The sequence below is a fragment of the Rana temporaria genome, chromosome 4, assembly GCF_905171775.1.
Source record: "Rana temporaria chromosome 4, aRanTem1.1, whole genome shotgun sequence".
Lineage (NCBI taxonomy): Eukaryota > Metazoa > Chordata > Amphibia > Anura > Ranidae > Rana > Rana temporaria.
In genome coordinates, this window is record NC_053492.1 from 366,668,720 (window position 1) to 366,740,808 (window position 72,089).

Consider the following 72,089-nt stretch of genomic DNA (forward strand, 5'->3'; position numbering starts at 1 on the left):
AGATTGTTCCGCATTGACTTCAATGTCATGGAATACAGCATGTGGCCAGAGGTGGGGGGTGCCAGAGAGCCTCGGAAACACCCGGAAAGGCCCAAGGACAGCTCGATTGAACTCGGAAAGCCTTGGAAAGGCTCGGGAACAGAGTATTTCCGAGGTTTTTCTAACAGCGCTGATGCCCCAGCCCCTTAGGCCAAACGCGGTACTGCACAGTGCTTTGGCTTGTATCCTGCTCGCTTTGCCAGACAACACTCGCAAACCAAGTAAGGATTTTTTTAAATACAGTGCTCATATTGCAAAACGCTCGTTAACCACGATTTTCGCAATCCGAGGTTCCACGGTACTGTGTTACTCCTTCACATTGGAGGGTGGTACCTGGGGACCCCCTTATTTTTAAAGGGGGCACCGGATTCAAAGAGGCCCTCCATCTGCAGACCCCCATGATCATGGAGTCAGAGTTGTGAGCAATTGCCACTTGTCCTCATCAATTGTCCTTTTTATTTACATTATCCCCGGTGCATATACTGTATATACATTCACCTGTCAGTTGGGAATCTCTAGCTGACAGCTGAATGTTCAAGGTGGAGATGAGTAAAGGGTTGTTGGGATGCTTGCTGGCTCCCTAACAACCAGGAGCAAGCTATTACATTTAGCAATGGTATTAATACAGCTGCTAATGTTTCACTTCACACTGTAGCTGGAGGTTCACTAGGCCAAACACTAATTTGTTCTGTTGTTTGCACAGGATTCGCCAAAGACTGTACTCAGTGCTGAGGTCTCGCTATTACTTCCTGGTTAAATGTTCTTAGCCTATAGTGTGAGGCCCTGTACACACGATCAGTCCAAACTGATGAAAACGGACTGAAGTTCAGTTTCATCGGTTCACCGATGAAGCTGACTGATGGTCTGATGTGCCTACACACCATCAGTTCAAAGAACGATCGAGCCTAACGCGGTGATGTAAAACACAACGACGTGCTGAGAAAAATGAAGTTCAATGCTTCCAAGCATGCGTCGACTTGATTCTGAGCATGCCCGGGTTTGGAACCGATGCTTTTGCGTACTAACCATCGGTTTTGACCTATCGGTTACCGGTCCATCAGTTCAATTTTAAAGCAAGTTCTAAATTTCTGGACCGAAGGATAGCAGACTGATGGGGCCCACACGCGGTCGGTTTGGACGGATGAAACTGAACTTCAGTCCGTTTTCATCAGTTTGGACTGATCGTGTGTACAGGGCCTTAGGCTATTTTTTCTGTTGATGAATATTAACGCTTATGGTTGAATGTTCTTATGGATATTTGTTTTTATAGTCTTTCTCCTAGTAAAAAGCAACAAAGATTGAATTTTGCACATATTACAAAAATTACAGTATTACTTTTAATCCACTTGCCAACCAGCCACAGCATGTATATTGCGGCAGGTCGGCACATGCAGGCAAAATCACGTATTTGTGTGTCACTTTGCATGCTCGGGCTAAGGGGGGCAGATTGCGGATACCAGTACTTAGGGTCAACAAAGCTGTTATGAATTAAATAATTCATAATAGCTGTGTTGCCTGTGCTGTGATTGGCCCACAGTTATCACATGGTACCTGGGCCAAACACAGCAACCTGTACCATGTGATTAGCTGTAGCCAATCACAGATGACTAGTGATCACAGTTGTCATGGTTAACCTATTCATGACAGTTAAACACCTTTGTTATTACAATGATCTTCATTGTAATAGCAAATAAAGTGTAAATAAAAAAAAAATCTGATCACCCCCAAGTTATACAGTGCATGGTGACATTGAACTAAAAATGAAGTAAAAAAAAATAGAAACACAATTTTGGAAAATGAAAATAAAACAATTTTTATTTGATTCCTTCATTTTTAAAACAATTGTGACAAGAAATTACACACTGGTTCATTTTGGGGCAGTGCTAACATTAGGGCCTCAAGAAATGAGATATGCTGTCAGTACATCAGAAACTTTCACACAAACCAATTAATATACACTTATTGGGATTAAGAAAGAAAGACATGTAGCAAAATAAATTTTGGCCTAAATTTATGATGCAATTTAATTTGATTGGATATGTTTTATGACAGAAAGTAGAAAATATTTTTTGTTTATAGCGCAAACAATAAAAAACACAGTGGTGATCAAAAACCACCAAAAGATTTGTGCGAAAAAATGCAAAAATATCTCCTTGTTATGCCCTGTACACACGATCCCTTTTTGTGATGAAAAAATATGTCATTTTTTATCATGAAAAAAAATGAAATTTTTCCAACTTCATCATAAAAATGATTTTGCCCACACACCATCAATTTTGAAAAATGATGAACAAAGTGACGGCACTCTAAAGGGGAAGTTCTATTCGCCTTGAGGCTGCTTTTAGCTGGTTACTTGTTAGTAAAAGACGATTCGTTTTTTGTCTGTTACAGCGTGATGAATGTGCTTACTCCATTATGAATGGTAGTTGTACCTCCCGTCTCAAAAATTGCTTCTGGGCATGTGCGGGTTTAAAACGTCATTTTTGCCCACACACGATCATTTTTTATGACACAAAAAATGACATTTTAAAAAATGACATAAAAAATTGAAGCATGTTCGAATTTTTTTTTTGTCATTTTTTCAGAAGACATAAAATGACATTTTGCCCACACACGATCATTTTAAATGACATTTTTAAAAATTTCATTTTATTTCATCACAAAAAGTGATCGTGTGTACAGGGCATTAGATTCTACCATTTAAAACCTTACCATTCAAATAGGCTGCCCGCTTAATTCAATACCTGGGAATAAAAATTTCTGCGAACCTGCATGACATTATTCCTCTCAACTACCAGCCTCTCCTTTCTACGCTCACTGCTGATCTTAAAAAGTGGGACTCTCTAGCTCTTTCCTGATACGGCCGTTGTAATATACTCAAAATGAATGCAATGCCCAGACTTCTGTATTTATTGCAGACACTGCCTGTCAAAATACCCCAGATGTTTTTTCACGCCATACGTTCAATATTTATCAGATTCATTTGGCGTGGTAAACACCCTAATCTCAGCAGAGAATTATTACTATGACCGAAGATTAAGGGTGGACTCGGATTTCCGGACCAAGCCCTATATTATACCGCACCACATATGACCAGGGTTGTGGACTGGTGCCGACACAGTGACTTGAAACTCTGGGTATTGCTCAGACAGGAGGTTTCCTAGGCCCACTCGCTGGTCTACTTTGGACAGGGAAATCTCATGTCACCCACTTGGCTACTCATCTGCTGATTGGCTCCTCTCTCGTGGAACTGAATACGTTTTCCGTTTATCCTCACTGAAAAGTTTTCCATCCCCAATGATGTCACTTGTTGGTAATCCCGATTTTATTCCTGATCTCACTGACCCATCTTTTCTTTTGCAAGCCCCACAGGGTCTAATGAGGGCATTTGTTTCTAGGTTCCTGCGGTTGGATAACTATGAAGAACTTGCTCTCCTGATGGGCTCCTCTCACATCAGATCACTGTTGTTAATCAACTATCGCATTTTCTTGGCTCACTGCCCAAACCAACTCTTTTTGCCTGAAAGCTCCACTCTTTTGAGGAACTTTGCTTGGGTAAGGGACCAATCCAGAGGTCTTTATCAACCTCTTACAAATCCCTGCTAGACCTTTACTCCACTGAAGCCCCCCCATTCTTGGCAAAATGGGAGAGGGACTTGCAAGTCACCGTCACCGAGTCCCAAAAAGAAAGCATACTTTTTGTAGCAAATATCAAGAGACCACATGTAAAATTCTGACTAAGCTATTTCCTCAACAAACTGATTGTTGTTGGCGCTGCGGCCTGTACTCAGGCACCCTCTTACATATTTTCCGGGATTGCCCTGCGCTCCAAACTTTTTGGCAACCGGTGCTTAAGCTAATACATAAATTCACAGATATCTCCTTACAAGGTAACCCAGCTGCGGTCCTACTTAACCTTACCCCTTTATCAAGGAAACGTTATCATAAATTCCTTCTCAAATGTCTCCTTAATGCTCCATGGGCCTGATCCCACCTCTATGGAAGCAACAGTCCGTGCCAACAGTGGCCCAATTGCTTGCAAGAGTAAAAAAACATTGAGCAGATGAAAGATCTGACCGCTGCTTTGCGACATAAGTCCAGATGGTTTTATTGGGGTCTCTTCCGCTTCTCTGAAATATTCCTCCAATACACGTGTTAGGATTCAACATCTGCGTTCTCCATTGCTTTTTTTAGTGCAATCGATCTAGACTCCCTGGGGGTGACGCACGCCCCCAACCCCCTCCTTTTTTTTTTCTTTCTCTCTCTCGTCTTTCCTTCTTCTCCTTCTTTCCTTTTTAAACTATTAGACTTCAGTTAGTGGTGTGAGCCTGATTGAACGGTTCCCTTTACTCACATGCTATTGTTTTGTATGGTTGTGCTTATTGCGCTTGTTGCTATTTATATGCAATGCAACGTTGTCTTTATATTTGTATCTGTGTCACATCTTTCAATAATAAAAAAAAAAAAAAAAAAAATAGGCCCATCACTGTTTGTACAGCTGTGGTTACCCCAAGCAGCTGCAAAGACAGGCTATATGATTAAAGCTGAAACAGATAATTTTGAACCCCAAATCAAGGTAAATGGAATTTAGTTTTAAAGGCTGCAGTTTCCTGGCCCATATTTTATATTACTGTGTTTAGTGAAATATATGTACGGTATTTGTTTAAGAGACATAATTAAAATTTCAAAGGAACAAAACACAAGTCAGTGTTTGCCATATTCTGTCAGTTCTATTCCTGCAATATGTCATATGTATGTTATTTAAGTGTTTCTTATTGTATATTGTGTTTGAACAGCACCTGCTTCTTTTGGACAGGGCTCTGAGTCTTTTTCTTGGCGGAGTTTATTTCCTGCCAAAGTCATACAACCTATGGAAATGTTTATGTAATTCTGAAGATGTGTAATTTCCCCAAAAGATATCCAAAATGTATAGAATAAAAAGAAAATATGTCAAATTATGCAATTGCTCAAGGTGTTAAAAAGTTTTTTTATTTTCTTTCAACAGTCAGAACTCTTGTGTGTTGTACTTGCAACTAGAATAATCTGCAGTCATTAGTCATCTGTCTTTTCTGTATTAAGTTAAACTAACCTTCCGATGAAAACGGTCTGATGGATTTTTTCATCAGATATCTGATGAAGCTGACTTTCATCAGTCTTGCCTACACACCATCAGTTAAAAAAACGATCGTGTCAGAACACGGTGACGTAAAACACAACAACGTGCTGAGAAAAATGAAGTTCAATGCGTCAACTTGATTCTGAGCATGCGTGGATTTTTAACCGATGGATTTTCCCACAGACGATTGTTTTTTTCTATCGGTTTTTTAACCATCAGATAATTTTAAAACAGGTTCTACGTTTTTTTCCCTGATGGGAAAAAAACTGATGGGACCCACACACGATCGGTTCGTCTGATGAAAATGGTCCATCAGACTGTTTTCATCAGACGAACCGATCGTGTGTACGCGGCATAAGTGTTAATATACTGCAAATAAATAGAAGCTATTTTTTCTTCCGTTTATCCCAGCTGGCTGAGCAAAAAAAAAAACTGGCAGATCTCTGTACCAACAAAAGCGATGTGGCCCGCACTGTGCCTTTGTGCTCGGACAAGAGGACTAAGGATTTTCAGCCTGAGTGTACACAGCATAAGTCAGCATAAGTCAGGTAGAATGTCAGCATGAGTTATACAGCGGTCAGTGAATAGTGTAAAACTCCATCTTGACACCAACATGCATAGTATAAAAAATAGGTCATTCTCTAAGGTAACTGTATGCGTAACCAAAATATTAGTGTATTTTGACAGCCAGTTGACACTTCCCTTTCACCCTGATACATTTTTCATTTTTCTTTGCAAGAAAAACGCAAGAAAATGTTTTCCTTTTAAGGGCCAGTTCACACCAAAAATGGAAAATAGGTTATATGGTTTCCAATGGCATAGTTCACATCAGTCCAGGTTCCAGAAAAAAAGTAGAACATACTGCATTTTTCCTGCACTGGACTTTACTGGAATGTGGCAGAATGCATCGGACCCCAGTGCAGTGAAGAAGAAAAAAGCATCTGGAATGCATCCAGAAACGCCCCCCCTGTAAAGTCACTGGCTGGCACATGCTGGACAACCAACGACAGAGGGGGGGAGGTGCCACCAAGTGACGTAGCCAGGTTGCCCACACCCCTTACTTATTTAAGAACTGTCAGAGGGAGAAGCAGGGAGGGAGAAGCAGGCAACCAGGGGGGGGCCTTTGATGCAAGCGGAGCTTTTTTTATATGCTTGCGGCGGTGCGGCCGACATTACGATTGACAATAGGCCCTTGTCTCCATCAACATGGGGACAAGGTGCTATGGGTTGCCCCTCCCTTTCCTGACCTGCTGGGCTGTATGCTTGGATGCAAATATGCATCAAAAACATGAGTTTATAAATGCAAAACACACCTGAAAACTGCATACATGTGAACCTAGGGTTAGCATAGACCCCTTAAGTTACAAGGGGACCTACTATCGCTTGATGTATAAAGAATTAACAACTTCCACAGCCAGGTTCAGATGTAGTAACAAAAGTGATAGTAAAAAGGTTGATCTCCCAGTGGTATATCATTCATAGAAGAGAGCAAAAAAACACATAATATTGATTTCTGCAGTATTTATTATAGTCACATAGAGCGCAATGTACAAGAAGGCAAAACATGCAGCCCGATCAAAACAAGGCATCTAATGAACAGTAAAACCAGTGCTATACTGAGCCAGTATATGTTTCAAGATGAATACTGCTCTTTGCAGAGATTGCCAGCAACAGGTGCCATTTAGCATGAAAACATCATAGGATCTAACTTTATGTGTTACGTCCAACAGCACTTCCTCAAAAGGCTATGTGAGATGTGATCGGGGCCTGAGAGTGGGTTTAAACCAGAAATCCTTTAATCCTAGCGGTCACATTTTCAGTATTACCTGTTTGGGTTTTATACATACAATGAATGCAAAGCTTGGGGTATTCTTTGAAAAATGTAAAATATATGTAAGGAAAGAAATATCTCATGCTACTGGTCCAGTATAAAGACCAGCCTTTTCTTAACCTCTAAAATATGGAGAAACTCGAGAAATAACCTTCAGGTCTCAGGGAACTCCTTACAGTAACTACTATATCTACAGGTCATCGCCTGGTGGTCAGTGGAACAATGGGCCAGATTCACAAAAGAGATACGACGGCGTATCTCCTGATACGCCGTCGTATCTCTGTTTCTAACTATGCGACTGATTCATAGAATCAGTTACGCATAGATAGGCAGAAGATCCGACAGGTGTAATGGACTTACACTGTCGGATCTTAGGATGCAAAACCGCGGCTGCCGCTGGGGGGAGTTCGCGTCATAAACCAGCGTCGGGTATGCAAATTAGGAGTTACGGAGATCCACAAAGATTTTTCCCGTCGTTACGTTGTCGCGAGTGTTAGATTTCTGTCGCAAAGATAGGGCACCTTTAATATGGTGTAAAAGTACTCCACCATGTTAAAGTATGCCTGTCTTTCCCATGTCGCTTTTGAATTTTTTTCAAATCTTTTATTTTTCCCGGCGTAAATCTTTTTTGACGTCGCGATTCACAAAACGTTGGCGCGCCGTAATTTCGCGCAAAGCACGTCGGGAAATTTGCGACGGGAGCATGCGCAGTACGTCCGGCGCGGGAGCGCGCCTAATCTAAATGGTACTCGCCCCATTCTATTTGGCCCGCCTTGCGCCGGACGCATTTACGATACACCGCCGCAAGTTTCCAGGTAAGTGCTTTGTGGATCGAGCACTAAACCTGAAAACTTACGGCGGTGTAACTTAAATGGCTTACGTGTCCCCGGCGCAATTGTACGTGAATCTGGCCCATTGATTCTTTCACTAGTGTTCAGTGAGAAGAATGCACCCCATGCAGTAGCTAAAAAAGATCAATGGTGTTAGTACCGCAAACAAATGTGATAAAATCAAAATAGCATAGACTGCATAAGGTTTCCAATAACCGTCCCTATAGTTGAATGGATATTGCTCTGAAGGGTTAACAGTGCGTGTTTAATCAGCAGAAAGTGAATGTCAGTGCAATCAAACCAACACAGCCTAGGATGGCTATTGAGCACTACAAATGGATTCAGACCCGCTTCAGTGTGATGATACCACACAGCCTTGTTGAATAATATGCAATGCAGTTACTTCAGATCCACTCCACACAAATCACGGCAGGATGTGAAATATATGAGGGAGAGAAAGAAACACACAATAGTGTAATGCTGCAAAGCTCCAAAGCAGAATCAGAGGCGCTGTGCGCTGATACACTCACGATTTTCCCCCTCTTTGTGAAAGCCGCTCAGTAACGAATTGTAGAGATCCTCACTCGGGAACTTCCAACAGGTCTCGTATGGAAGGCTCCTCCCCCACGCGTATCATCACTTGCCACGTGACTTAATCATGGGTAATGTCCATAGAGCAATGCTCTATGGACATTACCCATGATTAAGTCACGTGGCGGTGATAACAATACCGAGTTCACTCATCAGTATTAGCAATTTTTGTTTGTTTTTTATCACATTTGGCATCTGATATTTTGTAGTAGATATCACATTAATTAGTTGTTTTTAGCGCATATGTACATTATTTACATTGTTTATGGTTTGGTCACCTTATCTCGAGATGCGCGGCGTAATTGAAAAATGCGCCGCGCGTATCTTTGTGCCGTATCCTCAAAACGAGATACGCCTGAAATCCATTTTTTTCCGTCCTACCTAAAAGAATTACACCGGCGCTTCTTCGGGCGCAAAATACGCTAGACACACCACTGTTTTGATAGGCAAAGATGCAAATGAGGGAGATAAGGCGATCCACAAAATTAAGTGTGTGCGGCGTAGGCTACGCCCTGTGCGCATCTGCTAGTTTCATGGTGTAAAATTACACTTTATAAAAGGTGCCCTAACTTTGCACCAGCCATGTAAATGTCAGGTAAAGCAACACCATTAGGGAAGAGCTAAGCACACACACTTGCAGGACAACAATCTGTATGCCAACATGCCAGGGGCATCCATGCTCATAACTATACTAGTGACTTTAGTAACCAAGGGTACACCCTCTTCTGAGGGAACAGCAGTCAGGAGACGCCTTGCAGAATGCATCTTTGCACAGTAAACACACACCTTAATCATGTCACAATGAGAATGCATGCATGCACACCCACTGTGGTCCCTAGCACAGACACATCACATGCACATCTAATTGGATTAGATCCAAGTACCCCCAATGGTACTTGGGAGCAGTAACGCCACGCCACGGCTCCAATTATGTCACTGTGCATTCATACACCATTCACATGGACCTGGGATCACTTCTCCCTGGTCCTGGGGATCCCTAATCCACCAAAACTGAGGGTGACACCCTTATTTAATCAGGAATGCCACCCCCACATTCATACATCATTCACACACATAAAACAAATCATAAGCACAGTATAATAAAAAAAAAAAAAAAAATCAAAAGTACCCCCAAACTTAACGGCGGCGGCGTGAGCTACGCCTGGGCCGGCCACGGCCACGGCCAACTAGGGGAGACTCCTGGGGGGGGAGCAGGGGAAGGAGGAACCTCCCCTGGTGACTGTCCTTCTGCTGGCCTGCCCTCCAAGGCCACTGCTATCCTGTTCAGACTCAGTGTGAGGGCTGCCGTATTGGCCTGGACAGCCCGGGTGTTGTCGTTGACAGCCTGGGTCAGGGCACTCACCTCCTGGGCCACGCCTGTTGTTGCGGTCTGCCGGTCACAAAAGCATGTGATGACCGCCAAGGAGTTTGTGGCCACATCAGTGAGTGATTCCTTAATTGAGCCCAGGCTGTCCTCCATCTGGGTCAAAGTCCGGTTGATCTGACCCAGATGGCGGGTCTGAAGGGCATGGTCCCTCCGCAGACTGGCCGGCAGAACCTCGGCCACCCTCCTGGTCTTATGGGTAGCCTTCCTGCCTGCAGCTGAGTCTTGTGGCCTGGGAGGAGGGGAGAGAGAGACCCTTGTGGGGGGAGGCCTGTTGGGGAGGAGTGGGAGGGGCTACCCCTGATGGTGGCCTGACTGCTGCCAGCCTCAGGGGTAGCCTCAGGGGGAACCACATCCAAAGCCAAAAGGATTTCCCTGGCAATGTCCATATCTTCATCCTCATCCTCCCCCCCTTATCCTCCTGTCCCTCAACCTCCTCATGATGTGAGGTGTGGCCACTCCCCTCCCCTGGGGACTCCTGCCCTTCTTGGGGCTCTTCTGCAGCCTGTTGTCCTGGGGGTGGTGCAGCCTGGCCTGATGGCCCAGCAACCTCCTGGCCTGATGGCCCAGCAATCTCCTGGCCATCTGTGGAGGACACAAAACATTCACAGGTTGGAGGATCCACACACTTGGCACATATTCCCTTCCCCCACCCACACATGCTACTCACCAGATAGAAAAACCCCAAAATTACCTGTCCTCACAGGATCATCAGATTCAAAGCCAGGCAGGCCCACCACCTGCTGTCTGTGGAAGCACCGGGCCACTGCCCATTCCTCCTCAGTCAGCCTGACGGAGCAGGGTGGTCCTCCTCTAGTGCCCCTGGCATGGGCACTTATCTTGGCCATCTTCTCCCGGACCAGGCTCCTAAGATCGTTGATCTTCTTCTGAATCCCACTGGGGGTCCTCGTCTCCCCCCCCCGCATTGATCTCGTCAGTAATTCGCTGAACGATCTCCTTCCTCCTGGCCGGGGTGGTGTCCCGGCTCTCAGGGCCATGCAAATAATGCCCGAAACGGGTGATGGCCCTAGCAAGTATCTGCTTTTCTCTCACAGAAAAATTTTACTTCCTGCGCTTCGGTGCCATAACACCCAACACTCAGCACCAAACACAAATACTCACAGAACAAACACACACAAAAAGACACAGAACAAACACACACAAAAATCAAACCACAGAAGCAGACAGCTAATACAAATTCAAAAACAAACACCGAAAAAACAAACAGAAAAAACACTCAGAAAAAAAACACAGCTACTACAATCTACTACTACTCCAAATCTTTTATCTAGCACTACACTCACCAACACACACCAACAGACGAAAAAGCAACTTGCTTTAGGAAGGGGAAAACATGTACTTTTGCAAGGGAAGTGTGTTTGTCTGGGGCTATTTATACACAGGGCGATTCTCAAACTAAATACGCTTGGCCTTTTACCTATCTCACTGATTGCGCCGAGCCGAGTTCTGAGCATGCCCAGTGAAGTGCAGATTCGTGCGCGCATGCGCAGTACGGCCGGCCCTTCATTTGCATGGGGTCACGGCTCATTATAATGGAGCACGCCCACTTCCTTCCCACTTGCATTAACCCCGCCTTACGCCTCAGGATTCAAGTTACGCTGGCGCAAATTTGGGCGCAAATGCGCTGTGGATACGGCACTTACGACACAAAATTAAGGCACCGTAACTTAAATCACATACGTTTGGAGTAACTTAATTTGCACCGCTCTACGTGAATCTGGCCCTCTGAAACTAATGGGCTGTAATTTGCTTTGATGGAGGATTCAAGATTATTACTACTTGTCTACCAAGGTTATCTTTTGAACTTCTCACAGCTGTGAGACAGTGTAGACCACTGCCAAAGGGCTCCATGCACACTTACAGTATACACATTTGTATTTGCATACCATGCATTTCAAAGACACTCAGCACACTGCTCCATGCACCCCAATACAATCAGCATTCAACACCATGCACCAAAATTCACCCAGCATGCAACACCGTAAGCATGTATACCCTGATAAAATCAGTATACATGCTTGCAACTCTTACCTTGTGCATTTTAGAGCTTCCATTTGGCATTTGTTACTGGCCTAAACACTTGAAGCTTCCTGGTCCCCTTATCTTCATCAAACTGAAGCCTCACCCACTTGCTTAACATTAGAGGAAGTTAAAGCAAGAAAGAGAGAGGAGTGGAGCAACATCACCAGTACCCTATTATGCTGCCATCATTAAGCTTCCACAAACTTGGTTTTGAATTGTGGGCTCTATCTAGTCCACTACATACATGTGACTATGGCTTAAGCCTCATACACACTAGTCCTTTTTTTTCCGTTCAACCCAACAGGGCTAAATGTATAACAACACTGACAGCTCAAGAGGAACCGCTTTACTAACAATCAAACATTAATACAGAGATTACCCCTGCTGTTCTATTGTGTTCTGACAGGGGGAAGGCCCCTATGCCAGAACAGTCTGGTCAATGCTCGCAGCCTGTCTGAGAGTGCTGATCAGGATTAGATAGGCAGACTTGTTTTCAGTCCTATACAAAAAAAGAAAATAATCTGCGCTAAGTGTGATACCCTAAAATTAGTAATTATTTTTAGGGTGTTTCCTTTTTTTCTTATGAAGAGGGATGTATGGTATGACACCCTGAGTATTCCCTTTGGAACCAAAAGGGCAAACCGGTACCAAGTTAAAGGGACCAGCCTCCATCTTCTCGTCAAGGACAGTGTTGGTTTCTAAGTCATCTTGCCATTTAAAAACTTTTTGAAGCCTGTTCCTCCACCTCTTTCTCTAGAATCTGCTGTAATTCCTTAGAGTATTTTACATATGCCTCTTCTTTGAAATGAGGTGCCATCAATTCCTTAATGATATTAGTTTCAGACTCAATGAAACCTAATTTCTTGCCCCTTTTTTCAGTCAAGAATTTGAGAAAGCCGATACCTGCCTCATTAAAGTAACTCACCTAATTCCTCATGATTTTTTTCTGGGAACACGTTCCATCCTAAACTTCTAGTTATCTTTGAATCCTTCACATATTGTTCAAGAAATAGGATATCCCATTGAATATGAATTTGGGTTGTCATGGTGGTTTTGAGGTGCATAAAAGTACCCCTAAGATCAGAGGGGCCATTCTGTTCCTCTGCAAAAACATTTGAAGAAATGGCCTTCCTGCCTTTCCAATAATCAAAAATGTCCATCTTAAATGAACAAAAACCAGCTGCAAAAAAATAAGTGAAAGAAAAAATGTGCAAAAAGAAAATATTCTGTGCCAAATGTGATACCCTAAAATGAGTAATTATTTAACAGCTGCACTCACTATATTGCACATCCCAATATCAAAACAAATACATCCAGAAAAAGTGTTGCCCATGTTTTCGGTCATGCCCCTTCCACAGAAGCCGGTCGAACGGCCGGCTTCTGTCGAACCAACTCCAATGCCAGCCAGTTTCTATTGAACTCATTGATGCCACTTGACACTCGGCCCATGTGTACTAGGCTTTACTCAAACTCATAGGGGTTAATTTACCAAAAGACAAATAGACTGTTTCCACTTTACAGAGCAGTTATCACTCGCATAAGAATTTTTCCTTAGCTTAGTGAACCTCCTAAAAATGTACTTTAATTTAAAAAAAAAAAAAAAAAAAAAAGAGGAAACAGGGCTAGATTCAGGTAGCTGCGCGCAATATTACGGCGGCGCAGCGTATCGTATTTCCGCTGCGCCGCCGTAAGTTAGAGAGGCAAGTGCTGTATTCACAAAGCACTTGCCTCCTAACTTACGGCGGCGTAGCGTAATTGGGGCCGGCGTGAGCCTAATTCAAATGATGATGAGGGGGGCGTGTTTTATTTAAATTAATGGTGACCCCGCGTACTTTACGTTTTTTACGAACGGCGCATTCGCCGTTCGTGAAAGAATCCCAGTGCGCATGCTCGAAATTCCGCCGCAAATTGTCATTGCGTTCGACGTGAACGTAAATTACGTCCAGCCCTATTCACGAACAACTTACGCAAACGACGAAAAAAAATTAAATTTCGAAGCGGGAACGACGTCCATACTTAACATTGGCTGCGCCTCCTAATAGCAGAAGTAACCTTACGCCAAAAAAGCCTAACGTAAACGACGTAAAAAAATTGCGCCAGGCGTACGTACGTTTGTGAATCGGCGTATCTAGGTCATTTGCATATTCTACGCCGAAAACAACAGAAGCGCCCCTAGCAGCCAGCGTAAAAATGCACACAATTATACGCCGCCATATTCAAGTTACGTCGGCGGAGGAAGCCTATTTTTTCAACGTATCTGCCTTTGAGAATCAGCGTAAAGATACGACGGCGCAGATTTGAAATTACCGCGCCGTATCTGGAGATACGCCGCTGTAACTTGTTGCTGAATCTAGCCCACTGTATTTTTGCTTGCACATAATTGGGTGATGGAACTCATTCACAAAGCAAAAATAAAATGCCCTTGCAAAAGTGAACCTCTTGGGGATTGATCACGGGGACCTCAGTGATGATGGCTTATGGATGGGGCAAAACTCTTTAGAGGCATGGCCTGGGAGGAGCCTAGGCTGAGGCCATTCTTCATCTAAATCTATACACAGCTAGATAGCAGTGGGGCGTCCTTCTACTCCATAGTATACACTGGGCCTGGATGAGCACCATAGGCGCTGGCACCCTTTTTCATTATTGAAGGAGAACATTCAGTGCTTGGATCTCAAAGTTATTAAATAAGGTTTACAGATTTGTCTACTTATTATGTTATCGTGGATAAAAGAATCTGTTAGAATTCTTTTGCTCAGCTAGCAGGCTGAAAGATGGAAATCTATGGTTGTATGGACCCTTTATAGTTTAATGCTGACATATTTCTCACAGTGACATATTGTATAAGATAAATGATTTCATTATATTTCCAGAAAACCATTATAAAAAAAAAGGTTCACTGTAGTTACTTCCAGTAAGCAATCTAGCATAATTATCAACATGCAATGTTAGTTAAACAGAGTCCACATGGTTTTCATCCAAAAGCAATTAGGTACTGTTTTCAAAAGGTGTGCTCTACAGATGTAATTAAACAGCATTTTAAAGTGACTACATCACTTTTAAAAGCAGAAGTAAACTCTCTGCGTCATTATTGACCATTTTGTCCTTATTTTTCTAGCATTAGTAAATAAATAGAATGTCATATTATATTTAAATATACCAAAAAAATCAAGATACCACAAACTTACAAAGCTATCAACAACTCTGCCCCCAGCTACATCACTAACCTTGTCTCAAAATACCAACTTAATAGTTTTCTTCATTCCTCTCAAGACCTCCTGCTCTGTAGGGCCCTCATCACCTCCTCCCATACTCACTTCAGGACTTCTCCAGAGCCTCTATCATCCTCTGGAACTTCCTACCCCAATATGTCCATCTATCTCCTACTGTCTACTTCTAGACGATCCCTGAAAACTCATCTCTTCAGAGAGGCCTATCCTGCCCCACCTAACAACTGTATATTTATTTTCTCCATCAGCCCATCCCCCAAAGTTATTACCTTTTGTATCTCTTGACCCTCCATCTTAGATTTTAAGCTCTAATGAGCAGGACCCTCTGATTCCTATTGTGTTAAATTGTATTGTAATTTTACTGTCTGCCCTTACGTTGTAAAGCGCTGCGTAATCAACCATCATACTATATCCAGCCCTCATAGTGTTTAGCAATAGGAGGAAATGGAGGAGGGGTGGATCCATAGTCGTGTGTGCTGCACAGATAGGAAAAAAGAGAAAATTAAGAACATAGAAGTGAACTAATATTGAGCATGCTCCATAGAGGATGCCAGAGGGCGTACACAATCTCAGGCTGCAGTGGGGACACAATGAAGATGGGAGAAACAGCTGAAGGCAGGATCCACCAGGTATATTTCACTCTGCACAAAACAAATGCGTTAGTGGCTATGTGAGCATGAACACTCTGTTATATACAGTAGCATGTAATTAGAGTTTTTCATAGTCTGGGCTTAGTGACACTTTAAATTAAAGAAAAAAATTGTTCATAAACATAAAGGGGTAGATCCACATACAATTACATTGGCGCAGCGTATGTGAGATACGCTGCGCCGCTGTAACTTACATTAGGCCGGTTCGAATCCCCAAAGAATTTGCGCCATAAGTTACGGCGGCGTAGTGTATCTCAAGCGGCGTAACGGTGTGGAATTCAAATCGGCGATTAGGGGGAGTTTCATTTAAATGAAGCGCGTCCCCGCGCCGAATGAACTGCGCATGCGTCGTCCCGAAATTTCCCGCCGTGCATTGCGCTAAATGACGTCGCTAGGACGTTATTTTTTTTAACATAGACGCGAGTTACGTCCATCCCGATTCACAGACGACTTACGCAACAAAAAAAAAATATTCAAATTAAACGCGGGAACGACGGCCATACTTAACATGGCAAATCTAACTATACGCCGCAAAACACTAGCTTTAACTATACGCTGGAAAAAGCCGACTACAGACGACGTAAGAAAATGCGACGGCCGCGCGTACGTTCGTGGATCGACGGAAATAGCTAATTTGCATACCCGACGCGGAAAACGACGATAACTCCACCCAGCGGACGCCGAAGTATTGCATCTACGATCCGAAGGCGTACGAAGCCGTACGCCTGTCGGATCGAACCCAGATGCCGTCGTATCTTGGTTTGAGGATTCAAACTAAAGATACGACGCAGGAAATTTGATTAGTAGATATGCCGGCGTACTCTCTCTGTGGATCTGCCCCAAAATGTCCTCCGTCTAAAGTAAAATAAAGAGATTGGGGTATGTCTTCCTTCCTCTAGCGTGCAGATCATCCTACTGTAGGAAACAACATCACAGTGTTTTTCTACTGCATGCTCAATAAACCCGCTTACCAGAATTACCTTTTTATTAAGAGAAGTCAATAATCGTGTATAAAGGATCCTCCATAAAACAATGCAACCATCTTGCTATCCAGGTCTTTGCTAATTGCCCACCCAGGCCCCACAATATCATAACAAGAAAGCCAAGCAATCCACATCTTTTTTTGTTATGAGTTATTCACATTTTATTCAATTCAGTTTGATCTCAATATACAGCTGGGACCTTGATGAAAGAAGACTGAACTTGGGTTAACTGCTGCTGCGGGTGTGAACACCCCCCTACCAGACAAGTAAATTCCTTTTAAGAAGAGGAAGAAGAAGGGACCTGCTGCTCCAAATCTCAGACTATTTATATGCCTCCCCTACCATCTCCTGGGCACGCCTCCTCAGGGATTTGCTGGAGCACAATAAATATTAAGGCTGAGATTTACCTCACTCAGCCCTCTAGGTTCCAGAAGCCTTTGGAAGGCAGGGAAGACCAGTCAAACTCACAATCTTTGAGACCCATACTAGCCAGAAGGGATTGGCAATTGTGTTACAGTAAAATGAATTGATGACAAATTAAGTTGAAGTAAAATCAAATTAAATAAAAAGTGTCAGAATATTAAAAACAAATAAAACTGCAATACAAAATTACAAATATAGATGTGCTGTCCCTTTAAATTCTATCACTCAGTGTATGACAATCATGCGCTGTCTCTTTAAGATATATCACACAACATATGAGAAATATAGTTACACCATAGATACATGCGCCAGACAAATAGTGCAGTGAATATTCCACATTCATGAATTAAATTATGTTGTAAAACAGTGGGTTAAAACCCGAGTGCAGCCTGGTCACTATACAGCAAGAACTGCCAGATCCCCAGCTCCTCAACTTCAAATAATATAACAGTGGCTTCAGATGTTAAATTCCCTAAGGCAGGCATGTCCAAAGTCAGGCCCGGGGGCCAAATGCGGCCCACCTGTTGATTTTATATGGCCCCCTGGGGATTTGGATATACATATTGTTTGTGGCCCCCAGGGATATATACTGTATTTATTGGCGCTGCCTTGGAGGGGACATTGAGGGGGCAGGACGAGCGCCGTCAGATTAAATGAAGAGAATCTCCTGTTTACTCAGCAGCGTCTCTATTGGAAGTCCCATCTCCTGGGATGCCATTGGACGACTGTTCTGTCTATCATAGGAGGCAGGACTTTGTATTAAAGAGGCCACAGGGTTAACAAGACATTCTCCTGTTTGTAATCTGTTGGCACTCGTCCCGCCCCCTCCCTCTGCCCTCCGAGGTTGCAAATGGGCATTGTTCAGGCTGCACTGATGGCAATGGTAAGGCTGCATTGGTTGCAATGGTGAGGTTGCAATGGTAAGGCTGCATTGGTTGCAATTGTAAGGCTGCATTCATGGCAATGGTGAGGCTGCATTCATGGCAATGGTAAGCCTGTGCATGTTATACGCCGATAAATACGGTATATCCAAATAACACGCCCAAGCTCATCCTTAGTCCTAAGCAGCGCTCTGGGATTCGTTGGGGCCACAAATAAAATATATACAGTATATCCAAATAACACGCCCAAGCTCATCTCTTCACCACACACAGCCACAAAGGCAAGAGAATTCTTGTTGGGCCGTGTATTAGTGCTCGAACTAACACACTTAGGCAGAATTTTAATGGTTCAAAGAATGTCAGGCAAAATAGTCGGCCCTCACGCATGTTCACTTCATCAAATCTGGCCCTCTTTGAAAAAAGTTTGGACACCCCTGCCCTAAGGCAATAGCAGGCTTACACCAATAATGGCTCCAGCATAAATTCTGATGACACTGACTGGGGTGGGTCTTGACTAGTGTTGCTCACGAATATTCGCATTTCGAATATTCGTTACAAATATGGCATATTCGAATATTCGCGAATAACTCGAATTTCGCGGCCAAAATTCGCTATTCCGAATATTCGTATTTTTTCAAATTTCTTTTTAAAACAGATCACATCCTATCAACGTCTAAAAGCATTGCTGGTATGATTAGAGACCCTGGGCCGAGTAGCTAAGCTGAGGCGATCCTTTTATGTTGCCGAATATTCGCAATCGCGAATATTCGATTTCCGAATATTCGCGAATACTTTCTCCGCCCTTCTTTTGCATCAGAGCCAATCAGAGTTCTCCTACCACAGTTGTCAAAATCTCACAATCAATTTCGCATTCGCATTAGCGAAATTTCGATAAAACATCACCAATATTCGATTTCCGAATATTCGCGAATACTTTCTCCGCCCTTCTTTTGCATCAGAGCCTATCAGAGTTGTCAAAATCTCGCAATCAATTTCGCATTCGCATTAGCGAAATTTCGATAAAATATCACCAATATTCGATTTCCGAATATTCGCGAATACTTTCTCCGCCCTTCTTTTGCATCAGAGCCAATCAGAGTTGTCAAAATCTCGCAATCAATTTCGCATTCGCATTAGCGAAATTTCGATAAAATATCACCAATATTCGATTTCCGAATATTCGCGAATACTTTCTCCGCCCTTCTTTTGCATCAGAGCCAATCAGAGTTGTCAAAATCTCGCAATCAATTTCGCATTCGCATTAGCGAAATTTTCGATAAAATATCACCAATATTCGATTTCCGAATATTCGCGAATACTTTCTCCGCCCTTCTTTTGCATCAGAGCCAATCAGAGTTCTCCTACCACAGTTGTCAAAATTTCGCAATCAATTTCGCATTCGCATTAGCGAAATTTCGCAAATTTTTTTTTTTTTATAAAATATCACGAATATTCGATTTTAGCGAATATTTCACGAATATTTGTCTATATATTCGTGATATATCGCGAAATCGAATATGGCGTATTCCGCTCAACACTAGTCTTGACCCAGTTTAAGTTTTCCAGCAGCAATTGGACAACAGGCAGGGGGCAGCTTGCTCTGCGGATAGGGGACCTAGAACTTGGGACAAGTTCACAGAAACAAGCATAGCATAGTAATAGAATTGGCTCAGGCCTCAGTCCAAAATCCATTGGTGATAGCTATTTGTGTCCCTGACTCAGAAAATAAGGGAAAGAGAAAACTCCCTGCACCTAGTCTAAGAGGACCAGCTTTCCTACCTTTTGTATCAACCTCCAGATCGTTGTGTCCAAGCCAGAATTAAGTTACCTGTGCAGCTATAAAAGTTGGGATATGTTCCTGGCACTCATTAGAACTAAAAGAAACAAAAAAAAAAAACATTGGATGTGTGGTGAAACATCTTTAACAATACAAAACCAAGAATCATTTTGTATACATTTATTTTTTCTTTGTGTTGGACTTTTTGATCTCTAATAAGAACTTATTAATATGATATCTTGCATTGCTGCATAGCTACTTAGTTACATAGACAATTATCTATCAAATCTAACCTCTCACAAACTCTGGTGGTATTGATTAAGAATAGGCAAAAAAAAAAACATTGGGCTATTATGAATATATATTGCCTGTCATGGTAAAAAAATTATAATTTTACTGCCTGAGCATCAAAGGCGTACATAAGCGAGTGCTCCAAAAGGGGAAAAACTCTACTAAATGTTGAGCTGTACTGTTCTTCTATGTTGCATAAACATTACTTTATGTTTTGTGACAGGAAGTCAGGTAAATCTGTGGGTGTTGTCACAGTCGGGACATACATTTCTGCCTTGTTAGACAATACACCAATCATTATTAGGCGTCGGCTGCCAGAAATAGCCAGGAAGGCTAAGGGCCGTTGGAAGACTCCAGCTGTTCAGAGTGAGGCAATTAAAGGCCTCTATAAAGTAGCCCAGAGGATAGTTACTAATTGGCTGCGTCACTCCTAAGGCTGTGTGAACAGGAGAGCAGTGCCAGACATTCTCCTGATGAGGTGAAGAGACCATTGACTTTTCTGTGTGATAAAAAGTCCAAAAACAATTGTTTGTGCTGTATGAGCAGCACTGTCTATCCAGCGGTAGGCTGAGTTAGACTTCATAGATAGGTTCCTGTGTGGAAGGTAGACACCCAGAGTAGCTAGAGTTTATTTTATGTTTTGTTTTTGTTTATGCTGTTTGGATGCTTGCAATTGTTTTCCAGCAAGATGGAAAAATAAACCAGAAACTTTGTTTTCAACCGTCTTCGACTGATTTTCTGTAAAGTTCAGTGTGTGGTGAACCCAACCAAGGAGTCACACACCCCGCTACCGAGCTAACCCCTCACAGTTTATAATATTTTTCAATTTGGAAGAAAATGTTAATTTTTTGAGGTAAACATCTGGGGGCAGATCCACTTTTTTTTTAATCCTCAAAGAATTTGCGCCATAAGTTACGGCGGCGTAGTGTATCTTTGGCGGCGTAAGGTCGCGCAATTCAAATGGATGTGATGGGGGCGTGTTTTATGTAAATACGTCGTGACCCGACGTAAACAATGTTTTTTTTTTAACGGCGCATGCGCCGTCCGTGGGGGTATGCCAGTGTGCATGCTCGAAATTAAACTGGAACAAGCCAATGTTTACGACAGTGACGTCATTCTATGCAAATCCAAATTCAAAATTCGACACGGGAACGACGGCCATATTTAACATTGAGTACGCCTCATAATAGCAGCTTTAACTATATGCCGGAAAAAGCCGGAGGGGGTGTGGCTTGTGGCTTTGGATGTAGAGGCCCTCTACAACTCCATCCCCTATTCCACAGGCGTTGGAGTTGTGGAGGGATTCTTATGTAGGGGTAGTGATGCTCCTGTGGCCTATAATCAATTCATCATTTATTTTATTCAGCTCCCACTACCAGATGTTCCCCCAGCTATGCCAATTTGTACCTGGGGGTGGGAGCAGGATTTATTTTTTCGTGAGGACATGCAAGAATTTGTGGGACATATACCAATGTGGCGACGTTACATCAATGACGTTTTTTTCATTTGGACTGGAAAGCTAGATGATTTGCTCCGCTTCTTTGATGGTTTAAAACCTAATCATTTCAACCTCAGCTTCACAATGGAAAGTAGTCAATCCTCCTTGACTTTTCTCGATTTAAAGATCTACATTGATTCTGAAGGTCTGTTGGGCACGATGCTGTATCGCAAGCCCTCTGCGGGCAATTCGCTATTGCATACAACGAGTGCCCATCCTGCTTCATTAATAGCTAGTGTGCCATATAGGCAGTATCTTAGACTATGTAGAACCTACGTAGTGACACCTTCCATTTTGAAGCTGAGGCCAAAGCCTTACAACATCGCCTTTTAGCACGAGGCTATAGCAAAAAATGACTCAAGAAAACTTACCTCAAGGCAAAAAGACAGGAGCGATCATCTTTTATTCACAGTCCCCGAAAGCCGAGATCAAATGAGGGTGTGCGTCTAATCACTTGTTTTTCAGGATAACATCAACAAATGAAAGACCTGATACAGCGACACTGGTATCTTCTAATCGGAGATCCTTTGGTGTCTAAATACCTCAAGTCCTATGCTAAAATTACTTTTCGAAGATCTTGAAAGATAGTGTGGTATCTTTGAAAGATAGTATGGAACAGAGTCACTATACACCGAATGGTAAAGACCCTGTAAAAAAGAGGGGTACTAGACCATGCCACAAATGTAGATACTGTAGGTACCTATATCTGGGATTAAATGATGCCCTGAGTTTCCAGCCTTTCCTCTAGTTATACTCAAATAGCATGTTTCCTTCTCCATTTTCCTTATTTTAATTATTTCTTTAATAATTAATTATTTTTGTTCTCTGTTCTTGCCATGTTTTCAATATTCAACATATATGTTCTTTTTGCTGTATTCCAATTTATTTTGGTATCTTCTATGTATTGCAGTTGTTTCTGTTGCCTTGCATTATAGTGTAAAAATGTTTTTTGTTATTTATACCTGAATTAACGTGATTGTTTTCTCACCCACCAGAACAATCAGTATTTATAACTATATTTACATTCTTTCAAATATTAAATTGGTTATTTAACTATTAGCTATTTTGAGATATTGCAATCAATATCTGCTATTGCTTCGATTTGAGATCTTATCGAATGGCTATATGATTTTTTGATCATGGAGGATATGTCTGTGGTTATTGTGGCCCGCTTTTCCCCTGTCCCTGGTTCTGTTTTGGTTTTCTTGCTTATCCCTGTACGGACGCCCCGGTCAGTTAAACAGTGGCCTTAATCAATGGTTTACTGTTTCTCAGCCCCGTTTTGGGAGTGCTGTTTATCGGGATTCTCCTCCCATTTTGGTTTCTAGGAGCTTTTTTCTCTCTTTAGTCATCTGATATTGTGGATGCTTATTATATTCCAATGCGCACGGATTCACGACTCATATGACCTTAGGTCCCTGTACGCGCGCGTATTCTCTTTTGGCTCGGAGCGGACGTTTGGGTTCTATTGATATGGCTATTGCAGCCTTTCGAGTTTGCACTAGAATTTTTTGCCCATCCCACTGGGCTGGATTTTTGTCGTTTGCTACGCCTCCCTTCTCTGAAAGCGTCCACCACGCAGTGATGATGTCAGACGTCGCTAAGTCTGGGTTGAGATAAAGATGCGCCTGTTTAGATTTTTTGACCATCGTTTTTACTTTTTTCTATTGTATGTTTTCCCACTATAGGGTTTATCCATCTTTCCCTGTTTGAGGATAAAGACTATTGCAGTTATTATTATAGCTGTTTGGAGCTTATGCTCCATGGACAAGTTTAAGGATTTGGATGGTTCAATATCAATTATTGATTCTATTATATATATGATTTAAAAGGTAACTTTTGCTTACCATATACTCTAATTAAATATATTTTTCAATAGTTCCAATATATTTTGCAAAATTACCCCCCCGCTTTTCTTCTTTGTTCTCATCTGCAGGGTCCTGTGAGATACCTCTCTTTTTCCAGTTGTCTTGGGGAATTTCCTGGGGGTGCATTTCCGTAGTACTTCTCCCCCATATGTATTTTAAGCAATTCAGTTTCTCTACTTATTTACTAACTGGTGACATTTCAGTCACGCTGTTTCAGGTTTTACTCTTTTGCATACGGTATTTTGTTATATATATATGCAACAATTTATAAATGTCCTTTTAATTTGATTTATGTTTTCATCCATATATTATTCTTTGATATTTTTTGATATTTATCTTGATTAAAACTATATTAATTATAGATTTTTTTTCAAGCCTTATATGAGCACTCATATTCTTTCTCCACTTTCAGTACATAATTAAACGCCATTGTATCCTCTCCTGAGGAAGCTCCACCCAGAGCGAAACATGTAGAGAATTTTGGCCCTTTATGTACCTGTTTAGGATTAAGTAGACACATTGAATATGAATTGTCTCCTGTTTTTATCTTCAATTTTGTAATAAATAAATTTTCAATTTTTCTACTTATTTTGTTATGACCTGTTTCATTATAATTACTTGACACTGTCAAAGTCCCGAGTCTTGTGAACTCTTACCCCTTTTTCTATATCTATTTTTATCTGGGATGTGGTGTCTAAATCTCTTCATGCTCACTCATATCTTTATAAAAAAACTTTGACAACCTCAGTGACAGAGTAGGAGGGTGTGGGTTTCTCTACTTTGAAGAAATACAAGAATTTGGGGCATTGATGAGGTACAGCAAAACGTAATACTCTTTTCTTAATAGGTATTTTTGAGGTATGAGAGAGGATCACCGCTCCAGGTGGGTCACTATATAGAATTAGACTGACTCAGGATACCGTGGGTGCTGGCAATGCACTGACCATGCATAAGATACGAAGAAAGGTTGTCTTTTATTCAAACGAACAGCAAGTACATCACTTCACAGGTTACAGCAAAGGAACAGGGGACAGCCGACGCATTTTGCACTGAACTAGTGCTTAATCATGGCTGTGATTAAGCACTAGTTCAGTGCGAAACGCGTCGGCTGTCCCCTGTTCCTTTGCTGTAACCTGTGAAGTGATGTACTTGCTGTTCGTTTGAATAAATGACAACCTTTTTGGTTATCGGAGTGCGGCTATCCATTTCCTTTCTTCGTATCTTTGAGGTATGTAGGAGGAAAAAGAGGGGTCTTCGAGAAGTTCATAATCATTACATTTTTGAGAAATGCTCTCTACCTTTTTCCAGAAATATTTTTTTAAGTGTCCCATGTAATTTTTCATTTTCTATGTTCATAGCTTTTGTAGCACCACTGTACAATATTTTATGAGATACCAGTTAAAATGTTACCAGACTGTTGTTGTTCAAATTGTCATCCAAATGTCTCCAAATTTCCATGTTTTATATGCTATCAGGTCTACTTGTATATAGTAGTTATCTTTCAAGGTGAATACATTTCTATATCCTTCCATAGGCCTGCTCGCTTCTCAGTTGACGTCTGGTTAAAACCAATCTTTCTACCAGACCTACAAATGGTGAGGAGGGTGGTATAGTGGATAATGAATCTGTGCTAAGAAATTGTCCACCCCTTACAACATTTTCAGCTAGATGTCCAATTTGTGGAGAAAGAACCTATAAGAACAATTTCATATATAAATATGCCTCACTGCATTTGCACTATAGTGAACCACCAGTTGGTTTGGCAACCATACTACTCTTTTACTACCTGGTGAGACAATTTTTGGTCATGTTTGTTTTTCTAGTTCATTTATTCATGGCCTTGGGTATCCCTTTCTGCTCTCGCCTTCCCCCCCTCCCTCCCCTTATTCCCCCCCTTCCCCCTTCCTTTTCCCCTTCTTCCCACTACTCTCCTTCCCCATACCTTGCCCCCACCCTCCTCGTTCCCCCTTCTTTCCCCTTTCCAGCCCCCCTCCTCCTCCCCTTGCCTCCTTCCTTTCCTCAGCTCTCCCTCCCCATTTTTCCTTCCCCTTTTTCCTCCCCTCCCCCCCCCCACTCCTCCCTTCACTGGTGTCCCACTTTTTCCTTGCGCTGTTCACTAATTGATTCTTTACCCATTTTATGCCTCCGATCAGAGATTTCTGCACTATCCCCCTTGTCCACCGCAGGGGGGTAATTTTACCTGGGCTGCCTGACACCGCACATGACCACCCAAATATTGGGTAAGCTATTTTCTTTTATTACTACCCTTTTTTATGTTGTAATATGGCTACTGTTGAACTACTATATTTTCTTAACATTAATTGTATTGTTTGCTTTATAGATTGGTCCTCTTGAGGAAACGGTTTTACCGCGAAACTAGTCGAGGCATAGACCAGTCTATATGTTTGTAATAACGGATATTACTTAGGGGCACCCTGAGTTTCTGTTTTTTCAATTGTAATCATGTATTTTATGTCTAATACATTTTATGTAATAAGATTTTCTTTTTTTACTATAACATGTATGTTGCTCCTTACCAAGTACCGAGATAGTCCACCAATCCTAGGGGTAGGGAATGCTATAGGGTCAGCATTATGCACTGTCCCTTGTCCCTTTACCCCATCCTTCTTGTCTTCATATAGAAATAGATAAAAACGTATTAATAAATATAATTCTTTGATATCTGAAACACAGGCCCCATACACACGAGAGGATTTATCCGCAGATACGGTCCAGCGGACCGTATCCGCGGATAAATCCTCTCAAAGATTTCAGAGGATTTCTATGCGATGGCGTGTACACACCATCGCATTGAAATCCGCGCTGAAATCCTCTGCCGATGACGTGTCGCGCCGTCGCCGCTATTATGACGCGGCGACGGGCGCGACGCTGTCATATAAGGAATTCCACGCATGCGTCAAGTCATTACGACGCGTGCGGGGAATCCCTTTAGACGGATGGATCCGGTAAGTCTGTACAGACGAGCGGATCCATCCGTTGGAATGGATTCCAGCAGATGGATTTGTTGAGCATGTCAGCAAATATCCATCTGCTGGAAATCCATCCCAGGGGAGATTTATCTGCGGATAAATATCCCACGGAGTGTACACACCATAGAATCTATCCGCTGAAATCCGTTTGCACGGATTTATCTGCGGATAGATTCTATGGTGTGTATGGGGCCTCACTCTGCAGAATAGACACTTGAGAGGGGATATGATTTCAATTTACAAATACCGTACTGGTGACCCCACAATAGGGAGAAAACCTTTTCACGGAAGGGAGTTTAACAAGACATGTGACCACTCACTAAAATTAGAAGAAAAGAGGTTTTCAACGGGGAGCATCGATAGTTTCAAAAAACTATTAGGCCCCATACACACCATAGAATCTATCCGCAGATAAATCCGTGCAAACGGGTTTCAGCGGATAGATTCTATGGTGTGTACACTCCGTGGGATATTTATCCGCAGATAAATCTCCCCTGGGATGGATTTCCAGCAGATGGATATTTGCTGACATGCTCAACAAATCCATCTGCTGGAATCCATTCCAACGGATGGATCCGCTCGTCTGTACAGACTTACCGGATCCATCCGTCTAAAGGGATTCCCCGCACGCGTCGTAATGACTTGACGCATGCGTGGAATTCCTTATATGACAGCGTCGCGCCCGTCGCCGCGTCATAATAGCGGCGACGGCGCGACACGTCATCGGCAGAGGATTTCAGCGCGGATTTCAATGCGATGGTGTGTACACGCCATCGCATAGAAATCCTCTGAAATCTTTGAGAGGATTTATCCGCGGATACGGTCCGCTGGACCGTATCTGCGGATAAATCCTCTCGTGTGTATGGGGCCTCAGATAAGCATCTGATTGACCACAACATACAGGGATATAATATGTAATACTGACATATAATCACACACATAGGTTGGACTTGATGAACTTGTGTCTTTTTTCAACCTCACCTACTATGTAACTATGTAACTTATTTTTCAAAATAAAGGAATACATCCAAAAGTACAAACAAGTACTGTACTGTAAGTGAGTTAAGTCATTTTGTTTCTCAAATGGATAAGCAAAACAATGCAAATGTCACAAAACCTCTTGAAATAGATTCTGCTGCTCCTGGTGAAAGAAATGATGGCCAAACAGACCTGGCAGAAAGCAAATAAAAATCTTGACTGGAATCTAATTATAGCATAGCATGTCTCTGGATTGTGTTAGTTTCCCTGTGTGGAAGATTTCTGGATGAAGCTTGTGTTTTGTTGTGACATGTGTTGCAGTTTACAAGAGCATAGTCTTGAATAAAAACAATTAAGTTACTAGGAACATTTTCTTACAACAATCAGACACACTTAGTCATAGTAAATAAGATTATCCCATGGAATTCAAGCAATGTGGTCCTATGCAATAAAGAAAAGCACATAAAAATTGTGAAAACTGCATTTATCACAGAAGGTGGTATCAAGGGATCCTTTATTTAATTGTATATAATTGCCTACTTGACCTTTCTTTACATAACATTATTTTACCTAACAGGGTTTATTGCTAACCATGTTAAATAAACCTCAAGTTTTAAATGAAGATAAAACAAAATAGGGGCAAACATTGTATACATGCAATTTTGCAATATTCAGATTAAAAATTTCTTAACGCAGATCTAAAACAAACTATTAAAATTGAATATATATTTAAAAGATGTTGTTGTTTTCAATGTTTTATAAAAATCTGTAGATTTCATGAAAATGGTTCTAAAGTCTCAAGGTTTTTTACCTTCATGCATTCTATGGCTCTCGGGGGACTCTCCCTTCTTATTGGATGAGATGATGGCTCCTGCTGCTGTCAATCACAGTCAGTGAGCCAATGAGGAAAGAGAGGGGTTGGGGCCAGGTCACAGCTCTGTGTGAATGGACACGTAGAGCCATGGCTTGGGAGCGAGCCTGACTGGGTGCCCCCATTGCAAGCTGTTTGCTCTGGGGGCATGCCACGGGGGGAAGGGCTGGGAGCTCCGACAAGGGACCCAAAAAAAGAAGGCTTGGAGTTGCTCTGTGCAAAACCCCTGCACAAAGCAGGTAAGTATAACATGTTTGTTATTTTTCTAAAATAAAAAAAAAAGCCTTTAATATCACTTTAAAATAATACCTGGTGCTCCTGCTTTGAAGGTCCTTGTTCAAACGCTTTCTGTTATGGGATAAGAACTGTCTCCAAACTGTAATCCTATGTTGTCACCTTGTCACATGTGCTCCTGCTGAAATTATAAGCAGCCATGCCAACACATTGCGCAAACATAGTACACTGTTGTCACTGTCAGGAAGCGAGTAAAGTGTGCAGTTAATGTTGGAGCACGTGGACAGGAGATGGCTAATGGAAGCTGGAGGGGATCAGCTACACTCACATGGAAATAAGAATTAAAGAGAGAGGAAACCAGTATACTGGGAAAAAAAGTTAATTATTTATGAAACACACATAGGAAACTACTTACAACACTTTTCTGGCGATATCCTTTGAAATAGCACGTGCCAGACTGACAAATTCTAGCGATCAGTTTTTTCCGGTAGGCGCCTCTTACGGAGAAACGCAGCATCGGGCGGAGCTGAAGATCCTGACGTCACCACGCCCCAGCTGGCTGGCTTGAGCTGAAGCTGTGTTCATGTAATTTTGAAAACATTGCTGCTATGGACTTTTAATGATGTCAGTTACCCAGGATTATAAATAAAGGGTATTTCTTTTAAGAATATACTGCACTATGAAGTATTCCTTTCCTCTTTCATACCCGCTGTTCCATTGCGCTCCATGAGTGATCCTTTATACACTGATACCAGGAAGGAGATCGATTGGAATCCTTAGACGGTCGGTGGAGGAATTGGAGCATCATCTGGATCTTTTTTTGCTTGCTGCTTGACTGAGGGATTTCTGTTTGGTGTTGAGCCCCTAAGATCTCCGTGACAGAGATCCAACAGATCCGGTAAGTGGCCCATTCTTATATTCATTCCTTCTCTGCCGAGTGAGATACAAGAGGAAGTTTTACACATACAAATGTTGTTTAGAATTCAGGAATAACATCCTATGTGGCTACTTTGATATGAACGTTTGTCATTCATTTCCATTACTTTATTGATATTTGTTGTTTAAAACAGCATTTTTTTTGCACTTTGTTTGCTTCACCTTAAGGTTGCGCATCTATTTCCATTTACGTTTTTCAATTTATTTTTATTGTTATTTTTCTTAAATACAAAAAAATTACATTTAACCCCTTCAATACAGGGCTTTTATTCCCACCTCCATACCGGGCCTATTCTGGCACTTCTCTCCTAGCCCAATTTTTTTTTAAAAATATGAAAGATGATGTTACGCCGAGTAAATAGGTACCTAAGATGTCATGCTTTAAAATTGCGCACACTCATGGAATGGCGCCAAACTTTGTTACTTAAAAATCTCCAAAGGCGACGCTTTGAACATTTTTACAGGTTACCAGTTTAGAGTTACAGAGGAGGTCTAGTGCTAGAATTGTTGCACATGCTCTAACGCACGCGCCGATACCTCACATATGTGGTTTGAACGACATTTACATACGTGGGCGGGACTTACGTGTGCGTTCTGAGCGGAAGCTACCAGGGACAGGGGCGTTTTAATATATATTTTTTTATTTTACTTATTTATTTATTTTTTACCCTTTTTTTTACATTTTTTTTTGATCACTTTTAATCCTATTACAAGGAATGTAAACATCCCTTGTAATAGGAATAGTGTGTGACAGGTCCTCTTTAAGGAGAGATGAGGGGTCAATAAGACCCCACATCTCTCATCCAGGCTGGAAAGCATGAGATTATGAAAAAAAATTCACTCTCGATCTCATGCTTACTAGCCGCAATTGCGGCTTTGTTTACTTCCCGGGTGCCTGGGCGTGACGTCATCACATCGCACCCGGGCCTCTGACGGTCATAGAGATGACTGGTGACCATCTGGTCACCAGTCATCTCTATGCTTCTTATCCGGCACAGTGCGATCCTTTCTCCGGGCCCCCGATGGCATGGGAGAGCCCGGAGAAGCACCGGATGGCGGCAAGAGGGGGGATGTCCCCTCCCGCCGCCTATAAGAACGATCAAGCACCCCTATGATCGTTCTTATGGTGCGCAGGATCGCCGCCGGAACACAATCATATCTGAATGATGCCTCTAGCTGCAGGCATCATTCAGATATCCCGCACAAATTCCAGGACGTCATATGACGTCCACCCGGGATGGGAGATCCCCTTTGTGGACTTCATATGACTATGTGCGGTATTGAAGTGGTTAAACAAGATTCTATCACATTATATCTCTATTCCTGTTCAATATACCAAATCTAGTTCGATATCCATCAATCACATTACCTTTTAAAACAAGATATCCTACAATATATACCTACATATACTCACTATTATCTATCGCTTCTCTGCCTTTTGGCTAAGATCCAGTGTAGTATCTGTTCTTATCAGTTGCCAGAAGGTGGCGCTATGCTAACCGTCCCTAGTACACTGCGAGGTGGAAAGGGATGGCGGTGGCAGATGCAGAACCTGCTGGCGTGGAGGTGAAAGCCTTCTGATCGGGATGGAGAAACATGCGGTCGAAGCTGAAGGGTCGGGTCCCTGGCCTTCTGGCCTGGATTTGATGCAGTTCCTAACCTTGCCAGTTTCTCAAGAGGGAACGTCAACCACACCCTACTGTTAAGGGGGGGTCAGTTGTAGGCTAGTACCTCCCGAGTATAATTAGGTAGCGAGTGAAAGAGGCGAAGGGGAGAGCTGTTTTGGCTCGGTTCTCTCCCTGAGCTTCCGGAGCTCTCATTCCTCTCTGGTGGGGAAGGGGGCTGTGACTGTCCAGGCTGTTGGTCAGGGTTGTGAGAAAAGCCTATGGTGATTGTGCCCCTGGAGTGGCAGTCCAAGGGTGCCGTACTTGCACAAGTGTTTGAGAGGGCACTTCGAGTGTGGCACCTTGGTCACGTCACCATACACACTTTTTTTTACACCTGCCTCTAGGGCCGGGCCTTTTGGCTGGGACCAGAGGAATTTTTGTTTCCTGGCTGGAGGGCCAGCCATCGTATTGCACGATGGTCACCTTTCACTCCTTCATCTTCCTTCTCCCCCACTTTCTTTTTAATTTATTCCTGTGTGTGTCACTGTATGTATTTTTTTGTTTGGTGTCACGTTTTTGTCACAGTGTGATAGGTAGGGTGACCATCCTCGGGCCAGCCCTGAACGTCTTGGGAGTGGGTGGACATGGCCTTCTGGCTTAGTTCGCCTGCTCTCATGGGGTCTCCCTCCAGGGGAGCCCCACCTAGTACTTGGGTGGGTTCTGTTTCGGCAGACCCTCCAAAGAATGGGGTCCGTGTCGGCTTCGGCTGCTCGGACCATGTGAAGTACCTCAGTCCCCATCTAGAGCCTAACGCCCCGGGGGATCAGGGTCAGGTCCTTCTTTATGGAGGATAGACGTAGCACCCGTTGCACGTTTTTGTATTTCACTCTTGATGTGTGTGCAATGTTTTTGGGCACCGGGTGGAGTTTTTGGGTGTGTTTTGCATGCCATAGGCTTTTTTTTTTAAAAAAGGCAGTCCAGGTTTGCCATAATTCTCACTGTGTGAGTGTCACTTTGAGTTTTATTGGCACCTTGGTCACTGCACTATACACATTTTTTCACACATGCCTCTTGGGCTGGGCCTTTTGGCTAGAACCAAAGGATTTTTTATTCCTGGCTGAAGGGCTGGCCATTGCCCAGCACAATGCTCACTTTCACTTACCTCCACTTTCTTCTTCCCCACTTCTTTTATTCATACCTACTATGTCTGTCACTTTTTTGCATCATTTTGTTTGATATGTACACGTTTGTCACTGTGTGACTGGTAGGGTGTAGGTACTCAGGCCTGCCTTGAAAATCTTGGGAGGGGGTGAACATGACCTTCTGGCTTGGTTTTCCCTCTCTCATGGGGTCTCCCTTTAGGGGAGTGCCACCTAGTACTTGGGTGGGTCTGTTTTGGCAGACCCCCCATAGAACGGGGTCCATCTGGTTTCCGCCAGATGGGCCATAGTAAGTACCTCAGTCACTGTTTGGAGTCTAACGCCCCTGGGGGAATCAGGGTCAGGTCCTGCATGTTTTGTGTTCACTTTTTATGTGTGCGCACTTTTTGTGGGCACCAGGTGGAGTTTTTGGGTGTGTTTCACACGCCACAGACTTTTAAAAAATAAATAAAATGTATCTCTTGGTGTCAGGAAAACCTGTCAGAAGTGGCTCATGCAGATAGCAGAGGAATGAGGCCGCATAGAGAAATTACACTTAATGATCTAGATTCAGACAAATGCACACTATAGAAGTATATGCTTCATTCTAAAGTTATGTCTGATGTTCACAACCACTTTAAAGCTTTTCAAAATAAGCACCCATCCAAAGGCCTATGACTGTACTGCAAATATTTGTATTTCTTCTTTTATCAAGTGTCAAAATCTAGGACAACCAACATAAAATTATTTCTGTCTTATTGGTAATTGTTCTCATATTTGCATTTGGTAAATTATTGATAACATATTCAAAAATGCACACGTATATAAAAAAAAATATTAAAATTATCTCAACCAAAAGTTTGTGAAAGATTTTCTATTTGCACTTTTAAAATGCTTGCGTTTTGTTCATTTATCTGTTTCAATCTATTTATAAAATTTTCAGAATTACAGTAAAACATTATAATATAATAGAGTGCAAAATGGCTTTAGGGCCGGATTCACACTTGTGCGGTGCGAATTTCAGCTCTCTTATCTCTGCAGAGTGATAAGAGAACTGTTCAGCAGATCCACTGCGTTTTAGCTGCAGATTAGCTGCAAATTTGGAGACCTGGGAGAGGGGAGGGGGGACGTGTATTGAGCTGAATGAGACAAATCCTGAAGAGAAATGAACACATCTGCGAATCAGCTGCGTACCCATAGAAGATAATGGGCCTGAATTCGCACCTGAGCCGCACCGCAATGCCTAAAATACGCACACGTTTTTTCGGGAATGCGCAGTGCGAATGCATCGCACATATGTGAACCAGCCTCATTGAAAACAATGTATTTTGAAATTGTTTGCGTATTGGATGCGGTTTAAGCCACACTCAATTCGCATAGGTGGGAACCCGGCCATACAATATAAACAGTGAACAAGAAGTCAACAATGTTGACATGTTGTAAGGGTAAGGAATTAAGACATTAATCCATGGAGATCCACCAATGGGTATTAGGAACTGTGACAGAGTGCTCAACTAAAAACAAAAACAAAAACTTTTATTTAGAAACATATTTGTTTATAGTCCTCAAATGGGCCAAACAACCCATGGGCCTTACATCAGGCCAACTTGAGCATTCAGCAGAGGGGTCAAGCAGGACAGCCCCTACCCACCCAAGGCCAGCTATAGACATAATAATGGAATTATAACAAACGTAGTGACCTTTGTATCATCTAACACTAGACTTATTTAGCTTACCCCAACAAAAAAAATATATATACTTAGAAAAATCAAGTGTAGTAGCATCATATCCTTTGGGGGATATCGTTACATACAAAACCTAGACTGAAACCTTAAAGTCGAGATAAAGGGTCCGACTAGAGGGCCTATCTTGCACCTGAGCATAGAAATAGAAAGGAGCGGGTTAGAGAAAGAAAAGGAACAGAGCCAGAAAAGAGAGCAAAGAAGCGAGACCACACCTGTCCAGGCCTCCAACCCAGCACTGATCCAATGTCAATACCAAGTGTTTGGCACCTGCAGGTAAGAAAGCCAAGGGGTCCACACCTTTTCTAACAGGGGATGTTTGTCCCATAGGACGCTGATGAGTTTTTTATGGAGCATGATTTAGGTAAGTTTTCACTGCTGTTTGTGCATTTTTAATATCTTTTATGGCAATGAATTTGTGCTTTTTGTGTATTAATGCTTATATTTTTAAATCAACATGAGTTTTGGAAGTTATTGACTAGAAAAATAATTTAAAAAAAAATCTCTATTTATTGGTCATTTGGCATACTGTATTAAATTGTAGAACTTGTAAAACATACTGCATCATGGTACTTTTCTATGGGCTAAAAAACTGCAAACTGACACAGAAATGTATGCATGTTACATTTTTCTCTAGACTGCAGAGATCTTATCAAGCCTGATAACTCTTTAAGACAATCCAATAAATGCTTTCTTTTCCTGCAGTAGCTGACTGTTTGATACCACTAGGAATAACTTAGATGTGAACACAGCATCAGTTAGATGTAATCATATCCAAATGTCACTTTATAGAAAACTGGAATGAAGCCTTCTATATACCTTCTGAAAATGATATAAGCCACATAACGTCTGCCAGGGATATTACGAGGTGTGACACTGCATAAAAGCATTACATTTCTCAGCATATGTACACAAAAAATGTGGTCAAGAAGACAACAGCCTGTTGGCATATCATGTGATGAAAGTTCATGACACCATAAAATGACCTCAGGTAAAACAATAAACAGCTGTCCTAGATAATAGGGGGTGTGAAGATCCTTAAAATGTTAATTCAGTTTTGGACAAAGACATGCAAATTAACATAAATATTTATTTATGACCACCAAACTACATCTGTTTGACACATGCTGTATACGGAATGTACTTGGTCTATCTATGTTAAAGGATTAGTTCACCTTTACAAAAAAAAACTGCTTATGCAGGTAAGGCCTCATTCACACTTTGGGCCGTTCGGGTCCGTCTGTCACGGACCTGAACGGCCGCTCCATGCATCGCTATGGAGCGTCGGATGTCAGCGGAGACATGTCTGCTGACATCCGACCCGATCCGACCCGCTAAAAACAGACGTATGGGGGCCACGTCCCCATCCGTCCATGCAGATCGGATCGGGTAAGATCTGATGAAAACGAACATGCTGTCCGTTTTCATCAGATCGCTCCATAGGGAGACAGCGGTGCCCAACAAGCTCCTCCCCGCTCAGTGAGCAGAGAGGAGCTTGTCATCCGTCGGCTCAGCGGAGATCTGCGGACTGATCTCCCGCTGAGCCGACGGGAGCAGGAGGACTTCGTAGCGACGGAGTCCGCCGAGTGTGAATGAGGCCTAAGAGATGCTTGTGGATAAAAACGAACTGCACAGCTCTGATTAAAGTTAAACAAGGCCCTTGCTATAGGTGTAGGCCATTTACATACCTCCCAAATCCTAACTGGAATACTTCCAGGATGTTGCTAAGATTTTTCTAAGTGAGGCCTTGTCATTACTACTCACCTCCACCATTGCAGGAGTGAGCTTTAAACACTCTCACATGTGCTTTCTCTCCTCTGATGCAATAGTTCTGAGCTCAGCAATTGAGAGCTCACTCCAGTGATGGAGAAGATGAGCAGTAATGACTAGGCCTCACTTAGCAACGTCCTAGCAACATCCTGGGAGTATTCCAATCAGAGTTCAGGAGATACATAAATGGCCTACACCTATAGCAAGGGTATTATTCAACTTTAGTCAAAGCTGCACATTTGTTTTTATCTACACACGCCCCTTATCTTCATAGGCAGATTTTAATAAAGACGAATTTACCCTTTAACTCAAAAAATGAATGCCACTACTTACAGTAGCACCAAAGTTATATTTAAAAAATAGAAATGCCACCCATAACTCAAAATTTTGTTCAAATCAACTAGAAACTAAAATGCCCTGTCTTATTTGGACCTGTGAGCAAAAAAATAGATATTTTGAGATGCTCTCATAAGTGATAGCATATCTATTGGAAAAGTGGCAAGAAATGCCACCCATAACACTAACGATAGTTAAAATCAGCTAGAAATGAAAATACCATGATTTGTGTGGACCTATGAGCAATAAAATAGACCTCACAGGATGCTCTCATAAGTGTTAGCATATCTATTAGAATTGTGGTTTCCAAACTGTGGACATTTTTTTTTTTTTTTTGCCGTCTTGCCTTTTCTTGCCAATACTTGGGGGAAATTCCTCCCATTGACAGCAACCAGAGGATGTTATTCCTTCCACTGACATTATTGATCAGTTATTATTCCTCCTACTGACACCAATGATGGGGCACTACTTGTCCTACAGACACCAATGATGGGGTACTATTACTTCCACTGACAATGATGAGGGGCCTTTTCATTCACTGACACCAATGGTGGGGCATTATTTTATTCACTGACACTAATGATGGGCCACTATTTTTGTAACTGCCACCAATGACAGGGCACTATTTCTTCCACTGACATCAATGATGGGTTGCTATTCCTTCCACTTACCCCATTGATGGGATACTATTTCCTACTGACCCAAATGAGGGGGCACTATTTATCCTACCCACCCCAATGATTGGGCACTATTCTTCCCATTGACACCAATGATGGGGTACAATTCCTTCCGCTAACATGAATGATAGGTTACTATTCTTTCCACTACCACAGAGATGGTTATTACGTATTCCACTGATACCAGTGAATGGGAACCATTTACCCTCTTATACAAACAATAAGGCACAATTCCTCCCACTGTCACAATTGATGTGGTACTATTCCTCCCACCTACCACATTAATGGGGCACTATTTCTCCTACTGACCCCAATAAGGGGGTACTATTCCTTAAAACGTATTTCTTTCTGAAAATTGTTTTGAGAAAATACCTTTGGTCTTGGAGTAGAATGTGTTTAATTAATTTTGGGATGGGAGGACCTTATAGATCAGCAGTAATAGCAGTGAGTGACAAATAGTGTTGAGCGGAATACGCCATATTCGATTTCGCGATATATCACGAATATATAGCCGAATATTCGAGAAATATTCGCTAAAATCGAATATTCGTGATATTTTATCCAAATGAAATTTTTGCGAAATTTCGCTATTGCGAATGCGAAAATAATTGCGAAATTTCGACAAGTGCGGTAGGAGAACTCTGATTGGCTCATGCTGAAATCGAATATTCGTGATATATTATCGAAATTTCGCAAATGCGAATGCGAAATTGATTGCGGAATTTCGACAACTGTGGTAGGAGAACTCTGATTGGCTCCGATGCAAAAGAAGGGCGGAGAAAGTATTCGCTAATATTCTGAAATCGAATATTCGTGACATTTTATCCAAAAAACAATATTGCGAAATTGCGCTAATGCGGATGCGAAAATGATAGCGAAATTTTAACAACTGTGGTAGGAGAACTCTGATGCAAAAGAAGGGCGGAGAAAATAATCGCGCAATATTCCTATTGCCGAATATTCGCATTGCGAATATTCGGCAATATAAAATGATCGCTTCAGCTACTCGGCCCAGTGTCTCTAATCATACCAGCAATGCTTTTAGACGTCGATGGAGATCACTAGGATGTGATCTGTTTTAAAAATAAAATTGAAAAAATGCGAATATTCGGAATAGCGAATATTGGCCGCGAAATTCAATATATACGCGAATACTCGAATATGCCATATTCGAGCTGAATATTCGCAATTCGAATATTCGTGAGCAACACTAGTGACAAAGTGGATGGACCTTCAAGCCACCGAAAACATTTCTGTTCCACATAAATGTAAATGAATTCAAGTGACTTTGTTGGAAGGGTAAGGCAGCAGGTTTGATTGGTGTTGGTGGTCGTGTATGATAGCGTCTGCTTCATTATTTAGAAGCTACTGATGGCAATGTGAGCGTCTTACAGTGTGCATTAAAAGAAGCAGAAACTTAGATAGATTCTGCCTAATTTCCTGGATGGAGGATGTCCACCATCATCTAGCTCTACTTTCCCAAACATGACTGTCCCTGCCTGCCCTTTTCATTCATTAGATTTCAGTTCTCAATCATGGAGGCTTGGTATTACCTAGAACAGCGTTAATATTATTGCAGCCTGCCTAGGAACACCCACTCCTCCAGCCCGACATCCACCCATCAAGGGGTCTTGATATATACATAACTTTATCCAAGAGACAGCTCACTGCTTGCATCAGGGCTAAGGGCTCTTGAGAGGAGAACTGATGAAGGGTGATGTGATGTTTTCAGGAAGTTGGTACAGTGACCTTCTGGACCCTCACACTAGCCATTATCTACCTGCACTGCATAGAGAAACACAGACTCAGTAATAATGCCATTGGGTCCAAAATAAGGTATGGTATTAGAGAAAGTAGAAAGGTTTTATTTGAAGTGGGGGTTCACCAAAAATAAATGTTTAACATTACATTCAGCCGGGTTGTCCTAATGACAATCGGCTGTTTTTTTTTCTTTTTTTTCGTACATACCGTATTTCATCGCCGCTTCCGGGTATGTCTTCTGCGGGACTGGGCGTTCCTACTTAGTTGACAGCCGATTGTCATTAAGACAACTCGGCTGAATGTAATGTTAAAAATTGATTTTTTTGGGTGAACCTCCGCTTTAAACTTTTCATAAGAATGTTGATGAAAGGAGGAACAAGGGAAAGCAAACATACACAGATTAAAGGGGTTGTAAAGGCTGAAGGTAAAAAACCTTCTGTGTTCTGCTCCCCTCCAATACTTACTTGATCCCCTTCTCTGTCAATCGCAGCCATTGAGCCAATGAGGAGAGAGCGCGGGGTAGGGCCAAGCCTCGGTTTTTTGTGCCTTACCATAGAGTGGGACTCGGGAGCGAGCACGCACCAGTGACAAAAGTCAAGGGGGATGAGCCAAGATTGGGGCTGCTCTGTGCAAAATGGTAAGTACATGTTTTTTTTAAGACCCTTAATATTACTTTAAATGTCAGCTTTAAGGCCGTTCTTTTCACTATAAGTTGCCTATAATATTATCTACTCACTGAGCTTTTTTCTGTGTAACGCATGTAGCAGCAGCTACAACCCAGAATAATACTTTCTGGAGTATGTAGGACTGGCAACACCATCATGAATAGTCAGTTTGAGATCTAGTTGCTAACATGCAAGTCAATGAAAAGTCAATGCATAAATGACCGTTTATAATGAATGAATGAATGAATGTTTATAGTGATATAAAAAATCTGTATCAGTTGTTGACTGTCTGCCATATTGCTGTCAGGGATGTAAGCTGTTAGGTGGACATTGTGCAGGAGAAAGTGGAGTACAACTTGGAGCAACATTTAATGGATGTTGAGGTGGCTAACTGACTCTTTTTTGTGGGAAAGACACATATTCCCTATCAAAGAGGACCTGTCATAGTGATGATGAAAATGCTAATGAAGTATTAAATTTAATTTTTTTTAAAAAAGCACATTTTTTTCTCAGTTTAGGCCGATATGTATTCTTCTGCATATTTTTGGTAATAAGAATCGCAATAAGCGTATATTGATTAATTTCCGCAAAAGTTATAGTATCTACAAAATAGGGGATAGATTTTTTTTTCTTTCAAAGATTTTATTGGGTTTTTATATTGAGATACAAATAGGGGATAGGTTTATAGATATTTGTATTTGTTTACTAGTAATGGTGGCGATCTACGATTTTTATTGGGACTTCAACATTATAGCGGACACATCGGACACTTTTGACACATTTTTGGGACCATTGCTATAAAAATGCACTGATTACTGTAAACATGTCACTGGCAGGGAAAGGGTTAACACTAGGGGGCGATTAAGGGATTAATTGTGTTCCCTATTTCTAACTGTAGGGGGATGGGACAGACTGCAAGGAAATGACAGATCGTGGTTCCTAGCTATTAGGAACTCATGATCTGCCTTTCCTCACTGAACAGAACAGGGACGTGTATGTTTACACACACGTCCCTGTTCTGACAGTCACAAGCATTGGCATCCCCGTGAATTGTGTACAGATCCTTGCAACATGGGGCCACGCATTATCATGCTGCAACATGAGGTGATGGTCATGGATGAATGGCACTACAATGGGCCTCGGCATCTCATCACAGTATCTCTGTGCATTCAAAATGCCATCAATTAAATGCACCTGTGTTCATTGTCCAAAGCATACGCTTGCCCATACCATAACCCCACCGCCACCATGGGCCACTCGATCCACAATGTTGACATCAGAAAACCGCTCACCCACAGCACGCCATACACACTGTCTGCCACCTGCCCTGTACAGTGAAAACTTGTACAGTGAACACCTCTCCAAAGTGCCAGATGCCATTGAATGTGAGCATTTGCCCACTCAAGTTGGTAACAACGACGAACTTCAATCAGGTTGAGAACCCGTTGAGGACAACGAGCATGCAAATGAGCTTCCCTGAAATGGTTTCTGACAAAGATCTATGACTTTTTCTATGTACACAAAAGGCCTATTTCTCTCAAATATTATTCACAAATCTGTCTAAGGCCGGGTTCACACTAGTGCGACACGACACTCTTCCTACTTTGGATCCAACTTTGCCCTGTGACTTGAAGCCGACATATGTCCGACTTTCAATGAACGGGGATCCGACTTGGATCCCTGCCAATGCCAGGCACTGTGTTTGGTATGAATCTTGAAGGGGAACTCCATGCCAAATTTTTTATAAAAAAATGGCATGGGTTCCACCTCCAGGAGCATACCAGGCCCTTGGGTCTGGTATGGATTTAAAGGGGAACCCCTATGCCAGAAAAATACCAGACCCTTATCCGAGCATGCAGCCCGGCCGGTCAGGAAAGGGGGTGGGGACGAGCGAGCAGCACACCTAAGTGAGGCACACCTAAGGCACACCTGTGCAATAATCATGCTGTCCAATCAGCATCTTGATATGCCACACCTGTGAGGTGGATGGATTATCTTGGCAAAGGAAAAGTGCTCACTAACACAGATTGAGAGAAATAGACCTTTTGTGTACGTAGAAAAAGTCATAGGGGGTAATCCACAAAAGGGATACGCCGGCGTATCTACTGATAAGCCGTCGTATCCCTGTTTCTATCTATGGAACTGATCCACAGAATCAGTTTACCATAGATAGGCAGAAGATCCGACATGTGTAATTGAATTACACTGTCGGATCTTAAGGATGCAATTCTAGGCCGGCCGCCAGGTGGCGAGCCAGCCTAGAATATGCAAATGAACACTTACGGCGATCCACGAACGTTCCGACGGGCCCGTCGCGCTAATTCTACGTCGTTTACGTCGAGTTACGCCGTGTAAAAATAGGGCTGAGTCCTATTTAACTAAGCCCTATTAAGTATGGCCGTCGTTCCCGTGCCGAAAATACAAACTCTACGTCGTTTGCGTAAGACGTCCGTGAATGGCGCTGGACGCCATTTACGTTACCGTCTAAGCAAATGACGTCAGAGCGACGTCTGTTAGCGCAATGCACGTCAGGTAAGTTACCCGACGGAGCATGCGCAGTACGTCCGGCGCGGGAGCGCGCCTAATTTAAATGGGACTCGCCCATTTGAATTGGTCCGCCTTGCGCCGGACGGATTTAAGTTACACCGCCGCAAATTTCCAGGTAAGTGCTTTGTGGATCGGCACCTAACTTGGCAACTTTGCGGCAGTGTAACTTAAATGGAAAAAGTTACGTTGCGCTGGCTGGCTGTGGATCTGGCCCATAGATCTTTGAGTTCAGCTCATGATAAACAGGGGCAAACACAAAAGTGTTGTGTTTATAATTTTGCTCAGTGTATTTGTGATTTATCAGGTATAATGAAACATACAGCTGCAAAGACCTGTTGTATTATTATACAGGGTTTATATAGCGCCAATAGTTTACACAGCACAATATAAAAGGGAGATAATACAGTTACAATGCAACAAAATACAAAAGGGTTAAGAGGGCCTTTCTCAGAGGAGCTTACAATTAATAGGGTGCAGCAGGTGCTACAAAAGGTTGTAACTTTGGGGGATGAGCTGATGGAAGTGGTAAAAGATAAGTTGGAGGTGTGATAAGCTTTCCTGAGGAGATTCGTTTTCAGGGATCACCTGAAGACAGTCAGAGTAGGAGATAGCCAGACAGATTGAGGTAGAGCGTTTCAGAGGATGGGAGAGGCTCTGGAGAAATATTGGAGATGAGCATGGGAGGAGGAGACAAGGGAGCTTGAGAGCAGGAGGCCTTGAGAGGAGCAGAGAGGATGGTTTGGCTGATATTTGGAGATAAGATTGGTGTTGTAGCTCGGGGTTGAGTTGTTGATTGCTTTGTATGTTATAGTAAGTATTGGGAGCCAGTGGAGGGATTGGCGGAGATGGGTGGCAGACAGCGGTTGGAAAGGTAGATGAGTCTGGCAGCAGCATTCTTGATAGACTGAAGAAGGGAAACCCTTTGAAGAGGTATGCCTATGAGGAGAGAGTTTTATTATTCAAGGTGACCTTTAACAAGGGAGTGAATGAGTAGCTTGGTGGTTTCATTTGTTAAAAAAGGGGTGTATTTTAGAGATGTTACAGAGGTAAAGTCTACAAGCTTTTGACAACGATTGGATTAGAGGCTAAAAGGACAGGTCAGACTCTGGGATTACACCGAGTACCTTAGCGTGAGGGGAGGGATTGATGGTTGATTTTGATGGAAAAGTCATGGAGGGGGGTACGGGTGGGGGGGAATATTATAAGCTCGGTTTAGAGGGATTTTGTTTAAGAAAATGGTGCGATATTCATGCTGATATGTCCGTTAGTAATGCCAGAGAAGGCTAAAGGAGTGACGTGAGGAGTAGAGAGATAGATTTGTGTTTCATCAACGTAGAGATGATATTAGTAGCTGTGGAAGGCTATCAAGGGACCAAGGGTTGAGGTGTCGATAGAGAAGAGAAGGGGTCCAAGGACAGAGCCTTGGGAGACCCCCACAGAAAGGGGCAATGGAGAGGAGGAGAAAGAGTTGTGGGTTACCCTGAAGGAGCGCTGTGATATGTAGGAGGAGAACCAGGATAGAGCAGAATGTTGGAGGCCAAGGGAACAGAGTTTATTGAGAAGGAGTGGGTGGTCAACAGTATCAAATGCTGCTGAAAGGTCTAGTAGTAGTAGAACGGAGTAGTGGCCATCGGTTTTAGTAGTTAGTAAATTGTTAGTGAGTTTTAGTAAGGCAGTTTCTGTGGAGTGCTGCGAGCAAAAGCCAGACTGTAAGGGGTCAAGAAGGTTATTTTCACTGAGGTAGAAGCTGAGATGGTTGTAGACTTGGTGGTGCTTAGAAGTTTAAAGATGAATAGGAGCAATAAGACAGTAAAGGAAGCCTAAGGATTAGGGAACTACCTTTTCTACGAGGGACACAGCATACTTCAATTTTCCCCTGATGTCCTAGAAGAAATACAGCTGCTCACGAGGTAATAAACATTTTTAACATGTTGCTCAGCCATTATTAGGAAAAAAGATTGTGGAAGGATAGAACAGTCAGTAAGCAAGTGACAAAAGCAACACTTTCCTTCTGTTATCTCAATGGTCCTCATGCTGCTCAGAGATGCCATACGGCTGAGGGGGAAGGGGAGCAGCGAAGCAGTGCTCTCTTGTCTTCAAATTTATGAACTTGCCAAGAACACTCCATTAAGTGGGGTATACACTTTAAGGCTAAGTTTATATGTGCAGCACACTTTGCTGCCCCTCTGAAAAGCGATCCATGGGGATTGGGTCACGGGCTGAGTCTATATTGGGTCATATGTTTTGCCACCCCAATACGGCTGTGTTTGCAGCTTACGGGAGGGAGGTGGGAGCACAGTAAAAACTTGGCTCAACCACCTGTTTTTACTGTGCCCCAACTGCATGTGAAAAAAGCCCTAATTGATTTTCAAGTGTTTTTAATTTTCCCTAAACTGGGTACAGATGGATCAAAATTCGGCCAGTTCTGCAGGAATTTCGCTGGCAAATTTTTACTTGATCAGAGACTGCAGCCAATCTTGAGAGAGTCTTGCTGTCCCTCTAGCCACCTCGCTTGTGTAGATGGAAAAATCCGTTTTTTTTTTTTTTCGTTGCCTGAATTTGAAAATCCCAACAGCTTATACCCGGCCTTACTTTCATTCAACTAAAAAATAATAATAATATATACTGCTTTCAGCTAGAGATCAAGATCAACCCGTGATAAGGAAGAATTTCACATTCATTTTATATTTATGCCGCGTACAGACGGTCGTTTTTTGTGATGAAAAAAAAACGACGTTTTGAATCATGAAATAAAAGGACGTTTTTGAAACTTCATTTTCAAAAACGACGTTGCCTACACACCATAGTTTTTTCAAAATGCTCTAGCAAAGCGCGATTACGTTCAGCACTCTTTTCCATTGAAGCTAGCTTCATAACTTGCTTCTGAGCATGCGCGGGTTTAAAAACGTTGTTTTGAAACGTTGTTTTGCCCACACACTATCATTTTCATTGACACAAAAAACGACGTTTTGAAAAACGACACAAAAAATTCGAGCATGTTCGAATTTTTGTTTTGTCGTTTTTCAGAAGACATAGAACAACGTTTTCCCCACACACGGTCATTTAAAATGACGTTTTCAAAAACTTCGTTTTTTTTTCATCACAAAAAACGACCGTCTGTACGCGGCATTACAGTATAATACTGGACTTTTTGTGTTCATTCATTTATGGTTTATTGGACTGATTTATAAAACATTAGTCACTGATGTATATACTATAGTATAGTGCAGGGATATGCAATTAGCGGACCTCCAGATGTTGCAGAACTACAATTCCCATGAGGCATAGCAAGACTCTGACAGCCACAAGCATGAACCCAGAGGAAGAGGCATGATGGGACTTGTAGTTTTGCAACAGCTGGAGGTCCGCTAATTGCTTATCCCTGGTATAGTGTATAGCAGCCCTCAAAATTTCCACTCGCCTACTAGCATTTGGCGAGTGGATTTAAGCTGGGGGCGAGTGATGACAGGGATGCATGACCAATCTCCCTCCAATCTGTGCCTACACTTAGAGTCCCGATGAGATTGGCGGCCGAAGAGGAAAGGTGCATGCTCGGGAAAAGTAGTCTGGTGAGCCGCGCACAGGCAGAGCAGTCCACAGGTGCTCTCTTTACAATTCTCAATAAGCCATGGGACCTAACAGTATGACCTCTCTGAGCCTGCCCCCCCTCCCCCGACCAATGTAGCTGGAGAGCAGAAAGTAATGAGTGAGGTGGAGGATTGCAAAAATTACCACTCCGGTGCAGCGCTCACTGAAAGTTGCCCTGACATGAGAGTGGCAGCCTTCTAGTTTGTGCAGTTTTCTTCTCCTTGTGCTCTATGTAAGTGTCCAACAGTTTAGCCTGAGCACTGTGAGCAGACTGGTCTCAATGTGTGCTGTGCGCTGTCAGTGTGCGCTGTGCTATGGTGTCAATGACTGTGCAGTTGTGTGGATCTCAGCGCTGGATTGTACTCCCTCCCGCTGTGCTGCAGCTCCTCTCTGCCAGCCTGAATAAAAGGGGGAAGTGGGGAAATGCAAGCATGGAGCCGCACACACAGGCTCCTGATGATGAGATGGATGGGAGTTGCAGAGGAGACAGCAAGAGAATGGGGAAGAGACCCAGTTCTAGTGCCCTTTCCCTCTGGTCTGCCCCCAGTGCCCTGTCCCTCTGGTCTGCCCCCAGTGCCCTGTCCCTCTGGTCTGCCCCCAGTGCCCTGTCCCTCTGGTCTGCCTCCAGTGCCCTGTCCCATTTTGTTAAAGTTGTTGGTAATATTTAATTTTGTAACTTGATTCTGCATAAAACATTGTCATTCCATGAGATAATCTACGAGGGCGTGTTTACGGGTGCAATTAGGCGCAGGGCAGTGTATGAATTAGGTGGGGCAACTGGTGGCGAGTAACTCTTAAGGCCTGGCTAGTGGCTCAGGACTTGAAATTTTGAGCTCTGGTGTATAGTGCTGTTTCTTTATAAGATCTTACTTTAACTTGCTTTGCAGTGAGCTGTTTTAGCTTCTAGAGACATTTATTGGAAATAGTGTGTGATTTATTTGATCTAACATCTAACAATAATGCTATATAATGCTATAAATTAAAAACATTACTAGGAAATGTAATTAAATTGAGGCAAGCCCATCTCTGTTGTGATTTTTATAAATTTTTTTGTAAAACAGGCATATACTTTAATGCCAAAGCATAATTTTAGGATTATAATTAATTACTATGTTAAAAAAGTAATTTGGCACGAATGAATGCCAATAAATGCCTGTTTCTTTCATTTAGAGCTTGCAAGGCATTATTATTATTATATCTTTTGAGGAACGTATATGCTTAATATATATATATATATATATATATATATATATATATATATATATATATATATATATATATATATATATATATATATATATATATATACATATATACTGTATATATATATTTGTATTTTTATTGAACTTTTTAAGTTAGCTAGTATGCAACTGTATGAAAACTTTAAAGGTGAACTCTAGGGATCAGTGGCATAACAACCGGGGGGCAGGGTGTGTGTCTGCCCCGGGCGCTGAGCTGAGGGGGGGGGCGCCAGCGACCGGCAGCTCCGCTGATATTATAGTGAGCGCCGAGTGAGCGGCTCCTCCCCTGAGCGCACAGCCCCCCCCCGCTGGTACCTCCCAGCGGCCGGCACGAGCACGCCTGGAAGGATGCAGGGGATGCCCTGTTTGGCATAACACCGGCGCGCGCTGTGGTGGCTCCAAGATGTTTTTGCTGTGTTTTCCCCCTGGGGGGCCACTGGTTTATCCCACCAGTTATGAAACTTTTTTTTCAGGAAATGTTGTCACTGTGTGTAGCAGAAGTAAAGCAGCGAAAGCGACAACAATTCTGCAGTACCCAAATACACTATTATGAGAGTATATTTTTAGATAACACGCTGCTTCAATCTGTCGTTTTGGGGGGCCACTGGTTTATCGCACCAGTTATGAAACTTTTTTTTCAGGAAATTTTGTTAATGTGTGTAGCAGAGGTAACGCAGCGAAAGAGGCAAAAATTCAGCAGTAACCTAATGCACCGCCAGTCACAATGCTGCACAACACAAATCCACTATAATATGCTTTCTATATTCGAAAGTATATTATAAGTGTATATTACACCTATATATAGTGTTGAGCGGAATACGCCATATTCGATTTCGCGATATTTCACGAATATATAGCCGAATATTCGTGAAATATTCGCTAAAATCGAATATTCGTGATATTTAAAAAAAAAAAAAAAATTGCGAAATTTCGCTAATGCGAATTTAGTGCGAACATTTTGCAAATTTTTTTATTTATTTATTTATTTTTCTGATTGGCTCTGATGCAAAAGAAGGGCGGAGAAAGTATTCTCGAATATTCGGAGATCGAATATTCGGAATATTTTATCAAAAAAAAAAATGTTGTGAAATATTTTGACAACTGTGGTAGGAGAACTCTGATTGGCTCTGATGCAAAAGAAGGGTGGAGAAAGTATTTGCGAATATTCGTTAATCGAATATTTGCGAATACTTTCTCCGCCCTTCTTTTGCATCAGAGCCAATCAGAGTTCTCCTACCACAGTTGTCAAAATATTTCACAACATTTTTTTTTTGATAAAATATTCCGAATATTCGATTTCCGAATATTCGAGAATACTTTCTCCGCCCTTCTTTTGCATCAGAGCCAATCAGAAAAAAAAAAAAAAATTCGCAAAATGTTCGCAATAAATTCGCATTAGCGAAATTTCGCAATTATTGGCCGTGAAATTCGAGATATTCGCGAATACTCGAATATGCCATATTCGAGCCGAATATTCGCAATACGAATATTCGTGAGCAACACTACCTATATACTGAAGAGCAAGTAGCACACCTATACCAGTGCTTGAAAGGACTTTTGTGGACCTGTTAGGTAACGATTTGTGTCACTACAGTCTGTCCCTGCTCGAAGCAACAACCTGTCCCTACACTGACAAAAAGTATATGTACTGCACAGCAAGTAGTACACCTATAACAGTGCTTGAAAGGACTTTTGTGGACCTGTTAGGTAACGATTTGTGTCACTACAGTCTGTCCCTGCCCGAAACAGCAACCTGTCAATACACTGACAAAAAGTATAGAAATGTATTACACACCTATGTACTGCAGAGCAAGTAGCACACCTATACCAGTGCTTGAAAGGACTTTTGTGGACCTGTTAGGTAACGATTTGTGTCATTATAGTCTGTCCCTGCTCGAAACAGCAACCTGTCCCTACACTGACAAAAAGTATATGAATGTAATACACACCTATATACTGCAGAACAATTAGTACATCTATACCAGTCCTTAAAGGGACTTTTGTGGACCGTTTAGATAGCTATTTGATTGAATACAGCCTGTCCCTGCTCCAAACACAGCACCCTTTCCCTATACTGACAAAATGCAGAATGTAAGATGGCCGCCAGATCAGGTCTATTTATAAGGTAGGGGGTATGTCCATGTGCTGAAATGTCTCAATTGGCTGTCCTGCACCACCTGATGGATGTGTCATAGGTCAAAGTTCTTCTCCATGTAAAATGGCGGACCGCCACAAACATCGGCAGATGTCCGCTGGTATGGCGGACCGCGAACGAGCAAAGTTTGCTGCAAAACGACCGCCGGGCGAACCGCCAGGCCATCTCTACTCACATCCAACCCCCAGGTTATGGTAGCTGGGTCCTGTGATAAAATACTTTGTGATTAATTGTGTTTCTATGGCTTCTACAGGGATCTGTGTACAGTCAATTTTGTGTGTATGACAACTGTTTTATTCTTTTCAAGTAAACATTTGCAACTGGTTAAGTTACATCTTGTGAAGACTCTATCTCTCTTGGGAGCTGCGGTGGCTCAACGCGATTGGCACTGCGCTGACAAGCCATTCACCTCTGCATCCAGGGGTTCGGATCCCCGTCTCGGCTACATGTGAATTGAGTTTGGTGGTCTCAGCCCGACTCCCGGTGGGTGTGCTATACGAGGTAAGCCTGCGCTTAGTACGCCCACCCCCCTCCCACAAAAACCACCACACTTACACGCACTCGAAATTGAGTTAACATGCACGCACTTTGACCACGCGGTCTCTAAAAAGAGAGGCGAAGGACCAACGGGGCTGGTTGAGCGGGCTAGATCCTCTCACTCCCTTATAGGGAGTCCCTCTGCCCCGTTGGGCTTCAAAGCGGAGCAGGTAGGGGCGGGCTGTGTGGGAGGACCCCCTCACACACCCGCCATTGCCACCCGGGGCATGGAGAAAGGTGGCAGATTGCCTCTGGGGGAGGCCTGTCTACTCCCAACTCCTGCAGTCCGGCTCCTCTCTCGAGTACACACACAAAAATACACTTTAAAAAAAAAAAAAAAAAAAAAGACTCTGGCCCAGATTCAAGAAGCAATTGCGCCCGTGTAACCATAAGTTACACGGCGCAATTGCTTACTTGCTCCGGTGTAACGAGTGCTCCTGATTCAGGTACCTCGTTACACCGACTGCAGCCTAAAATCTGCGCGGCATAAGGCACTTATGCCTCGCAGATTTTAGGCTGCATTCTTGTGCTTGCCGCTAGGGGGCGCTCCCATTGTGATCAGCGTGTAGTATGCAAATTGCATACTACCAACTGATTCACAAACTTGCGCGGGCCCCGCGCAAGCCAGGTACGGAGTTTCCGTACGGCAACTTTAGCGCAAGGCTGCCCCTTCTAATAGTAGGGGCAGCCAATGCTAAAGTATAGCCGCCGCTCCCGCGACGTGAAATTTGAATTTCACGTCGTTTGCGTAAGTGCTTCGTGAATGGCGCTGGACGCCATTCACGCTCACTTTGAAGCAAATGACGTCCTTGCGACGTCATTTGCCGCAATGCACGTCGGGAAAGTTTCCCGACGGAGCATGCGCTGTACGCTCGGCGTGGGAGCGCGCCTAATTTAAATGATTCCCGCCCCCGGCGGGATCATTTAACTTGCGCGCGCTTACGCCGGGCAAATTTGCCGGCGCGCCCTCGCAATTCACGGAGCTACTGCTCCGTGAATCGAGGGCAGCGCAAAATATTTGCGGGGGCGCAGGGCAAAATCGTTACCCTGCTCCCCCTGCAAATATCGCGCAATTCTTCCTGAATCTGGGCCTCTATCTCTTGCAGTTTCTGGTGAGGTGCCGTGTACCAAGGTGACGGTAAATATATATATATATATATATATATATATATATATATATATATATATATATATATATATATATATATATGAGAGTGGTGTACAGTGCTATAGAAGAACCAGGAATAAATAAATACATTTTAGGCCCATGCAGTACTTGGTGTATCCTCTGTCAGATTCATGATCAAATCCTGTCAGTTGACAGAACTTTAGTCTGTGCAGAATACAGTGGTGGCCAGTGCTTAATAACCAAATCCCATCACTCCCGGAAATGTGGCGATTGCACATACTGTAACTCCCCCCCCCCCCCAAAGATGAATGTGAAAACTGCGATTGAACCCCCTCGCCACCCACTGGAGATGGACAGGAATGCAGCAATCAACCGCCCCCCTCCCCCCCCCCCTGCACGGGAAACAGGTGGGATAGCAGTGAACAGGGCATTACCTTTGGGCCGTTGATTCTCCTCTCAGGCGAACAGGAATTGTGTCCTGAAACACAATAAGCCAGGGTGTCCTAAGACTCCCTGGCCAATTGGGTCACAGGAACTGCTTCCTGATTGGCCGGGAGGAGAATCAAGAAGACAATAGCAAATTATATTTCGCTATTGTCACACAAGTGGGCAGGCTCGGGGTGCAGTGCTCTGCGCCCCCCAGCCCAAGCTTTTTTAAGCCAATTAGAGCCTCGGACTCTAATGATGTGCTTAAAAAAAAAGATAAACCTTTGAAATTAATGCGTCCGGCACCACGTGTGTAGATAAGGGGGTCGTATGCATGGATGGGGGACAGAAACAGATACTTGCAGAGTTGCAGATACCACAAAATGCTGCTAATTCAGCACTGTTCACTTATTTCGAGCCTGGTCAGGTTTAAAAGATGTCAGTCATGTCAGGGAATGGTGAATCTATTCTTCCAATGCTTGCTATATGCCATGTTGCACAAGGATTTTTAATCTCGCAGCCATGTGGTATGAGATATGCTGATACTGTATAGGTCATGTTCTAGCGAGTCTTGTGAGTATTTTCACAGATTTAATAATTCAGTACATACTCAGCAGGGTCCATACACTAGCAAAGATGCATGGGTGTGACTTTATACAATTTAACCATATTAGCTGCATACGAAGGATGTCCCAAAACAGACCCTGTAATTTCTATACTGTACATATCTTGAGGTATGACCTAACACACTGAGGCATCATTACAAGGATGGAAAATGTCATGGTTAAGTACACTGTGAGCTTATTTAATTGTGTCTCTGGGTTGGAATTGTATGTTAGTACTACAGTATGCTTTCATTAAATACATTTTGTACTGGTAACTATAGACTTCCACTCTGGACACTTCTTTCAGTGAATTCCTCTGTTTGTTTTTGGTATTTCTATTTTTTTAAGCTGCATGTACACATGGTGGATACCTCCTAAATCATATTCTTGGCATCACAGCTAAACTTATTTTTATACTGTAGCCTTGGTACCATTGCTAGTAAACAGTGTTGATATACAGTACGATTTGGTTGCTTATGCTGGCTCTTTAGTTCACAGCTAGGACATGTGGTATTACTGTATAACTGAGAATCTCTACAACCCCTTCACCTATCTGCTTTAAAATATTATTTAAAAATATTTTAATTTGAGTTTAGAGGGGTCAAAACAATTGATACAGTAGTTCACTAGGAAAATCTTGGTAAAGGGATCATTATACAGCTGCACCACCTGATCCTCTTAATGTAAAGACCAAATAGTATGTAAACAATTCACTGCTGGTTGTTAATGATGTTGAACAAATTTATATTTCTATATTTATTTTGTCATAAGTACTGTTAAAGCAGAGTATCACCCAAAAGTGGAACTTCGGCTTTAAGGACTCTTGTCCTCCTGACATGCCACATTTGGCCCACCCAGTTGTGTGACAATAGCAAATTAATATTTGCTATTGACTTCCTGATTCTCCTCCCAGTAATCAGAAAGAAGCTCCTTTTTTCCTTCCGATTGGCCAGGAAGTCTTAGGCCACGGCTCTTCCCCCTGCCTCCTAAGTTAAGGTCAGTCTTCCGTGAGTGGTGCTGGTAGAACGCCTCTGCGTTCTCGTACATCTAAGGCCAGGGAGGGGGTGGGCGTGCTTGCGGCGATCGCCGCCTTCCCGCTTGTCTCCCCCTGGGGGGGTTACGTGCCATTAGTTTGCTGCCCCCCCAAAGTATTTAGCACCAGCCATCACTGCTCCATAGCAACATACTGGTACACCCACCCCCCCTCCCACTACCTTTGTCTATAACACCTGCCCATGTCTGCTAGCACTGTTGTCAGTGTGATAAGCGCACCCATCTTCCAGTATTAGTGTCAGTGCGATAAGAACACTTTCCCAGCCAGCATTGGTGTCAATGTGCTAAGAACATCCCCCTTCCCGAGTCAGTATTGGGGTCGGTGTAAAAAGAACTCCCCACCCTCAGCCAGCATTGATGTCAGTAGCAAGGAAAGAGCGAGCATGTTTGCAGAGCAGGCAAGGACCAGCAAACCTGTAAAGACATCCCGTCCCTCCTAATCCTGATTCCTGACTGAGCCCCCTTTTTTTGCTGGGCCCAATAGTGGCTACATGGGGTGCTATGGTTCTGCCAGTGATATAGACTGACTATGGCAGTTGCTGACTGCGTGGGTGCTCTTGGTGCACTCCCAATCTCCCCTAAAACACACTAATTTTCCCCCAATGCTGCTACTGTTTGTCAGTAGGGATGAGCTTCGAGTTCGAGTCGAACTCATGTTCGACTCGAATATTGCCTGTTCGCTCGTTCGGCGAACAGCAAACAATTTGGGGTGTTCGTGGCAAATTCGAAAAGCCGCGGAACACCCTGTAAAAGTCTATGGGAGAAATCTAAAGTGCTAATTTTAAAGACATATGCAAGTTATTGTCATAAAAAGTGTTTGGGGACCTGGGTCCTGCCCTAGGGGACATGTATCAATGCAAAAAAAACTTTAAAAACTGACGTTTTTTCGGGAGCAGTGATTTTAATAATGCTTAAAGTAAAACAATAAAAGTGAAATATTCCTTTAAATTTCATACCTGGGGTGTGTGTATAGTATGCCTGTAAAGTTTCCCGTGCTTAGAACTGTAACTACACAAACTGTCATTTCTGATGGAAAAAAAGTAATTTAAAGGAGTTGTAAATAAAAAAAAAATGTATGATGAAATGACTGTTTACAGGGCATAGAGACATAATAGTTAACTGATTCCTTTTAAAAACAATTAAAAATAGATAAAAATCAATCATTCAATGTACCGTATTTATCGGCGTATACGTGCACTTTTTTGCCCTTAAAATCAGGACAAAAGCCGTGTTTGAACCACTGCGCCGACATATACCGAGCGCAGTACACTCGGGTATACTCGGGCAGGCTCGGCTCCTCTCACGGTCACGTCCTGTGCGTCCTGTACGTCCTTTACGCGAGAGCCGAGCCTGCCCGAGTATACCCGAGTGTACTGCGCTCGGTATATGTCGGCGGAGTGCTTCAAACACAGCGCGGGAAGCGGGGATCGGCTGAAGAACACAGCGGGGAGGACACCACGATGGCCGCAGAAGAATGCCGGACCGGACAAGGCCGCCGATGGACGCGATGGACGCCGGGCAAGACACCGACGAGGGACATCCAAACTGTAAGTATTTCTTTTTTATCAGGAATTTTTCTTCCAGGTTGGGGGTGCGCGCTATACGCCGGGGCGCGTTATAGGAAGATAAATACGGTACCTGTAGTTTATAGTTTAGTTTTTGCATGTTGTTTCCTGCCTCTCTGCTGTACAGAGCATACAGAGCCACAGAGCAGTGATGGTTTGGAAAACGAAACTGATCCAAATGGGAGGTGCTGTGGGGTTTAAGACACACAGTAATCACACCTCCTTGAAATTAGTGACCACAGAGAGAAAGCTCCCAGCACTGTGGTTATCAGGGAACAGACAACCAGGAAGTGTGGAGATCAGAGAAGAATTACAGCAACATGAGCGCAAAAATGAACAATGAGGACATGAAAACAGCACTGCATTAAGGTAAAGGAAGATGAAAAAAAAATTCCTTTACAAACCATTTAAAAGTACTTGTGGCTATAATGAATTGTCGGCTCCCGGCAATACAGAGAAAAGTCATTGATAGTCATTGATAAAAAAAAATGCATGGGGGTCCCCCAAAATTCAATTACCAGGCCCTTCAGGTCTGGTATAGCTATTAAGGGGAACCCTGCATCAAATTTAAAAAAATGGTGTGGAGTTCCCCCCAAAAATCCATACCAGACCCTTTATCCGAGCACACAACCTGTCAGGCCGCAGGAAAAGAGGGGGGACGAGAGAGCGTCCCCTCTCCTGAACCGTACCAGGCCACATGCCCTCAACATAGGGAGGATGCTTTGGGGGTCTGTGACCCCTCAAAGCACAATGTCCCCATGTTGATGGGGACAAGGGCCTCATCCCCACATCCCCTTGCGCGGTGGTTGTGGGGGTATGTGGGCGGGGGGGCTTATCGGAATCTGGAAGACCCCTTTAACAAAGGGGACCCCCAGATGGTAATGGGGTACATTGTGCCTCTACCATTTCACAAATATAGTGTAAAAAATTCCCCCTCTGACGCAAGAGGAAACCCAGGCTTTCCCAGTGACGTGATGGGTGACCACGCCACTCTCTGATGTATCGCAGGTTTCCCGTTGCATCAGAGGGGGGCGGGGTGTCTCTGGTGGAAACAGGATGCGCTCTGCTGGACATCTCATCACTGGAGCCTGGACCTGGATGGAGAAGAGATCATCCATCGCTGGACAAACCCCGGAGAGGAGAGCATCCATCGCAGGATACCGACAGCGTTGAAGTGGAGACCGATAGTGGATTTGGTTTAGTGGGACGGAAGCAAAGCCAAGGGATCAGCAGTTTTTAGAGCGGTATCATCTCTCACAGTGGAATATTTTTTTTTATTATGTTATTTTTAATAAAGGACTTATCCCAACAGTGTCTGTGTGTTTTTGTTTTTTTAAATTACACTTTCTTTGTGAAATGGTAGGGGTACAATGTACCCCATTACCAATTCACATGGGGGGGCAGGATCTGGGGGCCTGGGGGTCCCCTTTGTTAAAGGGGTCTTCCAGATTCCGATAAGCCCCCCGCCCGCAGACCCACACAACCACTGGGCAAGGGTTGTGGGGATGAGGCCCTTGTCCCCATCAGTATGGGGACATGGTGCTTTGAGGGGGTCACAGACCCCCAAAGCATCCTCCCTCTGAAGGGTCTGGTATGGCTATGAATATTTGGGGGGAACCCCACATCAATTTTTTTTTATTTGACGCAGGGTTCCCCTTAATATCCATACCAGACCTGAAGGGCCTGGTAATTGAATTTGGGTGGACCCCCACGCATTTGTTTTTTTTTATCAATGACCTTCAATAACTTTTCTCTGTATTGCCGGGAGCCGACAATTCATGAATAGCCGCGAGTACTTTTAACCGCTTGAGCCCCGCGCTATAGCCGAATGACGGCTTCAGCGCGGACCTGAAAATCCAGGAGGATGTCAATTGACGTCCGCCCCTTTGCTCGTTCCCCACGCGCGCTCCCGAGCACGCAGCGGGGAAATTCTGTGCTGGCCGTGTCCTTTGGACACAGCCAATCACAGATCGCCGTGAACGGCCAATCAGAGTGGCCGTTTGCTATGCAATCTGTGTGGCCAATGAGAGATGATCTCAAATGTAAACATATGAGATCATCTCTCATTGCCGGCTCACACAGAGACAGTGGGCCATATTCTCAAACAAGTTACACCGGCGTATATGGAGATGCGCGGCGTAAGTGTAAAGATGCGCCATCCTATCTATGCGCCGTAGTCACAGAACCAGATCCGCCAGAAATCAGGCTACTCCTGTCCGTCTTAACTAGTTTAAGTTTACGCAGCGTAGGCGTATATTTCAGCTGATGGCATCCTAGGCTGCCATAGAATTAGTATTCAAATATGCAAATGATGTAGATGCGCTGATTCCCGAACCTACGCGCGATCGGCTTAGGCTACGCGCTGTGCGCGTAAGACGATTGTCCGGCTGAAAGTTACCCCTTATAAAGCTCGGTTAACTTTGCTCCAGACCTGAGTAAGTTAGCTTGAAAAAAGCAAATACAGCAGCACCATCCCGGACGAGCTGAGCAACCAAATTTTGCGGACAACACATTCGTATGCCAACATGCCAGGGGCAGGCGTGGTCTTAGCACTGCTAGTGTGTGAGGAGGAAGAGGCACTTAGAAGGAGGAGGGCACGGAGGAGGGCACGTGAGAGGATCTACCCACAGCGCATTAGCCTCTTTGGCATGGCTGATGTGGATGTGTATCACCGTTATAGATTCAGCCCTGATGCCATCCTTGAAATTACCAGAGCCCTGAAGAATGACATCAGCAGCCCAACACAACGATCCCATGCAGTGCAGCCACTGGTGAAGGTCCTGGCAACATTGCATTTTCTTGCCACAGGCTCTTTTCAAAGAACCAGTGGAGACGTGGTTGGGATATCCCAAACCAGCATGAGTAGATGCGTGCACCAAGTTGTCCCCGCAATACTCCGACGCATGTCGCACCACATAATCAGACCCACCCAGGAGGACATGCGGCTGAAGGCAATGACAGATTTCTGCCTAATTGATGGTTTCCCACGCACTGTGGGTGCAATTGATTGTACCCATGTGGCAATACAGCCCCCCCACGAGACCGAGCACATATACCGCAACAGAAAACATTGGCATTCTATCAATGTCCAAGTGATCGTGGATGCACATGGCCTCATATGGCACGTCCGTGCAAAACACCCCGGATCCAACCATGACAGCTTTATATTCAGGCAAAGTGACATCCCAAGACAATTTGAGCAGAATGTGTATGGGGACAGTTGGCTGGTTGGTGAGTGACATGGGTGTCAGGTATGACTGTCCCCCCCCCATGATGCAGACATCACGAGGGGCACATGCATTACTAACATCCTCCTGTCTTTTCCCTTCTAGGTGACTCTGCATATGCCCTGGGACCTCATCTCATGACTCCATTCCGCAATCCGCAAACACCAGGAGAGAGAAGATATAACGAAGCACACGCACGCACCCGTGCAGTGGTTGAGCGAACATTTGGCCTCCTTAAGTCACGCTTTCGATGCCTGGATAAGACTGGGGGTACCCTGCTGTATTCCCCCAACTTCGTGTGCCAAATCATCGCTGCATGTTGCGTGCTGCACAACTTCGCAGTGAGAAAGGGCCTGCAGATTGACCTACGTGATGACCTGACCCCCCAACCACCATGTCCCCCCCTAACCGAGGCTACCCCGTCTGCTGATGGTACAGCAGTCAGGAGATGTCTCGTGGAGCGAATCTTTGAACGTTAAACACAAACATTAAACATGGCACACAGAAAATGCACGCATGCACACCACTGTGGTCCCTAACACACACCCCACATGCACAGAACATTGGATTAGACCGAAGTACACCGCACGGTACTAAGGAGCAGCAACGCCGCGTCAAGGCCCCAATGATGTTGCTGTCCATTCATACGTCATTCATACGGACCTGGGGAGAACTTATCACCAGCGCCCGAGGGTGACACTCCTTACTGGCAGGAATGTCACCACCCCACATTCACACACCATTCACACTGTACTCTGCAACACTGCCTGTGTGCAGCACCCAAAATTAAAAAAAAAGCTCTTAACCAGAGCAAATAATAAAAAAAGCTCTTAACCAGAGCAAATAATAAAATAAGCTCTTAACCAGAGCAAATAATAAAATAAGCTCTTAACCAGAGCAAATAATAAAATAAGCTCTTAACCAGAGCAAATAATAAAATAAGCTCTTAACCAGAGCAAATAATAAAATAAGCTCTTAACCAGAGCAAATGAAGAATAAATAATCACTTGCCCCGGCGCGGGCTACGCCTGGTGCCCAGGTTCCTGGCCCTCACTTGCCTGGGGGGAGCTGGGGCATCAGGTGGAGGAACATCTCCAGGTGGAGGAACATTCCCAGGTGCCTCCCTGCCTGCCTGTCTGCCCTCCAAAGCTAGTGCTATGCGGGTGAGCAATGACTCCTGGGTAGCTGTCTGGGCCTGAACAGCCCTTCGCAGGCACCTGACCTCCCCCACAAGTTCGGCAGTTGTAGTCTGCAGCTCACCCAGGCTGGTGATTGTGGCTGCGCAGTTTCCAGCCACATCTTGGAGAGCATCTGGTACTGCTCCCGAGGAGGCCAAGCTGTCGGACAGGCGCCTCAACTCCACCAAGATTTCCCCCATATGACGGGTTTGCTGGTCCTGCTGCCTGGCCAGATTCTCATGCAGCATTTCTGCCGCACCCCTTGTCCTGTGGGTAGCCCTCCTGGGGACAGGAGTGGCTGGGCCCCTTGCATAGAGTGAGGACCTTGAGGGGCTGGAGATGAGGGGGATGGGACGGGAGGGACTGGAGAGGGTGTTGGAGGACCCTGAGGGGCTGGAGATGCGGGGGCTTTGTGATGGTCCTGCCACCACATGCGACTCCTCCAAAAAAAGGAAGACCTCCTGCTCGCTGTGGACCACCTCTTCCTGGACCACCTCTTCCTGGACCACCTCTTCATGGACCTCCTCCTCAACAACCTCCTGCGCGGAGGACTGACCACTCCCCTCCACCAAGGCCTGTTGGCTTCCCAGGAGGTCAGTCACAGAAGCAGACTGCTCAGTGGATGATGGTCTGTGACGGCCATTGGCAGCATTGGATGGCCCCGCTTCATCCTGCTCACCTGTGGATGACACAAAACATTCACATGTTGGTGGACCCACACACTTGTCACATAACCCACCACCCCCACCACACATGCAACACACCAGAAGATAAAACACACTTACCTGTCCTCATGGGTGGCTCACTTGAGTCATGGCCCTCCAGGCCCTCCACCTGCTCCCTCCGAAGGCAGTGGGCAATCACTTCCTCCTCTTGAGTGAGCCGGGTAGAACAGGGTGGCCCCCCTCCTGTGCCCCTGGCATGCTTTGCAATGATGGCCATCTTGTTCCTGACCACACCACGCAGGTCATTCATTTTTTTCAGAATTTCCTGGGGGGTCCTTGCCTCATGGCCTAAGGCATTGACCTGGGCAGTCACTTTCCTAAGGATCTCCTCCTTTTTGGTTTTACTTGTGCTGCCACTGTCAGCACCATGGAGTCTTGAATCGTATCTCTCCATGGCAGAGACTACGATGGCCCTCTCATCTTGGCTGACATTTTTTTTTCTCCTTTCCTTCCTGGGTCCAGGCATTGCAAAGCTAAAGAGCAAAATCTCACGGACACCACCAACAGAATAAATGGAGTCACTTTGCACTCGTTGGGCGCATGTGGTGACGCTTTTATGCACTGGGCCGGCCCAACTCAGCAGGGATTTACGACTACTGTTGTTTTGCGCATGCGCAGAGGGCGGGGCACGTCCGGCGCATGCTCCGTTCGGTCTGGACATCATTTGCATGGGGTCACGGTTCATTAGCATTCTTCACGCCCACATCCCTCCTACCGTCACTTGCGCCTACTTACGCCGACACATTTCAGCTCCGCGAGCGCAACGTAGGACGCATGTGGTACGGGAATATGGGAGAGCTCTCTCCAAGTTAAGCCGGCGTAGCGCAACTATGATGCGCTACACCTGAGTAAATATGCGCCGATCTACGAGAATATGGCCCAGTGTCCTGTCAGGGAGAGAGGAGACCGATCTGTGTCCCTTGTACATAGGGACACAGATCGGTCACCTCCCCAGTCAGTCCCCCTCCCCCACAGTTAGAACACTATGCAGGGTACACATTTAACCCCTCCCTCACCCCCTAGTGTTAACCCCTTCAATGCCAGTCACATTTATACAGTAATTAGTGCATATTTATACCACTGATCGCAGTATAAATGTGAATTGTGCCAAAAATGTGTCAAAAGTGTCCGATGTGTCCGCCATAATGTCGCAGTCCCAATAAAAATCGCAGATCGCCGCCATTACTAGTAAAAAAAAATAATAAAAAATAACAATTCTGTCCCCTATTTTGTAGGCGCAATAACTTTTGCGCAAACCAGTCGCTTATTGCGATTTTTTTTTACCAAAAATATGTAGAATAATACGTATTGGCCTAAACTGAGAAAAATTAAAACATAAAAAAATAAAAATAAAAAATGGGATATTTATTATAGCAACAAGTACAAAATATTGGCCCAGATTCAAGAAGCACTTGCGCGGGAGCAAGTGTGATTTGCGCGGCGCAAGTACTGATTTGCTCCCATGCAAATTTGCGGCTGATTCTGTAAACCAGTTAAGCCTTTTTTGCGGCCATTTTCCCGCACTGCAGCCTAGCTGCTCCGGCGCAATTTACGCGCAATTTTGCGCGGGGTGTAAGTTGCGCCTTCATGGAATTCTCTCAGCGAATATGCAAATTAGGTACTGCCGATGATTCAGAAACATGCGCGTGTGATGCTCATCTTGCGCTGGAGGCGCGCAAGCTTTTTTCCCCGGGCAAACTTGCTCCTGCTAAAAGCAGGGGCAAGTTAGCAAAAGATGGCCAAATGTCCTCTGAAGGAGCGCGCAACTTCTGCAGCACCTAGACAGACGAGCTGAACAAGCAGAGCACCCACATTTTCGGGACCTCACATCTGTGCACCAACATGCCAGGGGCAGCTATGGTTCTTGATATTCTATTGACTGAGCCGACTCGTAGGAGGGCACGGGAGAGGATTTACAGAGGGCGCTACAACCTTTTTCATATGAGTGATAATGAGGTGTATCGCATGTTTCGCTTCAGCCCTGAAGTCATCCTTGAGTTGGTAACAATCCTGCAGGATGACATCAGCAGCCCGACCCATCGGGGACAGGCAGTGCAGCCACTGGTGAAGGTAGTGGCAACCCTTCATTTTTTGTCAAGTGGCTCATTTCAGCGCACAGGTGGAATGGTGGCGGGGATGTCCCAATCCAGCATGAGCAGGTGTGTGCACCAAGTGATCCCTGCAATACTCAGACGCATGGGCACACAATTTATTAAACCAAGCACGGCTGACCTGCGGCAGAAGGCAATCAGTGATTTTTATGCAATAGCCAGATTTCCACGCACTGTGGGTGCAATATATTGTACCCATGTGGCACTACGCCCCCCCGGCTCCTCGAGCATATCTACTGCAACAGGAAGCATTGGCATTCGATAAATGTGCAGATGATTGTGGATGCACATGGCCTCATATGGCATGTCCGTGCCAAACACCCAGGGTCAAGCCATGACAGTTTTATTTACCGACACAGCCCCATCCCAACCGAGTTTGACCAGAACATGTATGGAGACAGCTGGCTGATTGGTGAGTGACATGGGTGTCAGGTATGACTGCCCCCCCCCCATGATGCACACATCACAAGGGGCACATGCACGACTAACATCCTCCTGTCTTTTCCCTTCCAGGTGACTCTGCATATGCCCTGGGACCTCACATGATGACCCCATTTCGTAACCCTCAAACACCAGGAGAGGAAAGATATAACGAAGCCCATGCACGTACCCGTGCGGTGGTGGAGCGCACATTTGGCATCCTTAAATCTCGATTCAGATGTCTGGATAAATCAGGGGGGACCCTGTTGTATTCACCCAACTTTGTGTGCCAAATCGTCGGGGCATGTAGTATTCTCCACAATTTTGCTCAAAGAAGGGGCATGCACATTGAGCTACGCAATGACCTTACCCCCGAACCATGCACCCCCCCCCCCCCCCAAGAAACACTACCGGATCTTCTGAGGGAAGAGCAATCCGGAATGGTCTTGTGGAACGTCTCTTTGCACATTAAACACACCCTGATCTTGTCACAAGTATAATGCATGTATGCACACCACTGTAGTCCCTAGCACACACCCGACACATGCACCCCAAATTGGATTAGACCCAACAATACCCCATGGTATTAGGGAGCAGCAACGCCGCGTCAAGGCTCCAATTATGTTGCTGTCCATTCATACACCTTTCACATGGCAGAGGGTGACACCCCTTTTCCAGCAGGAGTGCCACCTCCCCCCATTCACACACCAGTCACACTGTAGTATACACTCCTCACCGTGTGTAGGGACTACAAATAAATATAAAAGCTCATATCCTGAGCATATATCAAAAATATAATAAACTCATATCCTGAGCATATATCCCAAAAAATCAAAAAAATCATATTATGACCATAAAATAAATGTAGAAATCTGATCATTTTTTGGATTTCTTCTTTGGGCCAAGGGTGCCCCGGCTCTGGCTCCTCAATCTCCGTGGTGCGGAGGAGGCATGGGGTGGGGATTGAGGGGGGGGAGGATCATCAACCCCTACTTCCACACTCCTCACCGGTGGGGGCTGCATGCCCTCCATGGCGTTGGCCAGGCGGGCGAGGATGGTTTTGGTCTGGGCCAACATCCTCATTTGGCGGGTGGTGGTATCCCGCTGATGACGGCGGGTAAGTCTCCCCTCCTCCCGCACTGCAGCGGTGTTGGCCTGCACAGCAGCGGTGTTGGCCTCCACCGCAGCTGTCATCCTGCTTAATAAAGTGGGTGTGGTCTCCTGAGCCACCAAGCAGGTGACTATGGCCTTGGAGTTGCCACTTATTTCCCCCAGGCTCTGTGAGACATGTTTGTCCCGGTCCGCATGCAGGGTGAGGGCATGCTGCACAGAGGTGGAGGTGGATGCCATGCTGTCCGCCAGACGACGCACCTCTCCCACCATGGCCCCTATATGGCGGGTCTGCAGGGCCTGCTCCTCCAGCAGACCGTCACGGAGGCTGGAGGATATATGCCTCGTTTTGGACTGAGCCTTCCTGGGAGGAAAGGCTCGGGCACGGACAGAGGGAGAAGGGGAGGGGTCCACAATGGAGGGGCTTGCCCTGGAGGGGCTTGCCCTGGAGGGGGATGACGTGCTGGGCGGGGGGGGTGGTGGGTTGCCCAGGGATGGTGGTATCCTCCTGGAGGGAGCCAGAGTCCTCCTGGATAAGGAAAAAGGAATCCTCCTCCAAATCCACTTCCTCCACCATACTTGGCCCCGGTAGGATCTCCTCCTGGACCAGCATAGACAGAATGTCCATGGGGCCTGACTGGACCCCTGGCTCTGGTATGGATGGGCTGGGTCGACCCGCAGCCGAAGACGGCCCAGCTTCATCTTCCTCATCACCACCTGTGGATGACACCAAAACGAAATATTTTGCTGGTGCAACACACTGCTCACATGTTCATTTCTACCCCCTCCCATGATGCACAGCAGATATGAAACAAAAATAATACTTCCATCTTGACTTCTACCCACAAATATGTTCACTTCTACCCCCTCCCATGATGCACAGCAGATATGAAACAAAAATAATACTTCCATCTTGACTTCTAGCCACAAATATATTCACTTCTACCCCCTCCCATGATGCACAGCAGATATGAAACAAAAATAACTTACCAGTCCCCAAGTTCCCGACAGTGGAGTCGTACCCTTCAAGTCCCTCCACCTGCTCCTGCACGAAAGTTTGGGCAATAAGCTCCTCCTCATGATTTAGCCGGATCTTACATCGCGGCCCACCTCCCGTGCCACCGGTATATTTTCTGATAAGAGCCAGTTTATCCCGGACCCTGCGCCTCATATCGTTGAGTTTTTTTTGGATGTCATCCCAGGTACGCTCTTCATTACCCAGGGCATTGATGTCCAGGGCTATGGCTTCATATATAGCCCTCCTTTGGGCAACGGTGGTGTTTGCCCGCTGGGCACCATATAGAACTTCTTTATGTTGCTGGAGTGCAGCAATTAAGATGTCCATCTCCGCAGCCACAAAGTTGGCCTTCCTTTTTTTAGTCCCTTTGGGAGGTGCCATCTCTTGAAAATGGGCTGAATTTCCTTGCTCAGGGGGGGTAGGAAAAAGCAGGATGAAATTCAGCAAAGAACCTGCGCAAGTCTGCTCCTATTTATTTGCTCAGTGCAAGCAGCTGAGCAGGATTTGCCCTGAAAGTATGCTAGGCGCAGTTTGACGCATGCGCAGACGGCAGCGCTCTAACTGCGCATGCGCGCGCCCGGCGCAAACCTCTGCTGAGCCGAAAATTCCTCATTTACATAGGGGCACACCCACTTTGACTTGCACGGCCTTGCGCCCTCAGCTTTGCCTTAAACAGGAGCAAATTAACTGAACAAACGATTCCTGAATCAGGTGGCAATTTGGCAAAATTGCTCCAGCGCAGAGAAATTCAGCTGAGCAGCTCATGTGTAAGTAATGGGCAAATCTACCTGAATCTGGGCCATTGTATTCTTTTTCAAAATTGTCGCTCTTTTTTGTTTATAGCGCAAAAAATAAAAACCGCAGAGGTGATCAAATTCCACCAAAAGAAAGCTCTACTTGTGGGGAAAAAAGGACGCCAATTTTGTTTGGGAGCCACGTCACATGACCGCGCAATTGTCAGTTAAAGCGACGCAGTGCCGGAAGCTGCGTCGAGGGGGGTATATGTGCCCAGTAAGCAAGTGGTTAAATTACCTTTTTTCCTTCAGAAATTACACTTTGTGCAGGTACAGTTCTAAGCACGGGAAACAAGAGCTACAAGGCATACTATACACACCCCCTAGGTATGAAATTTAAAGTAATATTTCACTTTTATTGTTTCACATTAAGCATTATTAAAATCACTGCTCCCGAAAAAATTGCTTTTTTTTTTTTAAACTTTTTTTGCATTGATACATGTCCCCTGGAGCAGGACCCGGGTCCCCAAACACTTTTTATGACAATGACTTGCACATAAGCCTTTAAAATTAGCACTTTAGATTTTTCATGTTTGACTTCCATAGACTTTAACGGTGTTCGGATGTTCAAACTAATTTATTGCCTGTTCGCATGTTCCGAAGCAAACTGAACTAGGGGTGTTCGGCTTATCCCTATTTGTCAGTGATTCCACTCAGTCTCATCATGCTTATGGTGTATTGAGGTTATTCCCAGCCACCCACCAGAGCTCGGCTGCCTATCCAGAACCTGATATCTACAAATCCTCCCCTCCTCTGTCTGGTCAGTAACTTGATGTTCAGCTATTATCAGGGAAAGACTTGCAGAGTGTACCTAGAACATCTAGGCTAGATTTTAAATCAAAATGTACAAGTCAATAAAAAAAACTTAAAAAGAGTTATGTTCTGCAAAAAAACAACCACTAGTCAACATTAATAAGATTTATGGATAAAGTACTATACTTGGGAAAAAAACATTGCACAGGACATATACTCTATAATTTAATTAATAAAGATATTCTCTTCAGCGTAGTCTTTTGATGAGTAATGAGAATAACAGGGTTTTGTGATTTCAGATGTATCAATCAAGCCATGGTTTTATAGAGTACAGAGTTTATTCACTGAAGAAATGGCACTTTTTGATGCTTGCAAACAACACGCAGAGGCAGTGCAGAATTGTATTTTATTTCTTATTCTCTGGTTCATAATTTTTGACTAAGAGCCGGTTCACACTGGGGCGGCACGACTTCGGGGGCGACTCGGCAAGGCGTCCTGAAGATGACTTCAGAGGCGACTTTCAAAATAACTTCTGAATAGAAGTCATTGCAAGTCGCCCCGAGTCGCCCCCGAAGTCGTACAAGAACCTTTTTCTAAGTCAGAGCGACTTGCGTCGCTCCTATTAGAACGGTTCTATTGAATAGAATGGGACGCGACTTGTCAGGCGGCTGAGTCGCTTGACGCGTCGCCCCAGTGTGAACCGGCTCTAACTATTCTGTTTAGTGTATATTAAACTGCATTGTCAGACAAGACCAGTACAATACAACACATTAAAACTAATAAAAATGACAGGTGCCAAATTAATACAGTAAAACCTTGGATTGCGAGCAAAATTCATTCCGGAAACATGCTTGTAATCCAAAGGACTTGTATATCAAAAAGCAAATTTTCCCATAAGAAATAATGGAAACTCAGATGATTCATCCCACAACCATTTATTCCTTCAATTTATAGTCCATATAAAAAGATTATAGCAATGTGATAGGTTGTGTAACTATAAAATGTCTATCCACAAATGGAAGCCTCTACAAGGGCATTAGAAGCAAAATCTAGCAGGAGCTACAGAGTATAAAAGAGACAGGAGGCACCTTTAAAGCGGATGTGCCACTAAAAAACTATATTAAAAGCAAGCAGCTACAAATACTGCAGCTGCTGACTTTTAATATAAGGACACTTACCTGTCCTGGAGTCCAGCGGTGATCGCAGCAGATGACGAGCCGATCGCTCGTCACCCTGCTGCTCCCCCCTCCATCCACGGTGAGGGAACCGGCTCTAACTATTCTGTTTAGTGTATATTAAACTGCATTGTCAGACAAGACCAGTACAATACAACACATTAAAACTAATAAAAATGACAGGTGCCAAATTAATACAGTAAAACCTTGGATTGCGAGCAAAATTCATTCCGGAAACATGCTTGTAATCCAAAGGACTTGTATATCAAAAAGCAAATTTTCCCATAAGAAATAATGGAAACTCAGATGATTCATCCCACAACCATTTATTCCTTCAATTTATAGTCCATATAAAAAGATTATAGCAATGTGATAGGTTGTGTAACTATAAAATGTCTATCCACAAATGGAAGCCTCTACAAGGGCATTAGAAGCAAAATCTAGCAGGAGCTACAGAGTATAAAAGAGACAGGAGGCACCTTTAAAGCGGATGTGCCACTAAAAAACTATATTAACCACTTCCATACCAGGTACTTACGCAGCTTCCCGCCCAAGCCAATTTTCAGCTTTCAGCACTGTCGCACTTTGAATGGCAATTGCGCGGTCATGCTACACTGTACCCAAACAAAATTGGCGTCCTTTTTTCCCCACAAATAGAGCTTTCTTTTGGTGGTATTTGATCACCTCTGCGATTTTTTTTTTTTGCGCAACAACTAAAAAAAGGCTGAAAATTTGGAAAAAAAATTACGTTTTTATTTTTTTCTGTTAATTTTTTTGTAAATAAGTTTTCTCTTTCAATTACGGGCACTGATATGGCGGCACTAATGGGCACCGATGAGATGGCACTGATGGACATCGATGAGGTAGTACTGACGGGCACAGATGAGGTGGCACTGATTGGCGGCGCTGGTATGCGACACTGATGGGCACACATAGGCGGCACTGATGGGCACACATAGGCGGCACTGATGGGCACACGTAGGCGGCACTGATGGGCACACGTAGGCGGCACTGATGGGCACACATAGGCGGCACTGATGGGCACTCATGGGCGGCACTGGGCACTCATAGGCGGCACAGATGGGCACTCATGGGCGGCACAGATGGGCACTTATGGGTGGCACAGATGGGCACTGCTAGGTGGGCACTGGGCATGGATGGGCACTGTGGGGTGGCACTGATGGACACTGGGGTGGCGCTGATGGACATTGGGGTGGCGCTGATGGACACTGGGGTGGCGCTGATGGACACTGGGGTGGCAGCACTGATTGTTGCCAGTCAGTGCCCATTTGTGGGCACTGACTGGCATCTTTTTTCTTTATGGTTTTTTTTTTTTTTTTTTTTTTTTAGACTTTTTTTTTTTTGGCTTTTTTTTTTTTTTTGCCCACCCTGGTGCTCCAGGGTGGGCATCCCTGGTGGTCCAGTGTGGCGATCCGAGGGGGGGCTGCGCTGATAAACAATCAGCGCTAACCCCCCCTGTCAGGAGAGCCGCAGATCGGCTATCCTCTACTCGCGTCTGTCAGACGCGAGTGAGGAAGAGCCATCGGCGGCTCTTCCTGTTTACATCGTGATCAGCCGTGGTTGGACACGGCTGATCACGTGGTAAAGAGTCTCCGCCGGAGGCTCTTTACCGAGATCGGAGATGCAGGGTGTCAGACTGACACCCCGCATCACCGATCGCCGCGATGCGCGCCCCCACGGGCGCGCGCGGCATGAAATCCTGCAGGACGTTCTAGAACGTCCTGTCAGGATTTCATAACCACTTCCCGGACGTAAATCGGCCATAGGCCGGGCGGGAAGTGGTTAAAAGCAAGCAGCTACAAATACTGCAGCTGCTGACTTTTAATATAAGGACACTTACCTGTCCTGGAGTCCAGCGGTGATCGCAGCAGATGACGAGCCGATCGCTCGTCACCCTGCTGCTCCCCCCTCCATCCACGGTGAGGGAACCAGGAAGTGAAGCGCTCCGGCTTCACTGCCCGGTTCCCTACGGCGCATGCGCGAGTCGCGCTGCGCCCGCCGATTGGCTCCCGCTGTGTGCTGGGAGCCGAGTGTTCCCAGCATACAACGGGGGGGGCGACGGGAAGCGGAGGAAAAACCCGTCCTTTGCCCGTATCGTAGGGCCGGAAGTGGGTGCAGATACCTGTCTGTAGACAGGTATCTGCACCCCCCTCCCCCCTGAAAGGTGTCAAATGTGACACCGGAGGGGGGAGGGTTCCGATCAGCGGGACTCCACTTTAGAGTGGAGATCCGCTTTAATCATCAACCATGTGAGTTGCTAAATGTTGTACCTCCATTAAATGTAACCATATTGCTACAATTAGAGGCACCTCTCTTTGCGATTATACTCAGTTGTGACATGACGCTACTCTTATATCAAGACATCGCTTGTATATCAAGTCAAAATTTATAAAAAAAATTGCTTGTCTTGCAAAACGCTCTCAAACCAAGGTTTTACTGTAATATAAAATCAGATTTGCTCTCTCCCCCTTTCATTCTCACTTTTTGACCCTGGCTGATCACTTTTTTTCCTGGAGGATGATATACAGTATGCTTGAAATGCATGCAAGGCATTATTAGGAATGCTGACCACCACTGGAAAAATGTTGCCCAACATTTGAGTGTGGACCAACAAGAATCTGTGAAATTCCTCCTCTTGTAAATAGTCCACAGCAATAAATATATCTGACTATCCTGTAGTCAACCCTTATGCTGTAATATCTGGCAGCCAGACATCAGGTAAAGAAAATATCAAGTATTTTCCAGTCTAGTACAACTATTTAACAATGCTGTTTTTGATCACCTACATCCTGTTTCATATGAAACAATTTTGTAATACAAATTCCTGGAAATGTAACAACAGATACTGAAGGCACACTACACATACAATTGCTATTTACAAGTAAAAGATGTAAAAGTTCTCCATGGGACGCTATGTGATTGAATAAGTATTCCCTACTGTGTAAATTGCATATTAATGACAAGTCTGATAATTTTACACATTTGTCTTGATCGGCTCTATATAATGCATATGGCACCTGACAAATATTGTGTGCAGCTGCCTAGGAATGTTCTGAGAGGGAAAATGTATGTGTCTATTAAGCCAAATTTGTTGAATTTGTTAAACAATGTACATTCATGGACTAATATTGCATTCACTCATAACTATGCTGCATTTTACAATTGTCTAAGTTATGTGTTCTTCGGGAGCTGTATTCAGACAATGTCAAAGATTTTTCAGGCTGCACATTCCTCTGGCTATTGAAGCAGTCCATTATTGTACGAGTTAATTGACTGCCGGTGGAAATGGGCAAACTTTGACACTGCCCGGAAAGTGTTAAAGCTTTTCTTAGAATGGGTTGGCATTTCGGCACATTGGAAGTAATTAAACTTGCTGCAGATACATGCAAGCACCTCCAGGTGCCATTTACGATTCCAACCAGGGACACATACACTGGATTACCAAAAGTATTGGGACGCCTGCCTTTACACACACGTGAACTTTAATGGCATCCTAGTGTTAGTCCGTAGGGTTTAATATTGAGTTGGCCAACCCTTTGCAACTTTAACAGCTTCAACTCTTCTGGGAAGGTTGTCCACAAGGTTTAGGAATGTGTCTATGTAAATATTTGACCATTCTTTCAGAAGTGCATTTGAGTGGTCAGGCATTGATGTGGATGGGATGACTGGCTCGCAGTCTCTGTTCTAATTCATCCCAAAGGTTAAGGTCAGAAATCTGTGAATGCCAGTCAAGTTCCTCCACCCCAAACTCGCTCATCTATGTCTTTATGGACCTTGCTTTGTGCACTGGTCCAAATCATTTGGCGGAGGGGGGATTATGGTGTGGGGTTGTTTTTCAGGGGTTGAGCTTAGCCCCTTAGTTTCCGTGAAAGTGGTACTAAAGTCTCAGTTATTTAAAACAAAAAAAAACAAACATGTCATACTTACCTCCATTGTGCAGTGTGTATGACACAGGAGTGCGCTAGCAAGGTGATCCCCTCGGGAGAGAGCTTCCCAGAGGGGGTTAGAACATCCTCTTCTGGGGTCCCACGGCGGCTCTCGCAGCTCCTCCCCACAATAACTAACCCCCTCTGGGAAGCTCTCTCCCGAGGGGGTCACCTTGCGGGCGCGCTCCCATGTCATACACTCAGCATACATAGCCGCTGAGTGTATGACTCGGCCTGCGTGTAAAGGCAGGTGTCCCAATACTTTTGTCAAAATAGTGTATATAAAGCAATGAGAATAGGCTGTTGTTCTGAGGCCCCATACACACGAGAGAATTTATCCGCGGATAATGTTTCCACGGATAAATCCTCTCAAAGATTTCCGCAGATTTCTATGCGATGGAGTGTACTCACCATCGCATTGAAATCCGTGCGGAAATCCTCTGGCGATGACGTGTCGCGCCGTCGCCGCGATTATGACGCGGCGACGGGCGCGACGCTGTCATATAAGGAATTCCACGCATGCGTCTAATCATTACGATGCGTGCGGGGAATCCCTTTGGACGGATGGATCCGGTGAGTCTGTACAGACGAGCGGATCCATCCGTTGGGATGGATTCCAGCAGATGGATTTGTTCAGCATGTCAGCGAATATCCGATCTGCTGGATTCCATCCCAGGGGAGATATATCCGCGGATAAAGATCCGCTGGCGTGTACACACCATAGGATCTATCCGCTCAAACCCATTTGATGGGATTTATCTGCGGATAGATTCTATGGTGTGTATGGGGCCTGAGTCTGAGCTGTGTACCAGAAGAGCAGAGTTTGTCTTTTACTGAAGACTGAAGCTAAGCCTTTTAGGAAGAAAAGAATATGTCAGAAGGATTACTTTGATCTTTTTAAAAGTAATAAATACATTCAAATATAATACTGCATGTACTCCTCTGATGCTGAGGTTAATGTCATGAAATCTTTTTTTGGCTTTTTTTTTTACTTTTTTTTGTAAAAGAGGTAGTAGTGGTTAACCATATATAGCCTTGTACACAGCATGACAGCTTTGAAAACCACCCACACAATGCTGCTGTCATCTGTCCCTATCCCCCAGTGACCATACTTTTTATTTTTGTTGTGACAGTGGCACTGATGGGCACTGATGAGGCAGCACTGATGGACACTGATGAGGCAGCACTGAAGGGAATTTATGGGGTGGCACTGATGAGGAGGCACTAATATGCAGCACCAGGAGGCACTGATAGGTGGCACTGATGGGCACTGATGAGGCGGCACTGAAGGGCACCAATGGGGTGGCACATGAGGAGGCACTAATATGCAGCACTGATGGGCACTGATAGGTGACACTGGGCACTGATGAATCATGGACTGTGTTAGTAGTTTTTTATTTTTATTTTTACAATTTAATTTGCTACAATTTATATTTTTTTGTTATTTTATTTTTTTACAATACTTATTTTTTTTGAGGGGGGGGGGGTTAGACAGTGGTATCAGTGTTTTTTTTATTAATATTTTTACAATTTAAGCTTTAAGTATTTAATAATTACAATTCGTTCTTCTTTTTTTAGCAGCCCTGTTGGGGTGTGGCTTTGGTGAGATATAAGGGGTCTAAACAGACCCCTGACATCTCCCTTTTG

The 72,089-nt window shown here is 44.2% G+C and overlaps 1 pseudogene; it reads left to right on the plus strand.

Moving 5' to 3' along the window:
• Positions 1–30,863: 30,863 nt before the first annotated feature.
• On the plus strand, positions 30,864–30,946 carry LOC120938716 (annotated as a pseudogene).
• Positions 30,947–72,089: the final 41,143 nt, after the last annotated feature.